A 72,089-nucleotide genomic window follows, 5' to 3' on the forward strand; every position below is an offset into this window, starting at 1 on the left:
TTTCCGAATCATGAATACCAGTGAGTATTAGTTAAGTTTCCAACCCAAAATGATGTGTGTTGCTATCAATGACAACACAACTAAACCAAATGAGTGTCAATTTCAAATATATATATATAGACACACACACATATATGTATTTATATGTATATACACATATATGTATTTATATGTACATGTATATGTATATGTATATGTATATGTACACACACACACACACATATATATATGTATATACATATACATATATATATATATATACACACATACACACACACACACACATATATATATGTATGTATGTATGTATATATACATATATGTAGACATACATATATGTAGACATATATATATATGTGTGTGTGTGTGTGTGTGTGTGTGTGGTATATACATATATATGTATATGTGTGTGTGTGTGTGTGTGTGTGTGTGTGTGTGTGTGTGTGTGTGTGTGTGTGTGTGTGTGTCTATATATATATATATATATAAAAGAAAATTTCAACCAAATAGATATGAATAACATAACAACAACACAAGTAAGAACAATATTATTAAATCAAAATTTCAGATTTAAGAATGACAGATTTTCCTAATATGAAAAGATTCAACCCCATTTTTTTTGTAGAAATTACATTAAGGATCAATATAAAACTAAACAAAAACAGAGCCCCAGATATTTTGTTTTTAGATATCAATTTTTTTTGTATAGGAACCCAAATTCCGAAGATCTAACCAGCACAATCCTACGAAAACAAATTAATCCTTAAATTTTTCTCAAAATAGTAAAACTTCATTAAGATATTCATTCAAATTAACCTACAAAAGAGGAAAAGGCAGATCCCCTACCTCTTTACTCAATCTGGGAGGCAATCACAGAGGATGAAGGAATAAGACATTTTTCAAGAGATCCACGACAAGACACCCAAATCCAAAAAAAAACTTCACAAAATCAATCTAGTTCCTTCACTAATTTCTTCAACGGATTATTTCCCCATGAATTTCTTTCAAAACCCCCAAACCAGAAAGATACATTTTCAGAGCAAAAGAAAATTCACAACAAAGCTTCTTGCTCTACAAAAAGCAAGCAACCAAAATAAAAATATCTCTTTCCAATGTAACTCTCGACATGCAAGATTCCTCCATTAATTAAATCCATTAAATTATTGTGTAACCCCACATGCACATGCAAAATATTAATTTAAATAAATAACAATTATTTTTCTTTTGGATTTAATTTTTAAAACATTAAGTGATTATATATATATATTAAAGCAATAAGTGATAATAAGATTTTTAAAGGAATGTTTAATTAAAAGTTTATAATAGATCAAATGAGACAACAATAATGAATTATTAATTAACTAAACTTTAAATAAATAGTTGTTCTTTTTAATTCCCTTATAAATTCTCTTTTCGAAATAATTAAGTGATTTAAATATTTTAAAGCTTTAAATATCACAATCATAATTTATTACTTAATTAAACAACCATATCCCAAATACGAAGAAAGATTCGTTTTGTTGGATCTTACAAGGCAATTTGTGTCTATTTTTTTATTTTTTTAAATATCACTTGACGTTCATTGGAATTCCGACGAACCTAGTTGTCATCAAAATTTTGCTCAATGTTTGTCATAATTCTGACGAACCCAGTTGTCATCAAAATTTTGCCCGACGTTCGTTGAAATTTCGACGACAAATAGAAAAGTGAAAAAGTGAAAAAAAAGCACGTGAGAACAGTGTTTTCCATACTTGCGACATCATTTTGCTTGGTTTGTGAAGGTTATAGACTGAATTTTCTATAGCTTGTTGTTTTTGCCCGTGAAGAAAAAACATGTCAAATAATATCAGCGAAGAAAAAAATAAGGAGACAATTGCTAGATTATGGTCTAGCTTGAAAATAAAAGGTGATGGGAAATGTTATTGTCCCTGCAAAAATTGTAAGAGCTCAAAGACTAGATGACTTTTAATCACAATAGCTGAGAAACATTGTAGGCAACATGGTCACATTGAAGGGGGGCATTATTATCATCTATTGGTAAGTTGTTCATTATATGTGTTTATATTGATTGCATTTGTAAATGCTTATATCGTTTTAACAATTTATATACATAAAAAATCACTTGTTAATGAGACCATGATCATGATTTATTTAAGTTGATCATTTTTATATAGGTGGGGTGCCCTAGGGCACATGATATGGACTACTACGACATGAAGAATGTGGTTTTCCAAGTGGAGGAACATGGAGGTGTGAATATCGAAGCTAAAGATAATGATCCTATGGAAGAAGATGGTCATGCGCCAGAAAACATAGTTGAAGATGATGGTACAAATACATTGATCCATGACACATTTAGTACTGGAGCAACTAATCATGATGTTCAAGATGACTTTGATGTTGTTCATGATTTACTTGTACTTGAGAAGGCATACGAGACCCTTTATGAAGACTCCCAAACAACTCTTCTCTCTGTTGTATTGTTGTTGGTGAACTTGAAGGTTATAAATGGTTTATCCAACATAACAATTTCACGTATGTTAAGGTATGTTATATATGTCAAATTTTTTCATCTATTTTGTTGTTATTTCATCACTAGTAAATAAAATGTAAAATATGTACCATTAATATTATTTACATTAACAAATTATTTTTTTGTTACCACCATCAAATATTCTACCTCACTCATATCGAGAATTATCTGCCATTATGAAAGACATTGCAATGGAGTATCAAGCAATAGATGCATGTCCCAATGATCATATTATATATTATAAACAACATGAATTTGCAACAGAATGCCCTGAATGTCATATTAGTAGATATCAAACAGGTCAACTAACAAAAAAGGTGCCTCACAAGGTTCTTTGTTATATTCCCATTATTCCACGTTTGCAACAATTATTTAGGTGCGAAAGTTTGGCACAATTTATGGATTACCATGCACGCAATAGAAGTCCAGATGACATTATTCGAATGCCTGTGGATGGTTCTACATTTATAGACATAGAGGGGAAATGCCCACACTTTAAAGAAGAACCTTGTAATCTCAGGCTTTCATTGGCAGTGGATGGTGTCAATCCATTTGAAGAGTTGAGATCTATTTACTCGGTGTGGCCTGTTTTTGTTATCAACAATAACATTCCTCCACGGATGTCAATAAAGAGGGAGCACATAATGTTGACAATGATTGTTCCAGGTATTTTTTCATTTTATAGTCATGTACATTAAATTATATATATTGCAGTAAAATGGTTATAATAATTATGTAATGTTTTTGTTCATTCAACTAGGTAAGTACCAAGTTAAAGATATGAATGCATATATTGAGCCTCTTATCGATGAGTTTTTAGAGTTATGGAATGGTGTCACTATGTATGACGTCTCTAGACCAATAGGACACAAACAATTTCAATTCCATGCAATGCTTGTATGGACAATTCATGATGCCTCAGGGCTAACACATTTTTGTGGTATGTTATAAAGTTCAACTTGCGCACTTTAATAATATTTAATTTTTTAAAGTAGAAATCATGGATTTAAAAAAATAAATCCATTCAATATACATAGTTATAAAAACTAACATATCTTATCCAATTATACATGATCTTGCAGGTCTTCAAACAAAGGGAAAATTTGCATGTCTAGTTTGTGGTTCAAAGATGGAATCTAGTCATTAAAGAATTTTAGGAAAGTAGGTGTTTGTTGAGTATAGGCACTTCCTCCACAAAAATCATAAGTATCGAACTACTGAAAAAGATATTTTCAATGGGAAAGTAGAGACTACATCAAAACCACGAAGAATGGCACCTCACCTATGGAAGTTGGAATATAATAGAATTAATCATCAAGGTAATGTCATTCAATCTAATTGTTTATCTATTATATATGATATGTTTGGAATTTATATTTTTATATTGTGTTTATTTACTCATGTTGTAATTGACAATGATTGTCATTGTTAACTTTTTAAACTTATATGCTTTATGAAGGTCGTCAAGGCATTAATTACCACCTTCCAAAGGGACTAAAAAGTTATCCCAGACAATTTAGTAGGATACCCTACTATGAGCAGCTACAAATTGTGCATTTGTTTGATACTATGCATATTCGAAAGAATATAACAGAGATGTTATGAAAAATATTGGATGGAAGGCGTGTCAAAGAAAACATTGTCAAAATTTGAAGTGACATTCAAGAATCCAATCATGCAATGAAAAATTTTATTCAATTAAATAGTGATGGAAAATGAATTCATATAAGTGCCCTTCCTTGGTTATTAACGGAGCAGCAAAACATTGCTATAAAAGAGGTCATACAAAAAATTTGTTTCCCCACATGATTTGTTGTAAACATAAACAATCTCATAGCAAAGAAAAGTGAATTTGGGTTAGGGATGAAAATGCATGATTGGCATACCTTCATTAAGGTAATTCATGTTCTTGTATATTTTCTATATATATATATATGTGTATTGCATGTACTTTTCATTGTATTATGTTTAGTACTAGTTTTGGAAAAACAATGAAAGGATCATTTTATAATTGTTGCAGTACGTTCTACCTCTATCTCTCTCAGACCACTTTGACAATAATGCCAAGCAAGTTATATATGATCTTGGAAAATACATGGGGTAAGTAGTGTTATTTGTTCAATTTGTTGTATAGGTATTATATTTTCCATTTTTTTTATTTGTTATGTAATATATTGTATATTATTTTGTTAATTCTCGTTAATATATTTGTGTCTCGAATCACTTATAGATGGTTGTCATCTAAAGAAATCCATAAAGAAGATATAAAATATTGGAAGAAAAATATTCCTCGTCTATTGTGTGAAATGCAAAAGTGTCTACCTTTGACATTTTTCAATGCACAAGAACACTACCTCATACACCAAGTTGAGGAGATTGAACTGTGTGGGCCTATACACACAAGGTAAACGTGGATGGTTGAGAGGCACTTGAAATTTTTGAAGGCTTTGGTTCGACAAAGAGAAAATCCTGAGGGTTCTATGGTGGAGGGATATATGGTATACCAGACTATGGTGTACATTATTGAATATATTCCTAAGTTTGCGGCAAAGATCCATGTAGATTGCATCTGGGATCCCAACTCCATTAACAAATTCGAAGGGGAGTACTTGATGGGGAAAGGTAGATTGAGGAAAGTGATAGGTAATTATTGGATGGTCATGGACATTAATCTAAATATATTTTACATTTGGTTTTTATATATATTGTAGTTAATTAATTCGTAATCTTCAATATACATCAGTTGTAAATTTCTAGTTATTTTTCTACAATTGCTTGAGAGTGGGATGCACTACATTTGTATATCGCAAACAATCTTTGATTGGATGACGGTATGGATTGAATGAAGTCAACAATTTGGTCATGCATTAACATGGGAAGGTGTGGCTTCATTGGTTAAAGAAGCTCATCGTAATGGAGATTCCAATGTTACACCAAGGGAAATTGATTTGGCATATGGTTTAAGAGATAAACAAGTACGTATAAATATATTAATCACCCATATTATTTAATTTTTTTTCAATTGTAATGATGTTGTTTTTGGCATACATTCAACCAAGAATAAATATGTTTATCAATTGGCAACACAATAATTTTTACATGTTTGACATATTGCAGGTGAAACACCACAAGGCTATGTGGTGCAAAGGTCATAAATTTTGCATCAAAAGTTGGATGACACAAAGAAAACTTGTGATTATGGGATAACTGTAGTATTTCAAGTGTCTAATGTTTCATCTAGAAGCGACATACATCCTCAAGTCTTAGAAAATCGATACTATGGGATTTTGGATGATATACTTGAGTGTGACTTTGGGTTCTTCAAATTAGTTATTTTCGTCGTCCAATGGTACATGTTACGATTGAATGAAAATGATCCTAACAGAATTATTATTGAACATGATAATGGATTTGCAATGGTCAATACAAGGTCATTTGAGCGAGCTGGAAATGAGCCCTATGTTCTTCCAAGCCAATGTGAGCAGGCATTTTACTCAGAGGTTCCACATAAACTGGGTTGGTCATTTGTTGTTAGAAATTATCCTAGAGGAAGGCCAATAAAGTATAATGTCATGGAAGAAGAAGATACAAGATCACGAAGATGTCGAAGAAGAGGAACAAGATCACGATGATGTAGGAGTTAATGTTCACGAAGATGATGATGATGATGATGATGATGATGATGATGATGATGATGATGATGATGATGATGATGATGATGATGATGATGATGATGATGATGATGATGATGATGATGATGATGATGATGATTATGATGATGATTATGATGATATTGTTGGCAATTGGAGGAATTGATTATGTGTTGCATTGATTTTTTTTCATTGATGGCAACACTGGTTGTTTTGGTTGTTTACTGACTTTCGATAGGTTCTAGTAGAGTGGTTGGTTTATGATATTGATCCGGTATGCTTTGGCTTGTGGATTTGGTTTAGATCTATCATTGATGCTATTCAGATGGGTATCACGATTAGTTGGTTCGGTATTTGATGACTCAGGAGCTATCATATGTTCTAGTAAGCCTTTTGGTCACTGATAAGGGTTCTATTGATAGAGCTTTGTTGAAGACCTTTTGACGGATGTGATAAGTGGTGTTGGCGCAACTTCTAGATGGCTTTTGAGATGTTGTTGGTTATCTTGTTCGTGTTCATGTTGATCGGTGGTGTTGGATTTGGGTCCGGACCTAATGCTATCTTATTTGGCTAGGTTATGGACTGGTTTATGTAACGTGTTGGTGCATGATCCCGATTCATTACTGGTTGGGTTTATTGATTGAATTATGTTGTTTCAGTCTCAGGTTTACTTGGTTGATCATTAGATTGTGGGTTTAAGTTATGAATTTATTGTATTATCTTTTAGGTGGCCGACCTAATTGTTTAGGTCCCGGGTTGGTATAAATATGATGTAAAATCTCTTTGTAGATCATGGGGATTCATGCGATTAATATGGTCATAGGTTATGGGATTATTTGTGTGAGAATAAAGTTGTAATCATATGCAGAGGATTTGGTCAATCATAGGTGATTGAATTGGGTTGGTGAAAGAGGTTTAAGACCTCTGATACTGAGCTTAACTGGAACTATACTCAAGCATAGGAGATGTTATTCTTGCAGTTCATTCTTCTTTCGGATTGTAGTTTGGATTTATTTTGTAGTCAGTGAGGCTCCTTTTGTGATGAGAAGTGCGCTCTAGGATGTTGGCCTTCCTACATGCACAGACCCCTCTTATTGTAATCAAATATTTACTACAAAAGTATTATCTGACTGTGGATAGGATTCCTACCATGGTTTTTCCCTTTACCGGGTTTTCCACTTACAAATCTTGGTGTTATCTCTTGTGGATGGTTGATAAATGTTTTGTGGTTTATATTTGTGCTTAACTGTTATATATGTTGTTCCAGTATTTGGTTTATGTATTCCAGTAATAAGGTTTTAATGCTTAAAGTTCTATAATCTGCTGACAACTGATTCACCCCCCCCCCCCTCTCAGTTGTCCTCCGATTATCTAAGTTGTCTAACAAATATGACCAATAATCCTTACAATGTCGATTCTGGATCAGAAGATATAGACAAAGAGTTGGATGAAGAAGAAGATCAATGACATGATTTAAATGCATGATGTATGCGATTAGTATATTATCTATTTGATATTGATTTCTTGATATTTTTTGGTGGAATCTAAATGTTGTGATTATGTGGGAGGAATTGTTTGTAATTATGTGGGAGGACTTGAACTTTGTGATTGTCTTTACATGTATCTTTACATGTTAAGTCATTTATACTTTTATATTACAAATATTTGCATCATGTTGTGTTCCCTACTGAGATATTTATGGAAAATTTAATGGATGAATCATTTTAATGGTTTGTTATGCAATAACACAATGATTCCTATTATGATGTATGATGCACCTGATACTATTTAGTTCATTTAGCTTGAAATGAAACCCATTCAAAAATACACATTCCCCTTTGGAGAAGACAAAATGCATATGTCATTAACACAACAATTCATACAACATAGCACAAAAGATATGAGCCAAAAATGAATGTTCTCTTTATTGGTTTTCAATATAAAATTGATACATTCATGAAAATATTACAGTGAGTCACCAAAATTGCTAGAAGACTCTTTGTTGTTATATTAAGGTTTCTCTAATGCATACAAATCAAGAGTCTAGAATCCTTCTTCTTGGCCTTGAATTCTCTTTTATAACACAAGGGAGCAAAACAAGCCTCATGCCAAATAAGACACATGTCAAAATCTAATTGCATTACAAAAAATACCTAAATCCTAAGACCTTGACCTCTATGTGCAACCTGCATTGAATGATGGCGGCTGAAAAGGCATCATCCTAGAAGCTCAAGCTATGGGTCTGCAAAAGATGTTCTCACGCCATAAATGAATGTTCTCTTTATTTATTTTCAATATAAAATTGATACATTCATTAAAATATTACGGTGAGTCACCAAAACTGCTAGAAGACTCTTTGTTGTTATATTAAGGTTTCTCTAATGCATACAACTCAAGAGTCTGGAATCCTTCTTCTTGGCCTTGAATTTCATTTTATAACACAAGAGAGAAAAACAATCCTTAGGCCGAAGAAGACACATGTCAAAATATAATTGCATTACAAAAAATACCTAAAGCCTAAGGCCTTGACCTCTATGTGCAACCTGCATTGAATGATGGCGGCTAAAAAGGCATCATCCTGGAAGCTTGATTTGTGGGTTTGCAAAATATGTTCTCACTTCTTTACTTCATATCTACTTTTGTCAGGATCAAAAAATGCAATCTGGCATGTGGTGGTAGGTGTCTTGGAGACTTCTCCTTGTCGGTTGAGTGTTCTAATCATTTTCCCAAAATGAACATCCTTCACAAAAGTTTTAGGAGTAGCAAAAATGGAAAGACTGTGACTAGTCCTCTTTAGGATACTCTTCTTCCAATGAGCAATACTTTTTATGTAGCGCCTCAATCTCATCAGCTAGCCAATAAAAACCCTTTAGGCTATGCAATTTATTCATAGCTTCCTTTATTTTGGGGGCAGGCACAACTGCTACTCCTAGGGCAAAGCTATGATACATTTTCTCTACTTCCATAATTTTATCAACAATAATAAGAAATGTATCTCCTTGGTTTGGATCATCTTCCAAGGATCCCAAGATGACATTTTATTGCTTCTTGGAAACCCTATTTCCATTCTTCTAAGCTCTTAATTTTCCCGTCATTTATCAAAATTGTAGGGACATGCCACTTTTTGAGTCCCTAGAAAGAATCAATAATTTCCATCAATGATTTCCTTTCCTCCTCTATGTTGGGTAACTCTTTATTCAATAAATTATATTTTTTCCAAGTTACCCCTACAATCTGAGGTGGCTAAGCCATATTTTTCACTACTAACATAACCTCCTTCAAGGTTTGACCCTTTGGCAACCACGTAGCTCTGATTGGTTGAAAGAATGCAATGAATTCATCAAGCTGACTCAAGAGCTTGGATGCCAAAGAATATGAAGTGTGGACTTCATCCAATTTATCAATGATTTTATTTGAAATTCTCAAAATTGAATCTTTCCTAATTTTAAAATAATTGCTTACAGCTTCATCTTTGATCCTTTGCATTTCTTTGTTTATCTTCTCAAGCTCCTCAGGTATAATTTCTCTAGAAGAGTCAACTACCATCTTCTTTATTTGCTCTTTCAATGCAATGTTCTCAACAAATAATTCATTTTACTTGGTATTTAAAACAAGATGCATATCCTTTATCTTTATATGCTTTTTCTCTAAATCCTCTACTGCCAGTTGAGCAAATTGGACTGCATGCTTGGAAATTGCTACAACCTCCGAAGTAGTAGTTTCATGTAAGGTCCTTACAACAACATCCCATGTTTTGTGTTGCACCCCTTGCAAAACCATGGGCTTTTTAGTGCTAGGGGCCTTTGACCATAAAGCAAAATATTTTGAACTTATATTTACACCAGAGCCATGATCTCCAAACTCTCTAGCAAAATTGGGGTCCTTCTGCCACGTGATCTGATCTAAAAAGAAAATTCTCTCAAAATTCCACCTTGTGACAAGGAGCACTCCACTTTTCAATACCATTTGTCTCGCCTCTTGAGGATTGAAATCAAAATTGTTCCTATCAAAATTGATGATTTCTTTATCAAACATGTTCTTCAATTTATCCCTTAGCCAAAATGATCTAAACTCAAGGGTATTAACAAAATTGTCATCCGCCATAAATTTATTTGAAGCAATAATCCTCTCAACATTTGCTTCTTCTATAGGGATTGTGCTTGGGATGAGAGCCATGTCTAGATTATTGAAAACTTTGGCATTTGCATCATCTTGGGATGTTTCCCTTGGAGAAGGTGGTGGCACCAAAGTATCAAAATCCTCCTGGATATCTACAAAGTTAGATATTTTAGCCTTTCCTCTTTCAATCTTCCTAACCTACTCTACTGTTACCCCCTCATCCTTCTATACACCCCCTTTGGAGGACTCTACAGGTGCTTCCTCAGTCTAAGCCTTGGGAGCTGGATCAATTAGTTTTCCTTTGTATTCCACTCCATTTTCCTTGGCCTCTCTTCTCTGCAACTCCTCATTTATTATATGATTCACCTTTCTTAACATGAAATACATTCTAGCAAAATCATCCCTGAAGTGTAGGAAGGAACCTACAAAATTGGGATCCTCTTGTTTCTTTTCCCTTTCAAATTTATTCATGAGGTCCCACTTCTTCCTCCTTTGATCTCCCTCAAGTGGAAGAGCATTCCTAATTAGATATTCTCTTTCTACAAAAGAATGAAAATACCCCTTTTCCTTCAATTTGTTTACTCTAATGTCATTTATACAGACTTCAGGGTTAAAATGTCTTGCTAGGGTAACCCTCAGCCTGTAATTCTTCACCAAATAATCTTGTACCTTCTCCAAGGTCTCACAACCTACACTGAATTCATCAAAAACTATTTTCTTGGGGAGAAATTTTTCCTTTCTATCAGATTTGATTTACTCCCTCTCCATCCACATCATTTTCCAGATGAATTAAGGGAATGCTAACCTTGGAGAGACAACAATAGGCAATACATGGGGTCCCTTCTCACATCCATAAATTCTTACTATTGTAAAATTTCCATAAAAGAAGAAATCCCCAAAATTTTGGGTGAATTCACCCTCAGGGTAGACATGTCCATTAGCCCTGCAACTCCTTATTCTCAATATTTTGATTATCTCTTTAGGCAGCCTTGACACTACTACCCCAAGTCTTGTCAAAATGTTCATCACAAAATGGTCAAAGAATACACAATAATCACCAAACTTAGATCGCTTGTCCCAAACCTGGGTCCATCTTTGCACCGAGCAAGGGAGACCTGTGTAGGGATCATTTGTCTTTATTCTCAACTCAGAGCCCCAATATGCCTTGTTTTGATAAAGAATTAAGCGGCACACCAAAGAATAGTGCAAGAATACCAATTTTTCATCCTTATTTTCAGCTCTCACCAATCCCTCATGAATCTTCTCATGAATAACACTTGCAAAATAATACAATTCATTTATTGAGGGGTGTTGAATGTTGATGGCCATCATCATAAAATCAATGGGTAATTTGGTGAGCTCGTAATCAACTCCAAAGACTTGCCCTAGTGCATAATAGGTTTTAACAAAATAGGGCTCAAAATAGTCAAGCTTGAAGGGCTCCCTTTCAGATGGCAGAACATAATTCTGTGAATCTTTGTAAAGTTTCCTCATGAAATGAGGAACAAGATCCTTCCTATACCTATCCTTTTTGTTCTCATAGTCCCTCTTCAAATTATCCATGTTTATAATTGTGAGGGCAGACTTATCTAAATCAAAACATTGAATGATAGCCCTCGGAGAGATGTCTAGTAGGACATATCCTTCATTAGTCCTAATCATCTAGCTTGGAACATCATATGCCTTTCCAGCTCCCTTATGAGCATAGGCTCTACAAAAACATTGGGTACCACCAATTTGCCAAGGTTTAGTGTCTAGGGGTTGCACATTGGGATGGCCTTGTCTCTGTTGCCATAGAATGAATGAAAAATGTCCCAGCCCCTTTCCTTGGTGAGTGCATCCCTACACCCTACCTCTTTGTCATTGAAGATAGTCCTCAGATGATCCTGCATTTTGGATCCCTCAAATAATTCCAGCAGGTCTTGGGATAGGCTCCTAGTCTGTCTGGTTGCCCTCTGTGCGATTTCTTCCAATCTCCATTCAACCTCTTATTGCAACTCTTTAGGGGTCATGGTAGGAGAAAGAGGAGTAGTAGGTTGCACCGGTGGCTGCTCCACCTAAGCTGATGAACCCCCTTTGAATGGATTCCTAGAGCGTTTTGCAAGCTTGGGGGTCTTTTATTTTGTTTGAGTAGCCTCTTTGGCTGGCTCCTGAGGGTTTTCTCCTTGTGGGATTGGCTTTTGAAGAATCGAGGCTTCCTCAGCAGATGGATTAACTGGATCAAGAGCATCATGTCAAGGGGATGGGGTTTTAGTAGAGGCAGCTTTGGCTGAAGCCTTCTTGGTGCTCTTCCTCTTCTTTGGAGTGGGATTCCTTGTTTTAGGAGCAGGAGAGGGACCATCTGAAGATTCACTATCAAAAACGACAGTGACGGTCTTTCAGATGATTTTTCTTTTTCTTTGTGGCCTTCTCTTTTGGAGGGGAGCTAGCTTCAACCTCCTCTGATACTTGCGGGGCAGTTCTAGGGCTTGGTTGCACATAAGGGGCACCTTCAATTTCTTGCATGGGGGCGACCATATCTAGAGGTGTAGCCTTGGTGATGGGAATTGAGGAGCTTGCCTTAGTTACGCGAGCTTTCTTGGCAATAGGGGTAGCAGATTGCTCATCAGGGGATGCCATCTTAACAATTTGGACTGATTAAAAAGTTGGAAAGCAAATGCAAGAGTAAAATATATTGACTTCTAGGGCATACACGCAGACAACTCAAGATATTAGTGTAACAGTCTGATAATGCACACAAGTGGGAAAAAAATACTTACTAGTTTTCTCTTCAACTGAAAATGTTGGGAAGCAAGCTGGAATGGTGAAATTCTCTTTTTTTCTCACTCTATGTTGCTTTAAAATCTCTTTGGATGCAAGGTAAGAAAGAATTCCACTGAATTTTCAATTTATTGTGACACCATTTATTTATTCGTGTTGGACAGAGGTAATCGTTGGTGCCAATTTTGAATTTCATCCATCGATCTAGCAATTGACAATCAGGATTGCTCATTGGCCTTCCCTGAAGAATGGCATGGCATTCTCTTAAAGTTCCTCATGTCAAATTATAATTTCATACTCCATGGAGCCTCCTCATCCATCTTAACTTTCTTTGCGGGATAAGCTTATGTTGTAATTTTCTTTTGTGTTACTTATCCCATGGTGTCACTAGTCATTCCTTCTATCTTTGTGGGATACGCTTCTTTCTTTGGTGATCTTATCCCACATTGATCTTAACCCTTCCTTCTGCCTTTCGCCTACAAGCCCTTTTCTTTGTGTTTTTATCATCTGCGGGATAAGCTTTTGAACTAGTCTTTTCTTATCCCAGAGCATCTTTCTTATCCCCCTGGGGACGCATGGGATAAGGATTTATCTTATTTTCCCTTCACAATTCTTATCCCGCGACACACCTTTAAGTTTCACCATTGTTTTGGATCTTTGCTGCCCCACGGGATAAGCCCTTTTACCTTTTGGTTAAGTATTTTGTTATCTCGGGACTCTTTTCTTATCCCCACGGGGATGCACGGGATAAGAAAAGCATTGCATCCTTCATTGTTGACTTATACCACGTTGCCTTGTAATTCTATTCTAGTGGCATGTAAATCCTACGGATAAGACTCCCTTTATATTTAAGTCAACCCTTATCCCGCCGCCATTTCACAGTGCTCCTAGTTCATTGCGGGATAAACTTTTACCACTTGTTTTCTTTGACCGCTCCTTATCCCGCGTTGCTCCTTGCTCGCTTTTTAGTTGTCGCGGGATAAGGACTCCTTTGTAATTCTTTCTTTCTTCTTATCCGGAGGGGTTGAAATTCACATTGAAACCACTTGCAGGATAAGGAACAGGGGGTGCTTCCTTTTAAAATCTTATCCCGTGCGACCGAGTTACTTGGGGTCAGAACTTAAGTGATCATTTAGAACACATGGAAACCTTCATGGGTTAAGTGGTCATGCGCGGGGCCTTTCTAGGAAATAAAGGACTTAAGACTCAGGGTTTTTTAGCAATACTTAAGTCTCTTGTGTCACTTTAGAAATTCATATTCTTTGAAGCTCCTTCGGCCATCTCAACTATCTCCGCAGGATCATCCTCTATTGTAGATTTCCCTTGTTTTATTTATCCCATGATGAAATTTACCCCTTCTTCTATCCTTACGGGATAAGATTTTATGTGTTTTACCTTGGAAGCCTTATCCCACGTTGCTCCTAGCCTTCCGCCTGCAATCCCTTTTCCTTTATGTTCCTACCGTCTGTGGGATAAGGCTTTGAACTGGCTTTGTCTTATCCCACATTACTCCTTTTATCCCTGCGGGATAAGCTTTCCCTTGTTTCTAGCTTATAACTCTTATCCTGTGGCCATCTCTGAACAAGAGGAACACATCGCGAGATAAGAAGTTTCCTCTTCTTTCCTTTAACACTCTTATCCTGTGGTGCACCTTTGAGTCTTACCCATTGATCTTTCATTCACCTTTGTTGTGAATCTCTGCTCCCCATGGGATAAGTCCTTTTACCTTGTTCTTAGTTATTTTCTTATCCCACGACTCTTTTATTATCCCCATGGGAACGCGTAGGATAAGAAAAGCATAACATCCTTCATTGTTGACGTGTCCCATGTTTCCTTGTAATGCTATTATGGTAACTTGGAGACCCTGCGAGATAAGATTTCCCCTTTGTGCCTAAGACAAGCCTTGTCCTACGAGCCTCTCATAGTGCTCCTGGATCATTGTAGGATAGGCCTCTATGCTTGTTTCTTTTAGCCGCTCCTTATCCTGCATAGCTTCTTCGCTCACCTTGCAGTTGTCGCGGGATAAGGATTCCTTTGTAATTCTTTCATTCTTCTTATCTCACGGTGCCAGATCATTGATGCAAATGTGTCACGAGACAAGATGCACTCTTTGGAAACTATCATTTCCTTATCCCACGAGGTTGAAAATCACATTGAAACACCCAGTAGGATAAGGGACAAGGGGCGCTTTCTTTGTAAATATTATCCCGCACGGCTGAGTCACTTGGGGTCGACACTTAGGTGATCAATTTTTATTTTTACATATAATTATAATATCCCATAGGTCAATTTGAATTTCAAATTACTCTGCAAAGCAAAAGACTTCGAAAAACTTCATTCCCATCAAGCAGAAGAGGGTCAGATTTGCAGACAGTGGTGAATGAAGAGTCCATTCACGCGCATGAGAGGATATTCACAGGTAGAGGAAATTAGTTTACAGGCGAGCAATCACTTAGCTTCATCTTATGTGCATTTCAAACATAATCAGAATTATTTATTTCCCTTTTCAATGATCTTCCAAGGTTTTTTAAGGACTTGTTCTTAGTATTGCAAGGGTTTGTATGCTTTATGAAGGCTTTGAAGCATGTTCTTTGAATGTTGGGATCATATGTATGCATGCTTCCTTGGAATCAAGGATATCAACCATTGGACACAAAATCACCTCATAGATGAAACCATCACACCAGTGCCTGTCCCCGCCCAAAATAGCCCTGGTTAGATGCCACAACGCATCCCAAGTGAGCTCATCATAGTCAAAAAGTCTCCTACATTTCTGTTGAAATGTCTCCTCCACACATAGGCGGCTCAACCCAAAGTGACAGACCATTTCCCTCAGTTCTCCTCCTATATTCATTAATCGATTTGCCTTCCTATTTAACCTCATCCTTATGATTTCCTGTCCTTTTCAAACATCAGGCTCTGTTTAAAAGAGAAAGAAATCTGATATCCTGTGAAAACCAAATCCATCTTTGTATTTGAAGTGTCCTAATCTCTTGCCACCTTCTCCCAATGTCCCTTCACTCACGGTAATCAGAGCCTTATTTTTGTCTATCATGATCACCTCTATCACCCGGATCCAAATTTGTGGTTTGGAATCTAGATCACTACCCTCCCTTAGTCATACCTATCCAATGCCTTATTTTTTTTGCCTCCATGAGGCTTCATAGTCGTCCACTAGAATTTGTTCTAAATCCTCACTCGGGATTGCCTCAAAAACATGGTCATCCTTTGTCCTTAAATTTATTCCCATGTTTTCCATGTAATCTGCAACCGTGTTTTCCTCCCAAAAAACATGTTCGACCTCGTAGTCGATAACTTTATTTAGAGCATCAATAATGTCCCTCAGAATCATCTGTATTTTCCAATTTGGTGTGGCGCCATTCTTAATAGCATTGATAAGTATCTATGCATCACCTTGTATCAGTATAGAATTCAAACCCTTCTCTACACATTGTCTAGGTCCTCTAGCAATATAGTACCTATAAATGATGCTAGGCAAAGGTATATACAGGCCTATAAGATTGCTACAAAGCAAGGGTCGGGTGTTGAAACAAACACAGCCAATATAGACTCGATTAGTTGCTATGATGGTGATGGAATGCCATGACAGTCAAATTATTATGGATTGTCATGGCATTCCATCACCATGAGAACACATTTCTTTGAGACATTTTTTCAAACAGTTTGTTGCCTTTTCTATGCAAGGTAGTGAACCATTTTATTGACCTTCATATAAGTTGTAAGCTAACATAAGATAAATGAATTACATATGCAGGAGCCTGAACCCCTTTGACTAGGATCCTGCACAGTCTACATAAAGGCAAGGCAACGATTATTATCATGGATCGGTAGGTATAAGTCAATACACCCTATAGAAACCATTTATTATTTGCTTGCTTTCTCTTTACACCCATCTTGGAGTGGTTTAATAATAAGACAGGTTTTAGCAACTATATTTTGTCAAAACTTTGATTTGTTTTCACCTAAATCACCTTGACATCCACATGGTATAGCTCATTCGAGATAATCTCATATACGGGCTCAACAACATGGAGAATGCTCAAGAATGGTGAATTCTTTAGTGATCCTCAACCTTATCTGGAGCATGAGATAGGAGGACACCTCAAACATACATAAAAACTTGGAAATATGTCTTGATTTAAATGATTTATGACAAACCATAAGTAAAACAGACAAGAAATTGATAACCTAATGACATCTACTAGCATATACCAGTGCCTTACTCCATTGGGCTCTGAGTTTCTGAAATATCACTGAAACTTGACATAATCTATCTAATAGCTGATTAAATCTTAAACAATACTGCCTTACAGTAGCATTTTTTTTGCAATTTCTTACCCAAACTACTTATCAAACCCTAGTACAAGTTCTATCCCTCTGTAATCTCATTCAAGCATTTTAAATTTACCCCTTGGATTAAAGCATGAAATGAAAAATTACATCCATCATAACAATGCAACAAGCAAATGAAACCCTTGATTCCATTAACTCAAAAGAAGATGAAATCATACACAGGAGAGTAAGGATTTTAAAATTATATTTGTATTAACTTCAAAATCTATCTTCTATCAAATAACCGAATACATTTCATTTACAGAAGAACCCATTTGAAACTTGAAATTGATGACTATCTTCTATTTTTCTCTACAAAATGACATTACAATTCTCTGCTATTTACTCATGGCTTCTCAAAACTGGAACCTAATCCTGTAGACCAAACCTACACAAGAGACCTTATTCAGAGATTTTGGAACTCTTTCTAATGTCCTTGATTTCCCTTTTATAGAAAATAATGGAGCAAAAAGCTTGAGGCCAAGAGACACATGTCATCTAGAATGAAGAAGCCAAGAAAGCCATACGTAATTTTGTTACAAAATATTCCTTAAAACTACCCATACACTGGCACCCATGATAAAACAAAATCGCAATTTGTAACTGAACATTGGTAGAAAAAAAAGTGCTTGAGTCATGTCATTATCATCCTGATGTCTTCATCGGACTATGAGATGCTTCATTCTATCCTACACAACATTTCTGGATCCTGGCAAGAAGTAAAATCGCCCCCAAACTAGAGGAAGATCTCCAACCTTTATGCCCAGGATCAGAGAAAGTGGAAGGAGAAGCTTATAGGGAAACATAATATGTTGGGGAGGGGTTGCAGCTTCCATGTCGTCACAGAGACGACTGGTTGCCGCTCCCCACTCAAACAAATCCTTCTTTTATTCCCCTATGGGCTCCTTCCTCAAACCCCTTGCCAGCTAGTGGCAAAGTAGAAGTAGAGGATGTATCACGAGTGGCTTTTTCTAATAAGAAATGGCTTTCACGCCCCCTCTAACAATCCTTTGAACTTTCACAATCCCTCGGATAACAAGAAAACTCACATAAGAGAAAGAACATCCATCTGATATCAACAAGCACACAACAACTCCATGCACAATACTGCTCAAACATCATCTTCTTCAGTGATGAAAAACCACTCTTCAGAAAGAAAAGAGGCTTCTTTTCTCTTCTACCAACTGAACTACTACCTTACTGTATTTATAATTAGAATCACTTCACTTGGCGGTGTTTGTTCATGTAAAAACAATCTTCCTAAATGCTCGCTTCTATCTATTCACCATGCCAGCTATGAACTAGGAAAATCATGCATGTTAGACCCAGAACACCGTCGAATTTCATCTTTTTTCACAAGGAAAATCAATCCACTTCTTTTCTGTCAAGATTCACCGTACATGGATGATTCTGTTTTGATCTTCTCTTCTTGGGACTACGCAACTTTGCTTTAGAATTCTTGTAAAACACCAGATTATCCTCTTTTAGATCTTCTCAAAGAAGCCTTTTTTTACTTTATCCCTCAGTGAGAATCCCTAACAACAAGAAACCTTTGATTTTACCGAGAAATTTGTGATCTTTCATTTCCAACTTAGAGGTTATCCAAATTCTCTTATTCCTCTGAAATTTTTGTCCTTGCTTGTAAAATCAATTTCGACTCAATACCAACCTTCAAAAAACTGGCCTTCTGAAATGAGTCGGCATCCAATCATCCTACCTTGTCGCTATTTTCTCCAAGTTGACAAGCTTGCATTTTGTCCATTCTAACTTTTCTGCATAGATAACATACCATGCCTTTACAAAACCCTTATAAAAATTAATTTAAACTCCATCATAGATCCTATCCATCTCAGCGAATCGCACGGTCATCGTTGGTCAATCTAACACTAACCTTCCATGTGACAAATGGGTCCATCCAAAGTATGACTTGGCATAGCCAACTCACCACTTACTCCACCTTAGTCAGCAACCCCACCATCGACTTTTCCTCTCACAATAACAATTGACCCTCTCCCAACTATCTCTCTCATTTGATGGAGTGCAGGTACCACCAAATAGGTACTTGTCAGATGTGTCTCCCTCAAGCGAGGGAAATTTAGGAAGAGAAGAAGAAAGTGAGACATGTAGTAGGTCTAAAAGAGGGAGATCAACTAGAGGTCAAAAGATTAGAAGAAAATTTCATAAATACATGGAATTGTTTCTTGCTCAAGGGGGGTCATGTTCTTATGACGACGAGAGCATAGGTGACATCGAGGCGCCCTTGAGGTACAAACATCTACAGAAACAATGGGTACCCAAGGAACTTCCTCCAATAAACATTGATTTTTGTGTTAACGGGAGGATATATTGCATAGCACCATCGTCATTACATCGTTTGGGCCTATTTTCCATGGATGGCATAAAGGTCTATTACAACAAAGTTGTTGAATTGATGGAGTATGTCAGACCCTGTTACAATTACAAAAATTGGATGTAGCTGGTTCGATATACATGAAGTATGTGTAGGTATGCACTGTTAGCAAATTATATACAGCTAAAAGATAATGATCAAAGTAAAATAGTGGCTATGTACATTGATGGAAGACCAAAAGCAACAGGGAATATTGTAGGTTTTATAAACAGTACATGACCTGTGTCAACTTATAGGCAACCCAATTGGACATTCGAGGCGCGTGAGGGAAACCGTGTATTTGTATGTGCGATAAAATCAATAAGTGCAGGGGAAGAGTTTCTAATCGATTACAATTTGAATCGCATAGATACAAAAAAAGTTACTATCGTGGGGTTGGTGCGTACTTATATATACCATTTAAACCAACCTCCAATTAATGACTCCAATATACCATTTTATTATTAAGTTTTTTTGGTAAGTCTATTGGTTTCATTTTAGTAATGTTTTTTTGATATTTAATTTTTGTCACATTGCAACATTGATCCGACACATAGCACATACCGGGATGTAGCTTCGGGAACTTCTACCTAGCAGGTAAACCTATTGTAATTGTACAAATTAGATACCAGTAAAATGTTATATTATTATGTTATTTTTTTAGGGTTTTGGATTAATTTTGATAATGTTACTAATATTCTTCTCACAAACGGATGTTCGGGGAAAGGCACCTATAGTAGTTGAGAACATCGATACAGAGGTGGACTCACTATTATGTGATGATGACATCACATATTCCACAAATCCTGCTGAAATGATAAGAAAGACGCAAAAAATAATTAATAAAGAAATTCTTAAATTGTTATTCACAGTCCCTCAAAATTATGAGATACAAGAGAGGGTGAAACAATTGAAAGAGAGAACACAAAACTTGCAAGTAAGCAGTCATGAAATCTTTAATTATAACATAAGTTCATTCATGGTTTATATTTTATACTCTTTTATGTCATGAACCAAAATGTGTACATCTTATTTTTATAGGAATTTTTGCATCCTCATGAAGCTGGTGGCCATGATCAGGGTACTCCAGGTAGTTCAGGTGATGACCATGTTCTGTGCATACACGAGCTCATATTTTTACATGTTCATGTCCTTCTGTTAATGTGTTATTGCTCTTATATTTATTGTATTGTATATTTAATGTATTAATCTTTAGGTGTTGTCCATGTTCCTGTGCATTCACCACCTCATCTGACCCCATTATCGACACCTATATTTCCGACTGCAACATACAATCATCGAGTACTGCATCGACCTCTGCAACAAGACATGCATCTGGGGATGTAGAGGCCACTAGTGGTGATATTTTAGTTGCATTTCCTGGATCTTCCCGTATTACTAGTACAGGAACGTTGTCGGTGACATTTGTGGTGACCAATGATCTTGTTCCCATAAAGATAGAGAAGGTTTTAAGTACTTTAAAATAATTATTATATATAGTCCAATTGTAATTTACTTGATCACTCATTTTGGACTAATGATCCCATGATTTTTTTGCAAGCAATGATGTTTTTTATAAACATATAAATGATAGTACACTAGAGATCTTCGGGCCCACCATACATACGTACACAGTGGAATGCCCAAAATCAACAATTAAAATATGAACTCATAAACCGTTTAGTTGTGTTGTTCCGAAATGACACATTCAACAAAACCAAGGTCCTTCAGAAAGTTGACACATATCTAAAGTATGTGAGGGACCAATATAGGACACATTTAGAGAAGAACAAAAAGTACGAGCGTCCCCCCATGATTCCAGAGAGGGAGTGGAAGGACCTAGTTTTAGATGGAAATGATAAAGTTGAAAAGAGAAAAGGACATACACCACCAGGCGAAGGAAGGTATGTGATACTATTAACAATGTAATTATGTACTAATTACTCTTTATATTTACATAATCTAACATATTTCAAGCTTTTCATAGGTTGCCCGACATATCGAAGGCAACTAAGGCAAGACTAGAAAAGCACGAGCAACACAAACTTGGCTCTAGTGGTTATATGAAAGTTGCCGCACAAATTGTAAGTATCAATAAATGAAATATCGCATCGAAATAATAAATTGCAAACATATTTTTTTAATCAAACAATAGAAGCAAAATTTATGATATTAAGCAAAAATGTGGGGCTCTGAATTCAATAGAGGGCCCACAAAATATGACATGAAAATTGCCTTCCAGCAAGGCTATGGAGCCATGGCAGAACACCTAAGAGAATTGCGTGGGAAAACACAAGATTCTGATGCATCTGTCACACAAGTAAATAAGCTAAATGAAAATTATTTAAAATTGAATACTTGAGCAATAATCTATTTGATGTTAATTTCCAACATAAAGTGACTATATTTGTTTTAAATAAGAAAACAATGATAACAATGCACATGGCATTGGAATGCAGCCTGCTAAGGGTGGAACACAACCTATGCATGATGAAGGTTGTGGTGTGCATCCCAATACTAGAGGTATTCATGTGCTATACAATTTTTTTTATTAATTATTAAAACAATTAAACATCTTTAATTGACAATAATTAATGTAACCATTTTTGTTTTTATTTTAGAGCATGCAGAGTGTGGTGAACAAGTGGAGCATGATCAGGGTAGACAACATCAAGAACGTGATGTGCCCCCATTAGGTAAACAGGACCACTGTTAGTCCTTTAAACAAATTTAATTGCAGTTGGTGTATTGATTAATGTAACCTTTCGTGTGTGTTTCAACTCTAGATGATTTAGAGGGTGTTCAACATGTCGAGGATGAGGCTAGACAAAATGATCAGGAAGATGATGTGGCCCCATCAGGTAAAGAGAACCCATGTAATGTTCTTTTAATTAATGAAATACTTGTAACAATAATTAAAAATCTTATGAATTTAACCCATTTCTTTGTTATTGCAGCGGACCCCCCTTTGCCTAGGTGTCCTCGTCGTGAGTATAAGACTAGGCATGCATTAAGATCACGAGCAGAGGACACAACAACTAAAGAGGGGAAAAATGATGTTCCACTTAGTTTTTACTTAGCTTAAAAAAATATGATTGTAATCGTATTATTTGTTAATGAATGTTAATGAATGATATGTGTTAATGAATGTTACATGTTAATGAATGTTAATGAATGTTATGTTGTAATGAATGTTATGTTATAATGAATGAATGTTATATGTTAACGGGGAATTTAGAGTGATGCTAGGGGGGAAGGGCCAAATGAGCTTCCACCTTCACATGGTTGGCCCTGTCAAGTAGAGAATATTAAACTATTCTTGAAACAAAGAGAATCTCAATAAGGTAACACACTTTTCAATATTTCATTATGCTCCATTGTTTTTGATTAATTAAAAACAGGTTTTAAGGGACCCGAAACCCAGGTTTTAAGGGTAACACACTTTTCAATATAACATTATGCTCCATTGTTAATCTTATTGAATAATATGTATTGAATCTTAATTGCGTGGTCCAACAGAGCCAACACGAACAACAACACAAGAAGTTACTTAGTGGAGACCATCAAAGGTAAGGTCCTTGATTAAGATTTTGTTGTTTATATTCATATTTCTAATTACAGAAAATAAATTTTGTTATTTATATTCATATTGCTAATTACATAGGCAAATATTCATTTAACTTTTTAAAAGGGAAGTCATCAAATACACCAAATAGTTGTCTAAACAAGGGCTAGAAACCACTATGAAATATAGTTTACACTTGTCCTTGAACTAAGAACTTCAACATTTTAGTGGACTACATAGAGCACTGCCTTAAAAAATAAGTTGAGTTCACATGAAATTGGTCTAAGGTAGAAATAATCCAGTAAAAGGAACATCTAAGCTTTTAAATTCAACTTTAACTTGAGGGTGATGGAACCAATGGTGGGACAAGTGAAACCATCATGCACCTTAATCAAGACTTCAGATTTATCATAATTGTCTCGATATATTTCATATGTGAAAAGATATTCTTTTGTATTCATATTAACCATATGTAGTGGATCAATAAGCACCCTACATGTGGGTTTGTCATTAGTTATAGCAGTAATGTATATTGGTCCATCAGGTGTATGCTTTGAGTTACCACTTTGGGTAAAGGTGATATTAGGTTCAATCTTAGGTTTCAGTCTATCTTGTTTAGGAGCTGGTTCCATCACGTTCACTAGATGTTCAACTTAGTTGGTAACTCCAAGGGTCACCTTTTCATCCTAGTGACTGCTTTCAATCTTATGAATATTATTATCCCTTGATAAGGCATTTTCTTCATTGACATTGAAATCTGTCCCTAATGCCTTTATCATACGACTGGATTCTGTGATGATATACATTGTCTTGTGTTTTTTCTTTCCTAAATACCATAGTTTCTCATACACCTCTTAATTACTTTAATGCTTATCTTGGTTCTATGTTGAGGCTTTGAACTATCAATGTAGCTTGACCTTTGACATTTTGTGACAATGGATGCATTTTGTTGTGACCAATACTTTTGATGTAGTCTATATAACTATGAATTGTCCTTTTGTTTAAATGATGTTACTATTTTGACTGTGTATTGTAGGTCTATCAGACTTTGAGGCTATCAAAGATTTATTCATATTGCTGCTACGATACTATTAAATTCTCATTCATCTAAACCTTGTACCCCTTTAACCCCAAATCATTGTAACTGCCTTTGGCCCTTTTGGCATTGGATCAAATCCTTACTTGGGTAAATTTGTTAACTGCTTCTACTCTTTGTCATTAAATTGCTACAATTTTTCTGATCAAATCCTTGTATATGAACATATTTTCTTATGGATTGTGAGAGGTCACTTTGTGGTTTGAGATCTTTATAATCTTAGTGTGTTGCTATGATTGTAATCTTTGCATCCTTTAACCCTTCATGACCTTGTACGTCATCTGTGACCTATAACTAGTCATTGTACTGTAGTATAATGCATAATGGCTACCTATCTTCATCAGGCTTTGCATGTTACTTCTGTCATTTTCCTCACTCTCATATGCATGCTTTATCAAGGTCTTCATTACCCAAATAGTCCCTCTTGGTTGTGTTTGTATATTGTTAGAATATATAGTTTACCATAGTTAGTTAGTCATTGAGGTAAGGAGTTATATAAGGGTAGTTCAAAATTTGAGAAAGCCTATCAAATCATATTCCATATTTGTAATGCTCTATATTCCCTGATGGCAATTTTTTTTTTAAAAAAATATAGCCAGTTCGTCATAATTCCAACGGACATGCCCAACATAGGCCTCGACGAGAGTGTTGTGTCTGCGATGAAATATTTTGTCGTAGACACAACACTCTCATCGGAGCTTCCTTGCATTTGTTGTTGAAATTCTGACAAAAAAGGACACTATGTTTCGACAGGAATGTTGTACCTGCGACAAAAAAATTTGTTGCAGGTGCACCATTCCCATCGGAGCTTCCTTGCATTTGTTGTCGGAATTCCGACAAAAAAGGGCACTATGCTCCGACGGGAATGCTGCACCTGCCACAAAATTTTTTGTTGCAGGTGCACCATTCGCGTCGAAGCATAATGCCCTTTTTTGTCGGAATTCCGACGAAAAACCCAGCGCATGGTTCGTCAGAAGATTGGCAACTTCGTCAGAATTCCAACGAATTAGATCGCCACATTATGTATCAACTTCCAACAAAGAAGGCGTCGAAATTCCAACGAACATTTGTCCGTCGAATAACCTGACGAAATTTTAATGACGAAAAACTTTTCATCGTTTCCTCGGATCTCCGACAATAATATGTCGGAATTACGACGATAGTTCGTCGGAAAATGACCCTAAATGTGTTAGTGTAACTCTCTTCAATTAATTACTTGAAATGGGACCTCTTAAAGCTTAAATCATTATATTTTCTAAAAAATGTGTGATTTCAGCAAAAATCAAGATGTACCAAAAAGTGGGAACCAGCATTGTGAGTTCACGGGCTAATAGTGTTTAACGCGTCACATTATGTTAGTGTTTGTCTTTATTATACTGCATGTTTCCTCCCCTTAGCTTACCCTAGCTTCGTTAAAGTCTTAAAAATCCCTAGGTTACTTTTTATCGTGCATTTACATAAAACAAATCCAAACAATCAATCATAACAATATTATCAATAATGCATTAATTTTGATTTGGTGGATTTCCATTTATTTTATTTTTGTCTTTCACCCTTTAGAATCTTTTCGTGTTTAGTACCTATTTTTGGTTCATGCACAATAGTGGTGATTCATATTCAAAGTTGCATGATAGATAGTCAATTTGTGAAATTAAATGAGTATAAGTTGATGTGATTTTAGACATAAACATGATCCAAATTATGAATGTTACTACAAAGTTGGGCAAGGGCCAAAGCGTTGAATGGAGCTAGTCAATTAAACTTGTAGTTTTAATTTTAATTTGATGATTGAAAATATTAAAATTATAGCTATGAAGGCAAGATTGCACTTGCAAACATGACACATGTCAAACAACTTGGTTAGATATATTTTTGATAGAATTGAATTACGGATAAACATTAAGATTAATCATTAGAATCAAATATATAAGTCAATCATATTAGATTGTTTACATAGACATAAAATTAGGTGAAAGTAAAACTAAATACACAAATTCAACTATACGCATAAAAATACACCATTTGTAACTATATCGATACATTAAAACATTACCTCAAATTAAATAAAAAACTAAATGAAAAATTTCACCATCACAATCTTCTAGTCCCTAGAGTATTTGCCTTATACTATCATGATACTATCCCACCATGGAATAAAAAGACTCTTGAATTATTAAAGAAAAATTTATTAAAATTTAGTGTTTGCATTAAAAAAAATTCACTTTCTATTATGTATAAGTTATAAATTATTAGGAAGATAAGATTTCTAAGCTAAAATATTCAATCAGAATACATATCAATTGCAAAAAATCAGAAATTATGGTATCCTCATAATCATGGTTGGATGCAATGTGTCATTAATATAAAATGAGGATCTTCAACTAAAAGATACATAAATAATCAACTGATTGTTAATATATAGATTAATTAGTAAAGATGATATAGTAATTTTTTATTACATGATTTATTAAAGCTTTTTTTTAAAGAAATGTGATTTAATTATATATGATTTTATGTAACAATAGATAAGAAATATAACTTCCAATACTTATCATATAATAATATGATAAATATCAATCTAATCTTATTTTAGATAAATTTGATCTGCATAATTATTTAAGAAAACAACTTCTAATATTTAGCATATAACAGAAGGTATAGATCTATCTAATCTTATTTTAAATTTGATTTAATTAGATTTGAACCTCCCTAAACCAACTTGTAATGCTCATCAATCTAATTTATAAAAAAAACATGGTTATCATTCCCAAAGTATATATTTGATTTTATTGCTTAGATCAGATGACAAATGTCGCATAAATATTATACAATTAAATAATTAAATTACTAAAAGTCAAGAATTATAGTATCATCATAATTATGGTTAGATGTAAGATGTTGTCAATACAAAGCAAGAATCTTCAACTAATTAGTGAAAGATTCATTAATATAAGAACAAGGATCTTTAACTAAAGGTACAAAAGTAAAAGTAATCAATAAGATTGTGAATATATATATATATATATATATATATATATATATATATATATATATATATATATATATATATATATATATATATATATTAATTAGTGAAGAATATAATATTTTCTTTTTATTACATAATTTACTAATTTTTAATTTTTTAGAGAATTGATTTAATTACATTTGATAGTATGTAATAATTAAAAAGTAAGACAATTTCTAATATCTATTATATAACAAAAGATACATATGTATGTTATCTTATTTCAGATAAATTTCATTACATAACAATAAGAAAAAGACAACTTCTAATACTTTTCATATATATATAATCTTATTTTAGATAGAATTCATTACATAACAATTTATAAAGAAGACAACTTTTAATACTTATCATATAACAATACATATATATATCTACCTAATTTTATTTTAGATAGAATTCATTATAAAATAATTTAAGAAGATAAAACTTTATATTAAATTTTAGGAAGATAAATCTCTTTATACAAAAATATTGAAATTAAAATACACATCAATTACTCAAAATTAGAAATTATAGTATCTGATAATTATGATTAGATGTAAGATGTCATTAATATTAAATAAAGATCTTTAACTAAAAGATACATATCAAAAGAATTACATAGACTAATTAATAAAAATAATATTATTATTTTTTAGTGCATGATTTATTAAAATTTAGATTTAGAGAAATTTGATTTAATTAGATTTGATCCTTGTAATAATGGTGAAAATTAAAAAGAGAAACAACTTCTCATACTTAGAATATAATGATAGATATATTTCTATCTAAACTTAATTTAAAAGAATGATAGATATCTATCTAATCTTATTTCATTACTTAACAATTAAAAAGAAAAACAGTTTTTAATACTTATTATATAACAATACATCAAGATAAGTTTAGATTTAATTAAATTAAATTTGTTCATTCTGAACGACAATTTTTAACACTTACCAATCTAATTAATACAGAATTATGGTTACCAATCCTAGAGTATATTTGAATTTAGTGCACAAATGTCGCGAAAGTATTGTTGGGTATATGAAGCCCAACGATCACATGACTGTTCGACTTCCCCAAACTATTCATTTCATGCCTGAATATGAATATATAAATATGTGTGCACTCGATGTACTGTATTGTATTGGAGATTGATTAATGAAGTTATTCCCTGCGGTTAAAGTGGATGTAGTCATTTGACGAACCACTATAAAATTTCCGTGTTCTTGTCTTTGTGTGTTCTTGTTCATTTATTTCATTTCTCTACTCGTTTTAATCTTTACAATTGGTATCAGAGCTTGGGTGAAGTTAGGTTGAGCAGAGATGGAAAGGTAGATAGATAGAGGATTGAAAATTCTCTGAAGATGCAAAAGTTTGAAGTTAGAAAAACTCGTTGTTGATATTGTGGCAAGCGAGGCCACGTCAAAAGAAATTGTTGGTCTTTCAAGAAGGCTGAAAGGCAACTAAAAGATGAAGACATTGATTCAGTCATCGAGGAATTTCTTGCAAATTTAGACTCGGTGGAGAGTAAAATTGTGCAAGCGAAGGCTAAAATGAAGCATCGTGTCTATTGGTGGGATGGCTGGAAAGATGAGGAGAATTTGGACTTGAAAGACAATAAGATTAATAGTGAAGTCAAAGAATTTCAATAGAATTGTGATCGTCCCCAAACTGTTGAAGAGAGATGGCCTATCGAGACCCAAATTCAATTTGCTATAGAGTTAACCTCCCAAGATGAGGTGGATGCAGATTGGAGTGAGTCTGCAAATGACTTAACTTTGGCAAAGGCGTCGAGATAGTGTATGATCTCTGTAGAGGCGAGTAACCTGGACTCTCTCACATTTTGCCAAGAGGAATAGGGTTCTAGCGGTCATACAAGAAATCATGAGCATGTGGTGATGGCTACAATGGCTAAGAGTAATGAGAGGAAGAAATCCAGCATGGTTATGCAGGTTTGAGTCCATGACGTATGTGAGGAGGACGTGGAGTTTGATAAATCCAAGGGTTTGGTGAACACCATTGATGACCATAACCTTGTTGCGAGATTGGGGGAGGAGAACCGGACGCTCAAAGAACACCTATTTTTTATGGCAAAAAAAATGGGTGTGATGAATTTGACGACCAAGCCAATGGAGCAAACGGTGAGAGGAGAAACAAAAATAACAGAGGAGGCGCTAAGTGGCAAAGCCAATGATCATAGTGACAGAGGCAAGGAATCTAAGCAGAACACCCTACAGGAAGAACCGATGGTCGAGAGTAGGTAAGGATGATGAAGGTGTAGATGATCAGGTCGTTAAAGTAGTTGACGTTGTTGAATTTATGGATGTTATGGATGGAGGATCAATATACCTTGAAGCCGCAGAAAGTGGTGTTCCTCACTCTGGATCATTGCACAAGTTTGTGCTTGGCAAGGTAGCATTTGATGATGGTTTTGACAAGAGAATTATTAATTTTGACTTGATGTGGAGAAGGCTTGTTCGCAGTGTTCGTGAACAGTCTTTGGCGAAGTTAAAATCTTCTATGGGCCTGGTTCTATAAGGATCAAAATAGAGAGCAGGGGATGCTACAGTGCATGTGTCGGTTGATCTTCACGGAGAGATTGTTGGGTATATGAAGTCTAACGGTCACAGGACTGTTCGACTTCCCCAAACTATTCATTTCATGCCTTAATATGAATATATAAATATGTGTGCACTCAATGTACTGTATTGTATTGAAGATTGATTAATGAAATTATTCTCTGCAGTTAAAATAAATGTAATCATTTGACGGACCACTATAAAATTTCTGTATTCTTGTTCATTATTTCATTTCTCTGCTCGTTAAAATCTTTACAAGTACCATATTTGCGAGAAGCGTCCAAACGTTGCATGATTTTTAAAGAGAAAGAGATGAGAAAACAAGGCAAAAAAATTATTAGCCTCTTCGGATGCGTATTGCTTACACGAACACACAAACACAAGAATACAAACAGAAAAGATTTTTACGTATTATGTAGACGCTACCTATGGCGCCTGGCTTTTCCAACTTACTGTAGCGGCACGCTCTTGAGGACGACGGTCTCGACAGTGAGTCCAGGCCCGAATCCAAACAGCACGCCCATGTCCAGTCCTTCTCCAGTAGTCGCACATCCCTTTTCCTTAGACGACCTCCTCACTTCGTCCAATATGAAGAGCACACACGCGCTCGACATGTTACCGTACTCGCTCAGAATCTGCCTGGTCGCCCTCATCTTCTTCGGGTCCAACTGAAGCTTCGACTCCACCTGGTCCAGAATAGCCGGACCTCCCGGATGTGCAATCCAGAAGAGTTCATTCCAATCGGAGATATTAAACTGCTGGAAGGCCTCGACCAGAGCCTTTTCAATGTTCTTAGAGATAAGCCCAGGAACGTCCTTCAACAAATGGAATGTCAGACCGACCTCTCTCAGGTGCCCATCAATGGCCCCCTCGCTGTCGGGCAGAATGGTCTGAGCAGTCCAGAGGAGCTCGAAACAGGGCTTCTCTATTTCAGGAACAGGGTCTGCGCCCACAATCACAGCCGCCGCACCGTCACCGAACAGAGCCTGCCCGACCAGACTGTCGAGATGGGTGTCAGACGGGCCGCGGAAGGTCACAGCGGTGATTTCACTACAAACGACCAGAACTCGAGCACCGCGGTTATTTTCAGCGAGGTCCTTGGCCACTCTCAGAACCGTGCCGCCGGCAAAGCAGCCCTGCTGGTACATCATCACTCTCTTCACACCAGGCCGCAGGCCCAGCAGCTTGGTGAGCTGATAGTCGGCGCCAGGCATGTCGACACCACTGGTGGTGCAGAAGAGGAGGTGGGTAATCTTAGATTTGGGCTGACCCCATTCCTTTATGGCCTTGGCGGCGGCCTCTTTTCCCAGGCGCGGAACTTCGACCACCACCATGTCCTGCCTAGCGTCCAGCGAGGGGGCCATGTAAGCGCACACGTTGGGGTTCTCCTTCAAGATCTCCTCCGTCAGATACATGTACCTCTTCTTTATCATCGACTTCTCGCCTGCAACACAACATTCAAAACATCCCCTGTTAAGCATTCATACACATAAATATGATCGATTGAGGCTAAAATTTCGAAGTGGGTATTTTTCTTAAGCATTAACGCATTCAATTGAGAGGTATAAGCTCAAGTGGGTATGTTTCTTACACATGCGCTTGAATTTTTCCTTGAGCTCGACCTTGTGCTCGCTGTTGGTGATTCTGAAATAGTAATCCGGGTACTCGCTCTGTTCAATGGCGTTGGGGGGAGTGGCTGTGCCGATGGCGAGCACGGTTGCAGGGCCATCGGCTCTCTGGGCCTTCCTGAAAGCCTCGATCTCCTCCATGCTCATCTTCCCTGCAGGCATTTTGGGATTAACGAAGGGATAGATAACGAATGAAGTTCTGTGGCCCGGGGAGTATGTCCGCTGTGGAGGTAAAGAGGTCTGAGCTTGTCATGATATAGAGAAGAAAGATCTGATGTTACCGGGTATTCAAACCGGTTCTCAGTCGCATTAAAGCGTAGACAGGAAGATAGTTGAACATTTGATTTGACTTAGTACTGTTCCGAGTCACGATGTTAAATGTTACAGCAGCGCATGTGTTTAGCGGACGTTCTTTCTTGTATTTGGTTGGGAGGATGACTTCCTACTTACTACTCATACTTCAATTTCTAATTGAGAACGTGCCTTAACAAGTTAATATAGACTCGTACTTCCAATTTTAATTTAAATTGTGTCCTGTTTAGATCATGTCAAAGCACGATATTATTATATTTATTTAATTAAAAAAAAAAAAATTCAATTAATGAATATAGAGAATTAAAATTTTAGAATTAAAATTTAATTTTTATTTTACATGATTATAAATATATCATTTTTCATCATTCTTATTGGTTTGTGGTAGTATAAAATTTACTTACACATGCATCCACACTATTATCTGATGTGTACAACCATTATTCTCACAAGATATTTATGTCTTCTTTCTTTCCTACCTTATCATGTTGACAAGACTCGTCAAGTGCTATTGATTAATCATTTGCCTCGTGCCATTTTATTTTAATATTATAATACTTTAGTTGTGGTTTCAAATTTTTAATGCTAATTAATAATAATTAAACAAAATGAATTTAATAGTTATATAATTTAATTTGTATTTTTTAGATTTTTTATATGAGAGGCTTTTTTTTAAAATATAGATACATCAGTTATATTTTATCAATAAAATTATTAAATTGAAACATATGGATCAAAGCACACATTATTGATGGTCTTAGATACCATCATAATTGTTTTTTTGATGCGATTAATGTAAATGGTTTTTTTTTATTTTTTTTGTCTATTTTATTTTTGTATAATAGATATTGTATGTTAACTTATATAAACATCTTAAACACATTTATTTAAAAAATGCAAGAGTTATCAATATTAAATTATTTTATTTTACTTCATAATTATTTAAGAATTGTGTTATTTTATTAAGTAAAATAAAATAACTCTTAAGTAAATTATTAAATTATAGAATAATTTTAACTAAGAAAAATAAAATCCTTTCACTAAATAAAATATTTTTAGTTAAGTAAAAAAAATTGATATTTCTCCATGCATTCACGGTAACATATCATCAATATATTTGTTATATTTGGTCTCTTCGTGTGTAAACAGTTAAATTGTATGGGTAATGACATTTTATGTGGTTTAAATATTATTATTACCTTTTTAGCATTCTAATCATATAAGAAAAACTACAAATATTAATATATTTTTTAAACTTTTATTTTTTAATAATATTAATATATTTTGTTTGTCATTATATTTAATCTTATTGTGTTGATTTAAGATTATATGAGAAAATGATCAGGAAGATGATGTGGCCCCATCAGGGAAAGAGCGCCCCTATAATGTTCTTTTAATTAATGAAATACTTGTAATAATAATAAATTTTTTTATGAATTTAACCCATTTCTTTGTTATTGCAGCGGACCCCCCCTTTGCCTTGGTGTCGTCGTCGTGAGTACAGGACTAGGCATACATTAAGATCATGAGCAGAGGGCACAACAACTGAAGAGGGGGAAAATGATGAAGAAAACCATGCTCCACTTAGTGTTTACTTAGTTTCAAAATAAATAAATCATTGTAATCATATTATTTGTTTAATGAATGAATTTTATGTGTTAATGAATGTTGATAAATGTTACGTGTTACTGAATGTACTTATGTGATAATGACTGAATGTTATATGTTAACAGGGAATTTAGAGTGATGTTGGGGTGGGGGGGGGGGGAGTAGGGAAGGGCCAAATGAGCTTCCACCTTCACGTGATTGGCCCCGTTAAGTAGAGAATATTAAACTATTCTTGAAACAAAGAGAAACTCAATAAGGTAACACACTTTTCAATATTTCATTATGCTTCACTGTTAATCTTATTGAATAATATGTATTGAATCTTAATTTCAGGGTCCAACAGAGCCAACACGAACAACAACACAAGAAGTTACTTAGTGGAGACCATCAAAGGTAAGGTCCTTGATTAAGATTTTGTTGTTTATATTCATATTGTTGATTACAGAAAATAGATTTTGTTGAACTCATATTCATATTGTTGATTACATAGGCATATATTCATTTAACTTTTTAAAAGGGCAGTCACCAAATACACCAAATAGTGGTTTAAGTCTGAGATCAAAGATTAGCAATTAGGAGTCACCAAATACACCAAATAGTTGTCTAAACAAGGGCTAGAACCCACTATGAAATATAGTTTACACTTGTCCTTGAACTTCAAGAACTTCAACATTTTAATGCACTACATAGGGCACTGCCTTAAAAAATGAGTCTTCACATGAAATTGGTCTAAGGTAGAAATAATGGTAAAAGGAACATCGAAGCTTTTAAATTCAACTTTAACTTGAGGGTGATGGAACCAATGGTGGGACAAGTGAAACCATCATGCACCTTAATCAAGACTTCAGATTTATCATAATTGTCTTGGTTCTATGTTGAGGCTTTGAACTATCATTGTAGCTTGATCTTTGACATTTTGTGACAATGGTTGCATTTTGTTGTGATGGATACTCTTGATAGTCTATATAACTGTGAATTGTCCTTTTGTTTAAAATGATGTTACTATTTTGACTATGTATTGTAGGTCTATTAGACTTTGGGACTATCAAAGATTTATTCATATTTCTGCTATGATACTATCATGTTATCATTCATCTAAAGTGTATACCCCTTTAACCCTAAATCATTGTAACTGCCTTTGGCCCTTTTGGCATTGGATCAAATCCTTACTTGGATAAAGTTGTTAAGTACTTCTACTCTCTATCATTAACTTGCTACATTTTTTTTTGATCTAATCCTTGTATATGAACATCTTTGAGATCTTTATAATCTTAGTGTGTTGTTATGATTGTAATCTTTGCATCCTTTAACCCTTCATGACCTTGTGCGTCATCTCTGACCTATAACTAGTCATTGTACTATAGTAGAATGCATAATGGCTACCTATCTTCATCAGGGCTTTGCATGTTACTTCTGTCATTTTCCTCACCCTCATATCCATGCTTTATCAAGGTCTTCATTACCCAAATAGTCCCTCTTGGTTGTGTTTATATATTGTTAGAATATATGGGATTGTTGATTTTGTATATTGTTAGAATATATAGTTTACCATAGTTAGTTAGTCATTGAGGTAAGGAGTTATATAGGGGTAGTTCAATATTTGAGAAAGATTATCAAATCATATTCCATATTTGCAATGCTCTATATTCCCTGATGGCAAATATTTTTTAATTTTTTTTAAATATAGCCTGTTCGTCGGAATTCCGATGGACATGCCCAACATAGGCTCCGACAAGAGTGTTATATTTGCAACGAAATATTTTGTCGCAGACATAGCACTCTTGTCGGAGCTTCCTTGCATTTATTGTCAGAATTTTGACAAAAAAGGACACCATGTTTTGAGAGGAATGTTGTACCTGCGACGAAATTTTTTGTTGCAAGTGCACCATTCCCGTCAGAACTTCCTTGCATTTGATGTTGGAATTCTAACAAAAAAGGGCACTATGCTCCGACGGGAATGTTGTACTTATGATGAAAAATTCTGTTGTAGGAGCACCATTCTCATCGGAGCATAATGCCCTTTTTTGTCAAAATTCCGACGAAAAATCCAATGTATGGTTTGTCGAAAGATTGGCTACTTTGTTAGAATTCCAACAAATTAGAACGCCACATTATGTATCAACTTTCGACAAAGAAGGCGTCAGAATTTCGTCGAACATCTGTCCGTTGAATAACCCAACAAAATTTTAGCGACGAAAAACTTTTTATCGTTTCATCGGATCTATGACAATAATATGTCGGAATTACGATGATAGTTCATCGAAAAATGACCCCAAATGTGTTAGTGTAATTATCAATCATATCCACATAACAACATCAGAGATAATAAGTAATGTAAGATCAAAGTAGATATACATCTATAATCCTCTAACACACACACCAAGAGAAGATACATCAAATAACATCATTATTCTGACCATCTACATAACATGAAATATCATAGTCACATAGAAATCTAGGAAGCATAGACAAGCATCCCAACCAAATCCAGAATCGACCAACACCAAAAAGGGTCAAAGCCACACATAGAAAGCTAAAAAATATAAGGTCTGCCAAGTCAAAAGAGAGGCGCACTACACTTTGACTACATGCTTACATGGATTGATAAGGGTTTGATAGATACAAAGAGTTTTTTTAATGTTTACAATGGGCAACCTGTGAAATTTAATTCTAAAGATGACCATTTCCCCATATTTTTCAAGCTTGTATGGGAAAAAGAAATAGTATAAAATTACCATCCTCAAATTTTGTCTTGGAGGCAGAGACACACCTTTGATACTAAATATGTCCCTAGAAACATCGTGACACACAAGGTTCTTCTGGCTATTATCTCTGAAGTCTCTTGCATAGATATTAATTTTTCTCGCTAGAAAATTTAGGGCATAAGGTGTTCTAAAATACTCCATTTCTTATCCTCTATCATCACCCCTGCAAAATCATTATTACTTATCTATTAGTAATGATAATGATAGCTACTATAGTCTTTTGATCAATCTTCTCAATTGCCTCTCTAGAAAGACTCATCAATGATGTACAATTATTCACTTTTCTTGTAGTGTCATGATTTACTAACTATTGTTCTTTTAAATAGGTCACTAGAATGGTAATGAGAGATCTTTGCTTAGCATCAATTCAATTGTTGGAAATCATGGAAGCCACTGAGTATCTCCAGCCTTCTCAAATATCTTATAGGGACACATTCATGCAAACCTTCTCCATTCTCAAAAGATCTGTACAATTTTTTTCATAACTAGGCATCTCATATCCTTTGGCATGTGTATCAGCACAAACTATCTATATTTTTGAATTTCAATATGTAATGATAATCTAGTATGAAAACTGTATTGAGATTTGAACTCTTTGACACAATGACATTTTATATTTGTGTATTTAAAATTTAAAGTTAATGTTAAACTTTACCATTGTTCTTGTTTTCAAAGTTGTACAAGTACCCATGTTTCTTGGTAATTTTTCTTGTAGCATGAAGGTACCCCTTACATTGGGAATTTGACCTCTAGACTACATCATGCTTGATATTGGATATAATCCCTCACTCAATTGCCTCTTTTTTAATTAGGAATCTCCAAGTGTCCAATTTTTTATGTACCGTAATTCTACTCTAATCCATATATCCTCTAAGATTACCTCCCAACATGAGCTTAAACATTTCACATACATTTTCAATCTTGCATCATTTTTGTCAAACATAAGATTACACTTTTAGATATGTATGATTCTTAAGGTTCTTACTTACATTCACTTAAGTCACTTATAAAGTGTCCAAGGACTTTTAAATTTGTGCTACCCAAGAATTATAGTGACCGAATAAAAATATCAAATCTTCACATGACTATGTCAGAATTACTTGATATTTCTCTTGTGTTTCTAGGACACTAAGTTGTTTTGATAGGTCCAAGGGACAAATTCTAAACAAGATCATTATTTACAAAAATGATGTGATGCAATCCATTGCAATATTAGTATTAATGTGACTCTTGTTGACACCTCTTTCATTTTGAATGAGATTTAGACAAAATTGCAAATGGGCAATAAAAAAGCCCTAAGATTATGGATTCCCTTTTACATAATAGAAATCCATAAAACCTTTAATAGAACGTTTAGATTCACAAGAAATTCCTTTCCACTTAGTCATTAGGAAATAATATCAATAAGGGAAACATTAAATATATTCTTTAAGTAGAATATAAAAAAAAATTGTTACTAGTTCTCAATGTAATACTTTCTTACATGTTTCCAATAAAATATTATGCAAGGCTATTTCTTGTGGTTTGATCATCTTCTTTCTTTATAAGTAAATAATAAAATACATTCTATTGAAATATGTTATATTTTAGACAATATCATAGTGGTTTGAGGAGTGGAATGTGAAAGAGAATCAAGGCAATGCATCATCTTCTTAAAATCAAAGCTTTATTATGAAAAGGATCAAATGGACTTTTGTTCATGCCATGCTAAATATTTTAGATTTTGTATCTTTTTGTATTTGTATTTGTATTTCAAGTGTACTATGTAGAGGTGGTGACATGTTTTTTTTTGCATCTTTGCACGTTTTCTCATTCTCCTTAAGTTTCACTTAAAGGTGGGGTGTTGGTGTGAACAATGTTTGATTAATTAGGACATTATCTAATTATTTAATTAGCTAGGTCTTTTAATCATTCATTCACTTAAGCTAAACTTATATGTTTTTTGCTTTTATTTAATTAGGCTAATAATAGCTTAAGTTGTCTCATTCATTATGAGTGACATTTGACACTAGTTGATTTAATATTGCTTTAGGGTTTAGCCTAGCATTTCATTCATCATTTCATAAGGATCATTCATTCATTTGTAACATATTCTTTTGTGCATCAATACCGAGTTCTTAGGTTGTTGAGCAAATTATACTTTTTTTTATCTTTCTTTGTGATAGGTTTTGTATCAAAGTAGATTTGTTAAGCTCATGTCCAAATTCTTGAGGGATCTAGCCTTGAGAAAAATTTCTATGCGCTTTGGACTCAAACAATGGTTGCCATCATGTTCACAATGTCCCAACATCTTTAGATCAACTATCATTTTGTCAAAATCCAAGAAGTTGAATTTTTTGGGTGTTTTTTGTTGAGGGAACAAAAAATAGGGGAAAGATCTAGCAGTCAACAAAAAATCTAGGCACTTTGGAGCAAAATTAACCTCACCATCATTCTTAGAGTAGTCAAAAACCTTAGAATTTCCTATCATATCATAAAAAAATTGACTCTAGAAGAATTGGAATGATTTTTGGGGGGGTTTGACCTTCTATATGGTCATCCATATAGATTCATATGGATATGTACAACTCTATGCAGGCTAATCCTTGTAGAAAAACAAACCAAAAAAAAATTAAACACAACCAAAAAGTTTCCAGAATTTTTTTTTTGGTTGCAAAGTTCTTATAACATTTTTTTGCAAAAACTACAGACTACACGGATTCCCTACGCATGTTGTGTACTTTGTTTATACTTGGGTAAATGCACAAAACTATGTCACATTTCAAGCTAACTTATCAGCACAAGTGAATTTAAGTAATTCTCACTAAAAATTAATTTTAGTCCAACATATGGTCTATATAGATTCATTATAGCTAAGTTATATATGGGCCACAACTTTTCCAATTGGAAGTGTCTACTAAATGTATATTTTATACTACTTTTGGTGTAATTACAAAAAAAAAACTTGATGTTTCAACAACTCCTACTCTTATAAATAATATTTTTTTGAAATGTAAAAATACCCTTTTATAAATCTATAAGTGAATATTCCAAAATATATATCTTTTAATATTTTAATTAGTTTTTAATATTTAATATTTTATTTTTATTGAAAGTAGGTCATCAACACTAAACTATAAGGTTGATTATCTTATCGAGGAAAAATACTAAAATTTATTAAAAAAAATTGAAAAAAAAAAGACGTGGTAGAAAAAAGAATCTATGTCAAGATGATATAATTATTTTCTAATTTGGATAAATAATTAAGAAAAAGGGTGGTGGGAATTGGAAAGAGTTATATTTTAGCACACGCAACTTTTCAAATTTATTGAAAAATATCTATTTATAAAAAATAGTAAAAAATATATCCATGCACTTAAGTTTCAAGTTATCAATTATAAAAAACTACATTCAAATAATTTTTTAATTTTTTGTTAAAATTACAAACATAAAATAGACAGAAGAATATAAATTTAATTAGTTTTACATCATTACAAAATTCAAAAGATGTATATCACTTTCTATTGATTTAATTTAAAAAGTTGAATCAACATTGACCATTTCCTTTATTAAAGTGTGACACACATTTGTACTTTTATCCACTTGCAAAAAGGAATATTCTAGCCTTCGAGAACATGTTCCATTTTTTTAGGCAAGGTAGAAAAAAATAATTTTAGTGACTAAGAGAATATTCCCAATAAATGTTGTTGACATCAGCATGTTGTCATGTTGACATATTGTACAAACACCACATCAAACCCCTTTAAGCCTTTAGTTTGCATTTTTGACTTGCCTATGCATTTTTTGCCTTAACTTGGTCATATGAGCTTAAATTCACACAAACAAGATATCGTCAAAAAGCTAGTTACGAGATTGATCTAGTGGTGTTAGTCTTGATTCTTGATCCTGCTCCAATTTTCTACTACAAATTTGTAAAGTCGGATCTTTAGTTTTGTGACTTAGGGGCCACATCTTGCACAATAGGGGGATATTTAAGAAACCCCCCCCGAGCAACTGTGTAAAATCCTGGCAAATCAAACATTATTTTCGGGGGGAAATTTTTATATTGATGGCAAAATTTTTTTTTTAAATGACGAAAAAATTATTTTGTATTGGCAATTTTTTTTCTAGTGTACGAAAATGCCATAAATTTCTAGCGAATAATACCTTGTTCTATGGGGAAAATATTTATTGTGGGAGGCGAATAATTATTGTTAAAAGGAACAAATATATAATTGTATGAGCGAAAATTTTTACTCCGAAGGAAAAATTATTTAAATGTATTGGCGATTTTTATCCACCGCTTGAAAATTATTTAAATGTTTTAGCGAATATTTTGTTATTTATGGTATAATATATAATTCATTGGCGATTTCATAAATTCATTGCCATTAATAGACAAGGCACATCACATCACATCACATAATACATTGAGTCGGGACTCTGCACGATGTATCAATAAGCGCGGTCTCTTTGACACGTAAAGGGTGACACATACCTAAAATCTATCAATGATTTTAAACCGTTCGATGATCGTATATCAATGGCTGAAGTTTTATTTCGGCCCAATTTTCTGAAGAGAACATAGCTCGCCAGAAAGTGCCCGGAATGGAATTGGATTCAATAGACACGTATCAAATGTCACGAATCACGAACGATAATTTCGTTCATTTAATATATATCTTTTCACTTACGGCAATCCACTCTGTCCCCATGACTTCCAATGTGATACTTGCCAATTTGGTACTAGTTCATAGCTGTTTCCAATTTCGCACACTCGTGCATTTATGGGAAAGATTTGCAGAGATATGAAAGATTTAAAAATTTTTATAGCAGTTAATACTGTTAAAGAAGTAATTATTACAATCAAGAGCTTCAACAATTTATATACGATCTCTGCTTCTTTCATTTTCAATTAGCCTTTGCCATTTAGTAGATAAATCGTCAGAGCTCACGGTATTTTAGGTTTATAGGCTCACTACTCAGGTTGTTTAATTTGTTAATCTGTTTTCTCAAGATGGACACTCCCATCCGCTTGAGAAGCATTTCTGCAAAGGACCAGAGGGCCTTTCTAGGCTCCATTAGAGACCCAACCCTCCAATCAGTCTGCAAGGAGGTTGGGTCGTTCACCAATGAAGCTATGCGGATGGTGTTGGGTAGAGAATTTCTGCGAAATGAAAATAGGTACCGTGTTAACATGGACCTTACATCTCGCTTCTTAGCGTCTCTTTTAGACTTGGGAGGAGACAAGGTGGATATGCTGATGTTGTTGAGGAAGGTTTTTAAGGAAGACTTCCTCGGAGATGACATTACTCTTCTTGTTCTTGCAGAAGTAGGGGTGGGGATCCCTTGGGCGAGTGATTTATCCAAGCTTCTCCTCCCTGACCAAACACTGCCAGTGGCCAGGCAACCGTTTCTCCTAAACCTGAATGCGGAGCAACTGACGCGTCACAGAAAATGGGCGTGAATTGGCAAGGACTTCCTCCGGAAATGGTTCCTCCTGGATGACTTTCCAAACTACATGTGGCTTGAAGAATTCTCTCAGCTTATGCTGTCTGAAGAATTCTACATGGAAGGAGGGCCAGATTCATAGGGAAAAATTGTAAACAATTCCACTACCTGTAGTTTTTTTTTCCTATGTCCTTGAACCCTAACAGGCTGAGTGCCTGAGGCTCACTCATTTTGGCTTTTAAGTTTTGGGGGGACTCAAGTCTCTGACGAAAAAATTGTAAATTTCAAAAGCATAAATAATTTAATGATAATTTTTCAAATTCCAGTTTGTTTCACTTTGCCTCTTACATTCTTATGGATATAAAAATGCTTTCTATAATTCTATTTCATTGTTATTAATTAATTTCTTTCAAATGCTTTTTGTATATGAGCTATGTTATTTCAATTATTTGTTAAACAATGGAAATAAATTTAATACCGTGATCTTTTTATGTAATGCTATAAAAAAAAAAATTCAATTCGTTCCATTAATTATTTGTACATTGATTATGGTTGATTATAATTTTATAAATATATACTATTACTATATAGTCATTCAAAATACAAAATTTCAAAAGTTGCAAGATACAAAAGTTTATCGGTCAAGGTTTTTTCATTCAATTAATTGAAATGTTTCAAGATACAAAATTTGTCCACAGCTTATAGCAAGCAGACAAAAAAACTAGTTCATTGTCGATAGGCCGCTCACTCAGTCTCACTATCCCCCTGGTCCTCCCAGTCCCTTCCCTCCTTAGAGGTTGATGCTTTGGCTTTCCCTTTTGCCGCTTCAGCTTTCATTTTTGGAATGCAGTTTAGGAACCCGAAGTCGGGGTCGCCCTCCAAGCTTGCCAGTAGCTGTATGGCCCTTCCTTCTTCAACCCTATCTCGCAATGCCCTACCAACCTCCATCCTTGCCACCACATGCAAAGCATTTAGGACTTCATCCACCCTCGTTAATTTAACAAAGAGTTTCATTGCTTCCCACCCCACTCGAGCTCATTCACGGCACTGGTATTTGATTTCATCCTCTGGGCCACGAATAAAAGGAAGCAATTCCTCCTGGTCGTCCCCTTCTATAATTCGAATGCCAACTCTTGGCACCACCCACTCCAAGATTGAATCCAGGTTAATCAAAAACTCCCCATCAATCAATTTGACCAATGTGAGTTTTACCTTTTCCAGCTCTGGTTTGAATTCACAGGCCGATGCCATAATCAAAGATTAAACCTCCATGTTAGTTCGATACCGATGACTGATATGTGCCACCTCCTCTGCAAGCATCAGTCGAGCTGCCGCCCACAACTTCTCCTCCTTAAACCTGAATAGTCCTTGCATTCATTTATCAGATACTTTTCCCAAAAAGGGCACCAACTTCTTGTTTGTTCGAAGTGTGAAATTGGCCTCCATTGTCTTACAGAAGGTATGATTCTACGAACTACGAACTACAGATTTGTTCTGCACTTGCAGCTGCTTCAAAGCAAAAAGTGGTACACAGATGAAAAGGTAAAAAAATCTGCCTCCGTCTTAACTCTTATAGGCCAGGTAATGAATGCGCACAATAAGACATTAATGCTATGAGATCAGGAAAAAGATTTACTGCCATCCTCCCCTTCCTCCTTTCGTGCGGCATGCCGTAGACAACTCCTGGTGCAACAATAAATCGCCACCTTGGCATTTGTACTTTCCAAATTTTCTCGCCTTAACAGGTTGAGGACTGCAGTTGCACATTTTTTTAAATTAATAGACTAAATTTATGTTGAAATTTTATATATATTTTTAAACTATTTTTGAAAATGATATATCATAAACATATTTTCAAAGAATTTTGTTAAACGTTAAATTAATATTTTAGATTTAATATTAAATGTTTTCTTTTTAATATTAAACTTTTACCTTTCAAATTGCATATCAAAATTTATATTTATATTTAGTTATTTGTTTTATTCTAGAAACTAAGTTTCATGTTTAATACTATTTTTGAATTTAAAATTTTTACAAATAATATTAACATTATTTTTAATAGTTATCTCAAACTATTGCCCAATGCCTAGAATTGAACATTTTAAATTTAATTAAATAGAATTAAGTGAAAGTCTATACTTCTATGACTCTATAGACTATAAACCTCTTTTTCAGGTGGAATTTTAAAATGATTTAGTAGACTTTAAAAACAGACCAGAAAAGTAACACGAGTATGGTGACGTGCCAGAAACAATGGCAGAAGTCGTGGGACCCTCTTCATCAAAAAATAGGTACCATCGACTGTTGGATGAACAAAGATCAACGGCTAGGGTGGATTTCAGCCCGAATGTGGGAAGCGAACACCTTTATGAGAACTTTGCCTGGAATTGGACATTTTAAATTTAATTAAATATAATTAAGTCTAAAAATCTCTTTTTCAGGCGGAATTTTAAAATGATTAAATAGACTAAAAATCAAACTGGAAAAGTGACATGAGTATGGTGACGTGCCAGAAATATGGCAGAAGTCATGGGACCCACTACATCTTAAAACAGGTAACATCGACCCGCGACCCTTGGATGAACAAAGATCAACGGCTAGGGTGGATTTCGGCCCGAATGTGGGAAGTAAACACATTTGGGAGGACTTCGCTCGGAATTGGACATTTTAAATGTAATTAAATACAATTAAGTCTATAAAGCTTTTTTTTGGGCGGAGATTTAAAATGATTAAATAGACTAAAAATGAAACCAGAAAAGTGACACGAGTATGGTGACGTGCTTGAAAACTGGCAGAAGTGATGGGACCCAGACAACTGACAACAGGTACCATCGTCCGTTGGATGAGCAAAGATCAACGGTTTAGGGTGGATTTCGGCCCTAATGTGGGAAGTGAACACATTTGGGAGAACATCACCCGGAATTGAAACGTTTTAAATTTAATTAAATATAAGTAAGTCTGTAAAGCACTTTTTCGGATGGAAGTTTAAAATTATTAAACAGACTTAAAAAACACACCCGTAAAGTCACAACAAGTACCTTGGTCCCTCGTCCGTTGGATGAGCAAATATCAACAACTTAGGGTGGATTTCGGCCCGAATGTGGAAAGTGAACACATTTGGGAGAACTTCTCCTGGAATTGAACGTATTACATTTAATGTCCTCATAAATTCAGAATTTATACTGAAGTATTGAATGTTTTGTCCTTCGACATCAAATAATTAATAATAATTAATAAAATTACAACATGATTCTTAATGTCCTTGGAATTTATACTGAAGTAATGAATGTTTTGTCCTTCGGCATCAAATAGTTATTAATAGTAATTAATAAAATTACAACATGATTCTTGATATTTTGCCCTTTAGGTTTTACTTTTCTACTTTTTAGAGTTTTCAAAATAAGAGACTCGTAAATCATAATCGTCTTCAATTTCTTGGATAAACCTGTAAAACGAGGGAGATTCAGAAACAACTACTAGATTGAGGAATGCAAGTTGCAACAGAGACTGTCTGCGCCAATCTAGTGAAATAGAAATTCCAATTTCCGGGTAAAATCTAGAACACCTACATCCCACCCTTTTTGCTTTTGGTAATCTCGTGGTCCAATTTGAGGGTTAGCATTTTCAGGTTTTTATCTAGCTGCCTAGCATTATTTTGAATTATTAACAATAATAGTGATGGGGAAAACGGGAAGCAGTAGTTCAACAAGAAGCCAAGTGAAAAACAAAATGTACCTTAACCTAACCGAATTGGTTAAAACACCAGGTTTCACTGATGAATACCATGATATTTATGACCCTGCTATCCATGGTGAAAAGCGTATCATAGATATTAGATATACATTGTCTAGTAAGGCGGCAGATGCATCCAGGGCAAAATTTACTGTTTTCAACCCAATGTTACAAAAAATAACAAATAAAATCACATCGTGGGATGTTGGATTGGGAAGCATGGTGTTACCTGAAGTATTCCCTTGCCCTGATTTTGTCATGGTCTGTGCTGAAAATTATGATGAAGATAAAAAAGCAATTGTCAATAAAAATACAAAAGAGGAAATTCTATCCATAAACGAGGGAGAATTTGCTCGTTTGTTGAACCTAGGATTTGAAGCCCAAAATTCAAACGTCCAAATTGACCTTGAAAAGCTGGCAGGGAATTATGAGAGTCTTGATCCAAGTCGCAGAGATTCATTTATTAAAGGTCTAATAAAGATTGGTACTGGTATTGTGTTGGATCAGAATCATAAGCCTCCTTATGATTCTAAAAATTTTGTTCCATGGGTTGAGGATACTATTTCCTTGCTGTCATTTTGCTTGGGATTGGAAAATGACAGGGAAGTGGGTGCAAGCCTTCTTGAAATGATTTATAATATCCATTGTGCAAGTCAACCAGTAAGATATAATTTTATTGATCACATTGTAAAATCCATGCAAAAACAATTACTTATGATCAAAAAAGGTTCCTATAAGACATTTAGGTTCTCATCCTACTTGTGCTATCTCCTTCTATCCAAGTATCGTGCAATATTTGAGACCAACAAGCTTCAAATTGTGAGCTATAAGATTGATGAGAAGACTAGGAAGAGAACAGAATGTCCAATATATGATTGGAGCCGAAAGATAAGGATGCATGATAACAGAAAGAACTACAACCATTTTGTAGACTTCTTTTTGGCACCAATGTATAATGAAATTACAAGCACTCCAATGCCTAGGTTGCCTATGTCTTGTAGAGATTGCATTCAACTCGAAAGTCAAATAGAATTGGCTGACTGGTTCTTCATGGAAGAATTCACTGTGTTAAGGTTTTACAGATCGGCAGTAAAACCATACAGACTTCCAATACATGTGACAGAGAGGGTATTTGCATTAGAGTATGTATGACAATTGGAGAGCACAGATAGGCACTTCCATGGTCAGCAAAAGAAGAGCATATTTCTTTCCATGCCTTTCTCATGTGGAGGGTTCACATTTGAGAGAAAAGCATTCATTGTGGCACATGATTTCTTGACAGTTTTTAACTTTAGTGATGAGGGTCTCTGGCAGTATGATCCAATCAGTGTAGTTCAAGCAAGGCTTAAGACAAAATGGGAACTCTTTAGCATTATGTCAATATGAAAGTAAACCATTGCTAGAAAATCTTAGAAACAAGGACTCCTGGGATGAGGTTAAAAAAGAGATGGAGAAAATTGCAGCTGACAATAACATTTCAACAGAAGAAATTTCATCACAAATTATGGAGGGCCAGGGCATCCAAAATAGGAGGTCCTACAATTTCTACATAAAATCTGCTAATCCATCTAACAAAACTATTCCCAAATCAATTCTGCACGAATGTAAAGAGAATTACTGGACTCAAACCAAAATAAATGATTTTTGGACTATGAGGAGGAATCTCAGTGAACCAAAGACAAGTGCAGAATTTGAGAGCATCGACAAGGATGCAGAGTTTAGCAAATTGTGGGATATGGAGCATGGTGGGATTGAAGGTGATGATGATGAGCATGAGGTTGTCATTGAGCCCCCTCCAACAACTACTGCAGTGCCTAAAATATTAGGTGGAGTCAGTGAGTCCATGAAAGACAAATATAGCAAAGGGGCAAACCTTGTGGAAAAAATGGGTTTTGAAGGTGGTGGTCTAGGTCCCAGAGGAGAGGGCATTTGGTATCCACTTCAGGTACAACTTCCATCACAGTCAAAATCTAAAGGTCCTTATAAACCAGTCATTGGACTTGATTCTTCATATTCATCAGAGATAGGTACTACTCATTACCCTCAGGGTCCACCTACATTTGTTTCTGGTTCAAATCCACAACCACCACCGCATCATGGTATTCCCATTGGTGGTGAATTAAGTGCCACTGCCACTGGTGGGGAATCTTGGGATAGTATTCATATTATTGTTCAATCAAGTTCCGTTGTGATTGGTGTTGGACAAGGGCAACAACAAGATATCTCTCGCAAGAGGCCACTAGAGGTAGATACTCAATCTCATACTATTGAGAATCCTATATCAAGTGCCACTGACACTACAAATCAATCATTTACAGCTTCAGATCACACACCTCAAAAGACTATGAAAACTACACATGAAAGTGTCAGTGGGAGTGGGACAACATCAGGAACTATTGTTGGTAATCCTAATCCTAGTCAAGCATTAGTTAAAACCATAGGAATAAGTGGAACTGGAGCCTATGGTATTCCTATTTCACATTTCAAACATTCAATTGCTTCAACAACCCCAGATTTTCAATTTCGTGATTACTATGAAAAATTTGAACACACGACAAAAGCAAATAAAGAAAAAAAGAAAGCATTTCATAGGAATTCCATGTCTGAAGTTGTAAACGAACAACCTGCAAGGAACAGGGTATTTCCAACATATGACCCACATAAAGATATGATGGAGTTCATGGTTGTTATGCCCCCGGTCCCATCTAAAGATAAAAATCCACCACACAGTCAAATAGATCCCTCTCAATTTCAAGTTAGCACCCTCCAAATGGATTTCTCCAAAGTACATAATGTGGACAAAATTAGTGTGTCAAAAAGGACTAACAAAGTGGTCTACACTTCACTACTAAAGGTGGAGAGAGAAAAAAATAAACTGGAGAAACAAATAGAAAAGTTACAAGCAGACCTGGAAAACAAGAAATCAAGGAGGAAAACAGCAGATAGCAAGTGCAACGAATTACAGAAAAGGATAAAAAATTTGGGCTTTGCAGTAGAAATTGTAGAGAAGGACAAGAAGGATGCAGAATTGAAGGACCTGACACAAAAACTGGCTAAAAGCACTAATAAAATTGTTGAGGAAAAAGCTAGTTTTCAAAAATTATACAGAAGTTATGAGTCTACTGCCATCGAAATGAAAAAATTACAGGACCTATTGGATCATGGGAAGGAAAAAGAAAAAAATTTGCAAGAGGAAGTAGAGGAAGAAAGAGAAAAATGTGCACAAATGAAAGAAGACCTGCACAATGCAAATGATAAAATAAAAACTTTGGATGATAGATTCAAAGATATATGAAAAATACAACGAAGTATATACAAGAAAACATTTGGCAGGAAATAATGCAGAGGAGTGAGAAGTTGTGTGAATGGTTTCAATTGACTGAAAGTATGAGACAATTTAAAAAAAAATCAAACGACACTATGAGAAGAGCACACATGTTTATTCAAAAGAGGAAATGGCAAAAAAGATTCTGAAAGTAGTCTACAGTTCCAGTGACAGCTACTTGGCATCTAAGGGAATTAAGAGCTGCATTGATGCCATAGTTAAGACATCATCTATCATTCAAAAATGCCAGAAGCTAAGGGAAACATCAGAAGTTATGGACATTTGTGGAAAAAAGATAATGAAGCTGCAAGAAAAGAAAAATAATTTGATTAAACTTGGTTTGCCTAAGCCTGGTGACACAGAAAATAAATTCATTGGAGAAGAAGCTTACAAAGAAATCATGGAGAAAAAAATGAAGTCTGATTTAGACTTGCTTCCAAAGGACACAACTCCCAAAAGCTTTCTGGAATTCATCCAACCATTTACAACTCTAAATTCGCTATTGGATGAAATAGTGATGTCAAGTAAATCTTCTAAATATGGAATGTTGCCGAAGTTGGAGTTGACTTTCCATAGTTTACAGAATATTGACCTTCCATTAGACGAAGAGTGGAGCACCCTACAAAAACTGGCACAAAATTCTTAAGAATCATAGTATGTATTGCACAATTTTCTTCTTTTATTCTTAATTTCAAGGTTTTTTTTTTTCCTGTTTGCTATTTTGCTAATCCAACCTATGAATCTAATTTATGAATAGGAAAAAAATAGCACTCGCTATTGCTATTTTGCTAATCCAGCCTATGAATCTATGATGCACACTGCAAAACTTCAGCCAGTAAATTTGTATTCTCAAATTCTCCCTTGCTTTAACATTTATGCATTTCTCTATTTCTGATTAGTAGGTTTTAGGCACTCCTATAGCTATTATCTATGTTTAATTTGTCATGACTCATGGCGTGAATTAATATTTAATTTTGAACTCTGTTTTTTGAATAGGAGACATCAAACATGTAGCAGATGTTAAATTGCTAATACGGCCTGTGATGGCCATATAAATATGTGCTGAGTTTGTGATTTTGATGTTCAGTGTTCACATGTTGCAAAATTGCAATTCGACCTGAAGCTGTTGTTGCTCCCTTGTTTCTATAAAAGGGAATTCAGGGTCATTTGCAATTTTGCAAAGGGTTCTGAAACTTTGTATTCACTTTTGCATGGACATTGGAGAATCACACAGGAGTTGTTGTTGCTCTCTTGTTTATGTAAAAGGGAATTCAAGGTCATTTGCAAAGGGTTCTCAAACTTTGTATTCACTTTTGCAATTGGCATGTAGAATCACACAGATTGGTGTATTACTATTGAATGAAATGTATCATATGGCTATATTTTGAAAGAATTAATGAAAATCTAAGTTCTCGACATGTGTATTACTATTGAATGAAATTTATCATATGGTTCTGAAATATATCACACAGATTTGAGACTCAAACATGTATAAATAAACAATAAACATCTCTGTATCAATAAACACATTATGGTTTTTTTTAATTATGCTATTTTAAATCTAGAAATAGAAAGTTGAAAAATAAAATTACAAATCAATATTAAATTCTAATTGCAAAAAGTAATATGCTTTTGTAATATGAATGATGAGATATAGTAATAAGATTAATAAATACCAATCTCTTACAGTTGCCATTCATCCTCATCAAATTCAGTGCTTTCTTGATTCTCATCTATGGTTTCTTTACTCTGAGACTGAGTCTGCATATCTTCGCTGAACTGCATCTCAATGCTACTAGTAGGTCCACTAGTCCCACTGGCACTTTGGTTTGAAGTGTTGCCCAAACCTCTTCTTTCACATTTGGACCTCCAGATTTGCAGTGCCCTATCATAAGGAAAAGTGTGGACATCATACCTAGATGTATAGAGCCTCAAGTAATTTTCCAAATTTTTGTCTAGTTTGTTTCTTAGCTTTGATTTTAGGAACCCCAAAGCACTAAAAACTCTCTCATCTTCCACCGAACCCAATATCATGGTAAGACATAAAGCAGCAAGCTTCACATATTCTAGCATTGAATCACGCAAGGATGCGTTCTCAGCTATATATTTCCAAACCCTTGTTATTGATCCCTCTTCGTGGGGGTTCTCCATTTTGGCATATTGTTGTTTCATAGTGTATGCAAAACAAGATGATTGCTCTCGAAGATGAGTTTCGTCTAATATTCCATTTATAGTTACTCCATTCAATTCTCTGGATATGCAAAATTGTTTTATCAAAGTTAGTAGCTTACTTCAAAAATCAGATGCACTGTTGAGGCTCCAATAATGAGGAAACACAATAGACATGGCTTTGAGTAGGTTGTCAGGAGGGAATCTGCTTCTAATTTTTGAGGAAAGATCATATGCAATTTTCTTCACAGAAGTAGTTACAGTCTCAACAATCTTGTCGAAATCTTCCTTTGTAACTCTTGCTAGTTTCTTCTTGGGGCGCTTTCTTGGTTCCTCGGGGTCAACCATGGCATAGAAGTGCATTGGTATCTCAACTCCCCGTACATTGGCACATACCTCCCAGTCTGCACCGATTTGTAAAAGGTTATCAGGATTGTTCAAATCTGTGAGTGTCCGCCACTTAACAAATTTTTCATCAGATAGTGTTGGTTCATTTCGATAGAGATTGTCGAGGGTCATGCATGTCATATTACGCAGCGTAGCATAGTCTACTATATACAGAGCTCTTTTTTGGGCAGCCTTCATAATATTCCTCATTTCCTCTAGCATGGGCAGAAGAGCTGCTAAAGTTAAGAGTGTCTCTAAATTACTTAACCTGCCAAGAAGTTTAGGAAATTTCGGTTGATCTGATTCGTCACGAGTTGTGTGAAATAGTCCAATCAAGGATGGATATTCTGAAAACACTCGATACACTAGACCATCCAAAGAGATCCATCTGGTATCGTTATCCTTGAGAAGCTTGTTCCCATCAGTTAATCCATCAGCAAAGTGTTGAAATTCCATAAATCGCTTGGGACTTTGACATAAGTGTGAGTAGAGCTCTCTGATTAAAATTTCAATTTTTTTAACCGAAGCAAACTTGCTCACAATTCCAAAAGCTAGATTCATTCTGTGAGCCATGTAGTGAATTGCAGTAATGTACGGTGCAAATAAAGTTTCAATCTTTGTACAAAGACCGTTCCTGTGACCTTGCATTACTAAAGCTCCATTTGCTCCAACACAAACCAATTTTTTGGCTACCGTCATGTCATCCATACCTCCATATTCAATTAAACTTCTCTTTACTAGTTGAAATAAATTTTTCGTTGTCGCACTCTCCTTCATTTTAGCAACAGATAGTAGATGAGGTTGGCGGGTATGATTCTCTACAGTATAAACATGCATGCATACCCATGAAGTATTGTCTACTGTCGTAACTTCATCTAAAGAAAATGCAATGAAGTTTGACTCTCTTATTTTTTCCTGTACATCTATTTCAACCTCAGCAAGACAACTTGCCCATTCCCATCCACTGTTTACTGACTAGTGTCTATTAGGATAGCTAGGAACTTTCAAAAAGTGTAATAAACCACTAGTTGATGGGAAATCTATCATAGCACGCCCTCTGCTCAAAATATGAAAAACAACGCTTAATTGAACAACTTTTCCCAGTTGTTCTATTTGCATTGCTTTTCCAAAAACAACTTCAATAGAACCTTTAACTTTAGCAGGCTTCATCTGTAATTTCTCATAAAAATAATACTCTTCGGCATTCCTCACATGCTTACATTCATCCTTTGTTTTCCATCTTATCACTGATTTTTCAACCCCATCTATCATTTATTTTTCATAAACTTTACCCATATGATTTTCTATGGTGTCAAATTTTAGCTGCAACCTAATTTCCTTCTTATTTTTCTAAGTGCAAATCTTACACCTGCATTCTATTGGAGGCTCGCCTTCAATTGGATTCTCCACTGGTTCAATGAATGGATACTTTGATGCCCAATTAATTTGAAAATTCCTGATTGACATATCCCACTCTCGATCCTTTTTTGATTGTGGTTCACCATTTTTTGATATGGCTTTTCTTTTCCCCTTCCGTGCATTATCATCAATGGAATTATCACCCAAGTCGATTATATCATTCCGGCTAACTTGGGTATCTACCAGATAATCTTCTTCAAGATCATCCTGATCTGAGATATCAGGTTCGCCGCCATCTTCAACATGCGGTGCAGGTGGTGAATTTTGTACTTGTACTTGTGATGATGTACCTTCCTGATTTTCACCAGTACCACAATCTTTTCCAATGCCAAAGTATGAAGACAACGTTCTTCTTTTTGTTGGCCTCTCTTGGCCTTCCCCACATTCAGGTTTCCTACCCCTCTTCCTGTTCGACATCTCCAACGAAATACAGGTTGCCAAAAAAATATCAATTTGCTGAAGAAGCAATAATAGGCTATAATGTATAATATACCAGTTCAAAAATATGATCGCTCACCTTTAGGCTTTAGGTAACTAGCAGTCGCCAATACAGTCAACAACAACGATTTTCCTTGGTCTGCAACTTCACTATTGATCAGAATTCAGAGCCTAGAACCCACCAGATTGTGTTGAGATAGATCTGATCTTTGCATGTATTTATACCAATCCTTATATGGCGAATTCCGCGGGAATTTACCAGTATACAAATATTTGGCGAATCCCATGTAATTATAACACGACTTATGTAATTTTCAAGGCGATTATAGGTCGTCCAAATATAACTTATATAATTTTTGAGGCGATTATAGGTCGTCCAAATATGACTTACGTAATTTTCGAGGCGATTATAGGTCGTCCAAATAATAGGCGAATAGCGAATACAATATAGTTGGCGAAAGTTGGGGTGACTAGAGACACGCATCAACAAGATGTCAAGTGAATTGGGTTCCCCCGGATAACAAATCTTCACATGCCTATAGGAGAATTAAGGTCATCTATTAAGGCAACCTCGGAGAGTGTAGGCGAAATAATTAAATTTACCGTGTGTCCACCATATATTGTATTGGCGAAATCATTGCATAGAAACATTTAATTGCTAGAAACATATGGCGATCAGGTCGTGATGTTGACAGAAATTGATAATGTTCTGGTAACATGGCCACCCCCATACGGTACAAAATATTCGCCATTTCTGACAAGGCCGACGTGAAAAATTCGCCATTGGCGAATATTCGCCACTAAAGTAATCGCTCGAACTTTATTTTTTGCAAATGAGTAGGCATTAAAAATCTAGTTCTATCCTTTGCATAGATTTAAGGCCTATATTTTTTTAAATATTCATTAAGTATCTGCTAATTTAACTAGATTTCAAATCTAGTCTTTTGGGTTCCTTGGAAAATTTGCAAATTATTTTCTTTTGAGATCCAAACTGTAATTTTTTTTGGCTTTGAGATACTATATTGTTATCACAGTCTGTTTATGTAATTTTTTGATTCATTTATCATGAATCCAAATCATATTACTCCCCTCACTCCATTCAACTATAATAGTTGGAAAAAAATGAATGGAGATTAATTTAAAGAAACAAGGGTAATAGAAAGTGACCATGGGTACAAAACTTGAGCCTACATGTGTTGCTGAGAAGAGAAAGTGGCTCAATAGGTATGATGAGGCTTTTAGGACACTATGCATGTCTATGCCTCTAGATCTTCTCTTTCGTATTGAGTCTTATACCACACCCATTCAAATATGGACTACATTGGAGTCCTTATTTGGGAAGCGGGCTACATTGCGAGGAATTCACTTGGCTAATGATATTATTGGATTGAATCATTTAGATTTTGATAGCATCTGCAACTTCTTCACCAAACTCAAGCCTCTCATACTTATTTACTTAAAAATGGGGTGTTGGTGTTGAAATGTGGCGACTAATCAGCAAAGTATGGTAAGGTTGATGTACTGTTTTTGCTGGATAATAAGAAAGATTGGACGGCTGTGTATGGTGGACGTAACCCATTCTGGGTGAGCCACGTTAAATCTTTGTGTTATCTATGTTCTGTTTTATTTCTTTATCTTTTGTATTTAAATCTGCATATAATTGTTAGTTCATATTTGCTTCGGATTTGCTTGAAACCCTAACAATTGGTATCAGAGCGAGGTTTTCTGTAAATTGGTAGGACTTTTAGATTTGAGTGGGAGTAATGGAGGATTCCAAATTCAAGGTCGAAAAGTTTAATGGCCAAAATTATCAGTTATGGAAAATGCAGATGGAGAATTACCTGTATCAAAAGGATTTGTGGCGGCCATTGGAAGGAAAGGCAAAGAAACCGACCACAATATTAGATGAAGAGTGGGACATTTTAGATAGAAAGGCACTGGGATCCATTCGATTTTGCCTTGCATTGTCTGTAGCATTCAATATAACAGAAGCAAAAATGACTATAGATTTGATGGCAACATTGGCTAAGCTGTATGAGAAACCCTCGGCTTCGAATAAGGTATTTCTTATGAAGCGTTTGTTTAATTTGAAAATGAGTGAGGGAGGATATGTAGCGGAGCACTTAAATAAATTTAATACAATTACTAGTCAATTGTCTTCGGTAAAAATTACCTTTGCAGAAGAGGTTAGGGCTCTCTTGATTTTATGTTCTTTGCCAGAAAGCTGGAATAGCTTGGTTATGGCTGTAAGTAACTCTGTCTCTGGTAAAAATACTTTGGTATTTGATGATATTGTTGGTGTTATCCTAAGCGAGGAAATGCGAAGGAAAAGCACAAGTGAGACTCCAACATCATCGGGTAGTGTTTTGAATGTGGAGAACAGAGGAAGATCAAAGGAAAGAGGAAAAGGCCTTGGGAATGAGAAGTCATGAGGGAAGTCAAAGAAAGGACGCTCTCAATCTAGAGGAAAGAAAGATTGCTGGTACTGCGGAAAGCCTGGTCATCTAAAGAAAGACTGTTGGTCTCAAAAAAATAAAGAAGGAGACAAAAATGAAAATGACAGTAAGGAAGCTAATATTGCAAGTAATACTTTACAAGATGCTTTAATCTTATGTTTGGATAATGTTAATGATTCCTGGGTAATAGATTCTGGGGCTTCATTTCATGCTACACCCCATAGAAAATATTTTCTAGATTATGTTCAAGGTGATTTTGGACAGGTATATTTGGGTGATGATGAGCCCTGTCAAATTGTTGGAAAAGGAAAGATAAAGATCAAGTTGCAGAATGGTAATGACTGGTTTCTGCAGGAGGTAAGACATGTTCCTAATTTAAGAAGAAATTTAATTTCTGCAGGGCAACTAGGTAGTGAAGGTTGCATAGTTACCTTCTCAGATAGTATGTGGAAGGTCACTAAAGGATCATTAGTAGTAGCTAAAGGTGTGAAGGTAGGCACATTATATCTATGTACTGGTAACACTTACTCTACCTTAGCTGCTATAGATAAAGTTACTGCAGGGACAACAACAATAAATGTTGTAAGAACAGATTCGATAATGTGGCACCATAGGCTTGGGCACATGAGTGAGAAAGGGATGAAAATCCTTCACTCCAAAAATCTATTGCCAGGACTAAAGAAGATTGATTTAGAGTTCTATGAAAACTGTGTTTATGGTAAATAGAAAAGAGTCAGATTTCTCAAGGTTGGGAAAGAGAAGAAGAGTGAGAAGTTAGAGCTTGTACATTCAGATGTATGGGGACCAGCTCAGGTATCATCTCTTGGTGGCTCTTGTTATTATGTTATTTTTATTGATGACTCAACCAGGAAAACATGGTTATATTTCCTAAAACAAAAATCAGATGTTTTTGAAACTTTTAAGAAATTGAAAGCTTTGGTTGAGAATGAGACAGGAAAAAAGTTGAAGTGTCTCAGATCGGATAATGGAGGTGAGTATTGCAGCAAAGCATTTGAAGATTATTGTTCCTTAAATGATATTCAAAAGCAGAAGACATTTCCAGGAACTCCACAAGAAAATGGTGTGTCAGAGAGAATGAATAGGACCATCATGGAATGTGTGAGGAGCATGAGATTGCATGCTGGATTGCCCTTACATTTTTGGGCAGATGCTGTACATACTACTGTCTATTTGATAAATAGAGGACCTTCAACCCCTTTGGATGGTGGTATTCTAGAGGAGGCATGGACTGGTAAAAAGGTAAATTATTCTTTTCTAAAAACTTTTGGTTGCGAAGCTTTTGTCCATGTTGATAAAGAAAACAGAACCAAGCTTGATGCTAAATCTCAGAAATGTACCTTCATTGGATATGGGATAGATGAATATGGCTATCGATTATGGGATTTTGAAAATAAAAAAATAATTAGAAGTAGAGATGTTATATTCAATGAGAAGGTTATGTATAAAGAACAGATGCAGGAAAAGAAGCATGAACAAGACAAACAAGAATATGTGGTGTTGGATGAGATTCCTAAAAATGAAATGCCACAGGTACCTGATGCTCAGCAACAACAGATTGTCCCACAAACTCCTGCAAGTGTTAGACGTTCTACAAGGACAAGTAGACCCCCTGAAAGATTTTCTCCTTCTTTGTATTCTATTTTATTAACGGATTCTGGTGAACCAAAAGAATATGAAGAAGCAATGCAGGTGGATGCCAAACAACAGTGGCAACTAGGCATGAAAGAGGAGATGGATTCCTTGATGAAAAATAAGACTTGGGACTTAGTCCCCTTACCTGCAGAAAAAAAAGCCTTGCCTAACAAATGGGTTTATCAGCTAAAGGAGGAGGAAGGAGGTCATAAAAGATATAAGGCCAGACTTGTGGTAAAAGGTTTTGCACAGAAAAAGGGTATAGATTATGATGAAATATTTTTTCCAGTTGTAAAAATGACTTCAATTAGAACTGTACTTAGTCTTGTGGCTGCAGATGATTTACATCTTGAACAATTAGATGTCAAAAGAGCTTTTCTCCATGGAGATTTGGAGGAGGAAATTTACATGTTGCAACCACAGGGATATGAGGTCAAAGGTAAGGAGAACTTGGTGTGCAGGTTGAAGAATAGTCTGTATGGCCTAAAGTAAGCACCCCGACAATGGTATTTAAAATTTGATAGTTTCATGGCTGAACACAGTTATCATAGATGTCATTCTGATCATTGTGTATATTTTAAGAGATTTGATAATGGCAGTTATATTATCCTATTGCTTTATGTTGATGACATGCTTGTTGTTGGGTCTAACATGCAACATATAAATGATCTTAAACAAAAATTAGCCAGGTCATTTGCTATGAAGGATTTGGGTGCAGCTAAGCAAATTCTCGGTATGAGGATTACACGGGATAGAAAAAATAGAACCTTGAATTTGTCCCAAAGTGAGTATATAAAGGTGTTGAAAAGATTTAACATGCAGGATGCAAAAGCAGTTAGTACACCTTTGGCTAGTCATTTCAAATTGACTAAGGAGATGTGCCCAAAGGCACAGGAAGAGGTTAAAAAAATGTCTAACATCCTGTATTCATTAGCTATTGGTAGTCTGATGTATGCAATGGTATGCACAAGGCCAGATATTGCACATGCAGTGGGAGTTGTGAGCAGGTTTATGAGTAATCCGGGTATGGAACATTGGAATGCTGTGAAATGGATTCTTCGGTATTTGAAAGGAACTACTACGAAGTCATTATGTTTCAAAGGATCTAATGCTGCTCTAAGTGGATTTGTTGACTCTGATCCGGCGGGTGATATTGATTCACGGAGGAGTACTATAAGGTATGTTTTTACTATAGGGGGAACTGCAGTCAGTTGGATTTCTAGGCTGCAAAAGGTTGTTGCACTTTCAACCACTGAAGCTGAGTATGTTGCTGCTACAGAAGCCAGCAAAGAGATGATTTGGTTGCAATGTTTTTTGAAGGAATTGGGTCAGACACAAGAGGATAGCCCATTGTATACTGATAGCCAGAGTGCCATTCATCTTGCGAAGAACTCTGCTTTTCATTCAAGGACAAAGCACATTCAGCTCAGGTACCACTTCATCCGGACTATTTTGGAGGAGGGTCAGTTACGGCTTGAGAAGATTCACACAAGTGAGAATCCTGCCGATATGTTCACAAAGGCAGTTCCACAGGAGAAGCTGATTTCTTCATCAGTTTCTGTTGGTCTTCTTGATTGATAATTGTGGAATTTATACCAGTCAAGTCCTAGTGTTTTATCCAGCGGATGTTGCATGTACAGTGGCGTCGTGTAGTATCAGTCTCCAAGTGGGAGATTGTTCTGGTGTGGAGCCTGATCAGTCTCCAAGTGGGAGATTGTTGAAATGTGGCAACTGATCAGCAAAGTATGGTAAGGTTGATGTACTATTTTTGCTGGATAATAAGAAAGATTGGACGGCTGTGTATGGTGGATGTAACCCATTCTGGGTGAACCACGTTAAATCTTTGTGTTATCTATGTCCTGTTTTATTTCTTTATCTTTTGTATTTAAATCTGCATATAATTGTTAGACTTGGAGATTGTTGAAATGTGGCAACTGATCAACAAAGTATGGTAAGGTTGATGTACTATTTTTGCTAGATAATAAGAAAGATTGGACGGCTGTGTATGGTGGACGTAACCCATTCTGGGTGAACCACGTTAAATCTTTGTGTTATCTATGTTCTGTTTTATTTCTTTATCTTTTGTATTTAAATCTGCATATAATTGTTAGTTCATATTTGCTTCGGATCTGCTTGAAACCCTAACAGTTGGTGAGAACAAGGTATATTATCTAGTAGGTTCCTTCTTAGGTCTTCATACTTAATTACTTGTTTATTTGATGTATTTACTTATACTCAATTCATAATATTAACATTGTAGTGTCATAAATTATATTCTCATACAATTTCATGCTCATTTGGGTTTCACTTTGGTGATTCTCCTCCCTTGCCTTGATTATGCTTGATTCTAATCAATACAAGGTTAAATTTGAGGTCTCTACTCTCTGTTTTTGTTCTTGACCTTGTTTTAGCCCAAGAGGACTGGACTAGGGTGCCTAGCACCTTAGTTTCCCTATACTAGTGTCCCTAGAACCATAGTCTAACTAGAAGGGGTTCAAATTTGAACCTTTTAATGGTCAAAAAAAGAGTGAGAAAAGATACTCGATGTCAGTCTTCTTAATAATTTTCAACACGTTTGGTGCAGTTGAGTATAAAATAAAGTCTTTCCTCCTCATTTGAAACATCTCTCATCAAGGAATCAAATTCACATTAAGTATTTCAATTGCGCAAGCAATCAAGCATCTTCAAGGTATTGAAGGAGAGGTCAAGTGTTTAGATTTTCAAGAATTCAAGATGCCATTCATGATCAAGTTTATGTGAAGGCATGCATGAGTGTCCACCCAACAACATCAACCTCTCATGAAGGCTTCAAAAGAAGGAGATTCATTAGCAAAAGTATCAATTATGTTCAACAAAAACTTGTCAAGATGCATATTTTACATTTTGGGCATTGTGGGGCTAAAACAACTATGCTAACATATATAGTTAGGTAGAAAAACTCTAGGCAAGGCCTTGTTTTTCACCTTCAGACACCCAATTAATTCAAGCTATACTATGTAATCTCTTAGGATCCCTAAGTGCCAAAAATTATCAAACTATGACAAACTATTTCTTGGAATTTGTGGCACCTAGTGTGCTAAAATATTATTGTTGCTTCAAAAACCTAAAGATTTCTTCAATAAATTTATAGAGTGTTATTATGAGAGTGTGTGCATGAATGTGAGAGAGAAATGTTTAGAGATTGAAAGCTTATCTTTTTAAAATAGCAAGTCGTGAATTTTTTATTTTGTGTGATTATCATACAAAGGCATTATATCTAGAATATTCCAAGAAAGCAATATTCCAACAATTACTTGTCATAAGTCACCAGGGATAAACAACAATAGCCGATCTCCCGCTCTACAAGTTTAAAATTTAAACCCCTATCGTTCATGGTGGTGTCAGCTGGTGGGGATCTCCCCCCACCACCTACGGACCCTATTTTGAACCCTGCAATGTTGACACTATCTGTCACATCCTCCCCTGGTCCCACGGTGGTTCCTCCCTTCGGTTCGGTTGTGCCTCAGATTGACGGTTCTTCTTCAAAGAGCTCTTTGGCAATATATGTGGTTTTTGATCATATTCCCAATGTGCTGGTTGTTTTGATCATGAAGCCTTCGGCTGTTTACATGAATCTCAATGGTTGGAAAAACGTGTTGGTTGGAAACACTGAGACTGTGGACCCCAACATCATCCCCGTCTACTCGCAAAATAAGAAGGGAATGTCTTTAGAGCTTCCTGACATCATTTTGGACTGCATTTTACAGAACATGGCTAATACTCTGGTGGGAAAATTCTTCTCCCTGCGCCCCATAGTGGAGATGGTCAGAAAATGGGTCAAGGACAAATAGAAACTGAAAGGGAGTGTTTTTGTTAGTGGCATGCCTAGAGCCCTCTTCCTCTTCAAATTCACTACTGAGGAGGATGTCGACCTTGTCCTCTCTAGATACTAGTCCTATGGTCGAAACAACCTTTCCCTCTGTCGTTGGAAGGCTAGCTTTGGCCCAATGACTGACTTGCAAAAAACTGCTCTAGTATAGATTTGGCTCTCGAAGCTTCCCCTTGAATACTAGGATGAGTCCATCTTTAAATGGATTGGGAACTCCTTTGGTAATTTTGTTGGTGTTGATGAAATCACCATAACCAAATCGCGCTTGGTCTTTGCTTGTTTTTGTGTTCAAGCTACTGTGAGCATGAATCTCCCCAACTTTATACCCCTCAAATCTAGGCTTGGTAGCTGGATTCAAGCCCTAGTTTATGAAAATGCCACCCTCTTCTACCAAAAATTCTACAAATATGGGCATGTTATTTCCTAATGCAAGGCTTTGGCCCCCTACCTCTCAAGCTTATAGGCTCGGCCCTGGTTGAAGACCCCGTGCCAAATGCTCCTATTATTCATCAAGACTTGGTTGTGGGGCTTGTTGTGACTCCTACTCCTGGCCCGGACCTACCTCCCTCAGTAGTTGAGGACACGATTATGGAAGAATACCCCTTTGTTGAGAGTATTAACAACCTTCTCAAATCTCTTGCAAAGAATGTGGAGGAAGCCTCTAATTCATCCCTAAAGGAACAATGCATTGTTAGGATTCCCACAGATAATGAGAGGGGGGGGAGAATCAGTATCTAACTGGTGAGTAGAATTTCTTAACTTAAAACATGTAGAACATATTATAACAGTGTACCAGTATGCAATAAATAATGCAATAAACAGAATTAAAAGAAACCACATGAAAAACACACCATAACACAAGGATTTAATGAGGAAACCCAGTGTGGGAAAAACCTCGATGGGATTTGTGACCCACAATATTCACTTACTGGCCGATAAGAGAATATTACTACTACAAGAGGGGCTGCACATGCAGGAAGGCCAACTGCCTAGAGCTCACTGCTAAATGGGAAGTCTCATTGACTTACAATGATGGATTATATAAATCCAGTATCTTGTACTGCTTCAAAATAGCATCTATAATGCCAGATCCAGTACCGGTTTTTGCTCTACTTCTTACATAAACCCTTAACCTATAATTCGCATAATAGGTCTACCTTATTTCGCCTAAATATGATCTTCTTATTTCCTTACAAATGTTCTACAATGATCTCTCTTATATAAGAGTCATTTTACAATGATGCCAAGTCAGCTTACAAATATTTTACAATAATAAATGAAATATAATATAACAAAAATCATGTCGGCCTCTGTGTCGGTATGCTTTCTTTCTCTGCCGATGTCGGTGGTCGGAGTGTCAGTGTAGAGTCTGATCTTGCTAGTGTCGGTGTAATGCCTTGTCGGTGCCATAGGATTGTAAGGTTGCCATCAATGACAAAACCTTCAATCACCTACAATGTCTCATTGGAGTGTGCATATGCCAACAATCTCCACCTTTGGCATTGATGGCAACACTCATGAGAAAATTCAAAAGTGTATCCAAAGTTGTAATCCAAAAATGTTACCAAAAATATAAGAGTTCCCCCTTAGCAGATAAGTCTTCTGCCAGTTATTTTCTCATACTACTACTCCCCCTTTGGCATCAATGACAAAGGTTGCCAAGATGTTAGTAGAGTTGTAGTCTCACTCAACCTTGTAACTGGGTAGTTACAATTTGAAAAAGATCTACCAAAATCAAGTTTATACTTTCCATAAACTTCTTGTTGTCCTTTATTTTTGTCTCTGTTCTTTTAACTGTACCGGTGAGGTGCTACATATGCTATGCCGATGTTCTCTGTCCCTGTACTAGTGCCTCAGATATTTCCTTCCGTAATGATGCTAGATAGTCCATTCTTGGACTCAGTCTTAGTCTCAAATGTTTTGCCTTATTTACTATTCTCTCCTTTTCTCTTTCTAACTTAAGTAATTCTTTCTCAAAACTTCTTATCCTTTGCTCAAAAACTGATAATGTATCAGGTGAGCTAACAAAATTGTCTGCAAGTTTATTGATTTCATCCTATATGTTGCTCATTTTCTTATCTATGTCTACTGTCAAAAAGTTTGACTTGCAAGTATATTTATATAGAGTTTTAAATTCCTTTAATAAGTTGCATAGTTCCGGTAGAAGTGTGTCAAATTCCCTAGTACACTTCTTTATCTGATCTTCAAAGAATTTTTGCTTTTCAATTTCTACCTTGTTCTTCAATGTCTCTTCCTTTATTTGCTCAATAGTCACTGTGTTCTCAGTGATGTATTTACACAAAGTATCAAGTTCTTTTAAAGAATCCTTATTGTCTATGTTACAGTTAGGAGCTATTACCTTCAAAATTGGGATTGTGTCATCTATAGCTTTATAAGCTTGTGAACTACAATCTGTTATCTTTTTGATGGAGTCCAAAAGTACTTCAGTTACATTAGTTGATTTGTAACCTGTTGAGGAGGAACCAACATTCTAAATTCCACCGGTGGAGGAAGTAACCAAGCTTGCAGTGACCTCTGGTAGGTCAGTCTGTGTTTCCATTTCTTTAAGCAATGGTTTTTAATCTTCTCCTGTTGCCGGTGGCACTGTTTCCATGTGAACCTGTTCCTGTTCCGGAGCCTATTGCTCTATTTGTCTCTCTGTTTGTTGCTCTGTTTTAGTCTCAGCTTGAGTCTCTACCTATTTCTCTATTGTATTGTCAATGTTGTCAGTTGCTTGTGGCTCACTAGCCATATCTGTCTTGCCAGTTGATTCTTTGTCTATCACAATGTTGACCTTTTGTGTATCAACATCAATTGTGTATAGTACCTCAGGATTAGGATTTGTATCCTCTGTGTCCATACTCTCATCTGCTAGTTTATCTTCAGTAGTTTTTACCAATGATGCAATTTGAGGTGGTGGGGATAAGTTATCTTTTACTTTGATGCTCGGAGGTCCACCAACCTTTCCTTTTCCTTTGTCTCTCTCCTTCTGGTATACCTTTATTGGTTTGGGGTTCCTGTACTCTTCCTGTTTTTCTTTCTCAACAAGAAATATGTCCCATGCATTTTCTATTTCCTCTATTACTTCATTCACTCTTCCAACCATTAATGCAATATGTCGATGTGCAGTAGAGAATACTGACTGGTTGGCTTCTGCAATTAAGTCATCTATCTCCTTAGGTGAGTTTACTGGGTAAACAACATGTAACTTTTCAATTTTGATTTTCTTATCAAGCTCTACAACAGCTTGTCTTATTGCTTCCAGTCTTTTGAACAATTCATTTGGTAGATCATCTATTACTTCCATTAAGAATCTTATAGATGTCCATGTGTAAAATAACATTGTTTTCAACTTGTTCTTTGTCATATGCTAACAATGTAACATAGGCTTTTCCTATGTTTTTTATTTTCCCTTCCTCTATGATTTCATATAGCAATTTGTCAAGAGGGGCCAAGTTTTGTTTAGTCTTCTTCTTCTTTGGTGTCAAATTTTTCTTTGGTGTTGTCTTTCTAACCGGTGACCTTATTGCTTGTTGTTTTTGTCTAGTCCTTCTAGGTGAAGGTGTGGATGCCGGTGAAGGATCCCTTTTCTTGATGAATCTTTTAAAAGCTGCAGACATGTCACTTTCTGAAGAAGTAGCTACTGGTGATAGATGAGTCTCAGGCTATAGAGTTCCTAACTCATCCTCAGTGATACCGGTTTGTTTTAATATATCTTCTTTAATAGCCTTAGCATGTCTAGAACCTCTTCTCACAACTGCTTCAACCTTTTTCACTCTCTTCTTAGATTGAATTTGTTTTTCTATGGTCTCAGGACTACCAAATACTTCTTCCTTTGGTTCATTTGGTGCTTCCATAAGTGCTTTAGCATAAGTTTCAATTATATGATCATCAGTCTCATAACCCATCTCTGTTACCCATATTGTTCTTGGGATGATTGCTTCCATCAAAATCTCATCCTTTTTTATTACAAAACATATATCATCTTTGTATTTGTTGACAATTTTCTGTGATAGTCTGATTATTTTGTTCATCCTAACCTTTAGTGCTTGAAAATAGTCATGAATGTTCTTTTCTTTGTTTTCACCCATGTTATTGAATAGGTTTGTTAACTATTTTCCTACCGGTATATCAAATCCAAGGTTCTTATGGCCAATATCGAGAACCTATTTAGTTATGTGTAGCATCAAGCATACAAGTAGATTTCCAAATCTAAATGTTCCTTTCTTATCCTTCTTGATTTTGCCTAAGTTATCAATCAACTCATCTTTTAACCATTCACATATATCAATTTTCGCATTGTCTTTAACCATGTCATAAGCACTTTTAATGCATAAACTAGAAACTGAGTTAAGTCTATTTGCACGAGTTGCTTTGTACACTAAAATCATGCTAACAAATCTCATATTTATATCAGTCACATCATTAAGTCTCAGATACCTTCTGTCCGATGTTGCACCAGTTAAGTTCATTACTAGGTCATTGGAGACCTTCTTAGTCTTGTCTGGTCTGTTACCGGTGGAAGGTAACCCTGTTACTGCTTTCACAACTTACTTTGTTATTTTGTGTACTAAATCAAGCCAAAAGAATGAACCATGTACCCTGCTCAAAACTATCCTAATCACCTCCTTGGGAAATTTGGGAATGCAAAGGATTTCAGTGAATCCTAGAGTTTCAACAATTTTATGTTCTGGTTTTACATTATCGGAATTGTCACATATAACAGTCTTATACATGCTTTTGATTTCTTCATCTCCTAATTCCTCTATGTTGCAATGAATATATATTCAGGGATCTTCTGCAAAAACAACTCCCTTTGGAATTTGGGAAAAAGCACCTACATTGTCATCTTTCTTAGCTACCTCGGGAACTAGTTGAAATACGAGCCTAGGGCATTTTATAACCTCAACTACTGTAGGGTTTGCTATGAATTTAGGTGCAGAGGAGGATGCCATGATAAATACCTTTGTCTACCTTTGGATGGATTGATTGCCGAAGTGCTTTGCCTCTTTGCTCAAAATCCCTTAGCTCTACAAATTTCGCACTCTTTGAATGTTTGAAATCTCGGTGAAGTGAAATGGAGCCAAAACCATAAATTTATAATGTTTATTTTGCCATCTACCATATTCAATGCATGCCAGTTAAGTAGTCACTTAACATTGTCTACCTGTATAGAAGTAATTTCCAACTTCTCACCATTAACCAAGGGAATTATAGTATATGTCTCATTGATTTCCAAACCCTCAAGAAAATTTTCTTCAATTTGATGAAGAGCTTCCTGCTGGTGGAGTATTAATCTGTCCTACCGGTGAAGCATCACTTTGTCCTGCTGGTGAAGCATTGATTGGTTCTACCAGTGGAGGAGTATTCCCAACAATATTTAGGTCTGACTTTCTAATCCATTGTTTTGAGAATTCTTGCTTGACCTCTTCAACTTTTTCTTTACCTTTCAAGCTAGAACTTTTGTTGTTTGCCAGTAATCCTTTACTTCTACAGAATTTTGCAATATGTCCAATCTTGTTACATGCATAACAAGTCACATTATTCTTTTGAATAGCTTTCCCATAACCTATGCTGGTTTGTGTTCTACATTGATTAGATAGGTGTCCAAATCTTTCACAAACATAACTTCTCACATTCATTCTGCAATTTTCAGAGTTGTGACCAACTTTGTTGCATTTTGAACATTGACCGGTGGGTGTGTTGATATTCTGATAATTTCTAGATCTACATTCATTTGCTCTATGACCATACTTATTACAGTTAAAGCATTTTCTATTGAATTTATAAGCATTAGGTTACCTTACCGGTTTGCTATGATCTTGTGTATTTGCAGTACCAGAGCTTTCACCAACTTCAAAGCCAATTCCAGAAGTGTCACCTTTAGGTTTTTGATTCTTTAGTAAGTTACCAAGTTCCTCTGAGCTTTTCTTGAATTTCTCTTTATGTTGATTTGTAGTATCTAGTTCTCTTTCTAAGACCTCTTTCTGCCTCATCAGTTCATTGGAGTCATTCTTAGTGTGCATCAGATCCATCTTCAACAAATCATTTTCATAACTAAGTCTTGTGTTTTCATTTGCAGCATCACTTAGTCTTTTGGTCAAGTCTTCTTCATTCTTCTTTCTATCTTTAGTTTCCTTACAAAATCTCATAGTCATATCCTGCATCTCATTCTTTGTTGTCATGTTCTCTTGTTTAATCTTGTTTACCATATCATTAAGAATTTCTTTTTCATCATTCTCATTTTGCATCTTTTCACAAAGTTCTCTTCTCTTGTTTCTTGAAATGGTAAGATTTTCTTGAAGTGCTTGAATGATATCCTTTAGATTATCTTCTAATTTGATATTTTTTAGTTTCTCTGCATCATAGTCTGAAAGAGCTGCTTCTAGTTGCTTCATCAGATTTTCCATATCTACCGGTGTCAAGATCTTCCTCAAGCTGTTAGGCTTCTGAAAATAGAGGACCAAGCTCTGATACCAATTGTTAGGATTCCCACAGATACTGAGAGGGGGGGTGAATCAGTATCTAACCGGTGAATAGAATTTCTTAACTTAAAACATGTAGAACATATTATAACAGTGTACCAGTATGCAAGAAATAATGCAATAAATAGAATTAAAAGCAACCACATTAAAAACACACCATAACACATGGATTTAACGAGGAAACCCGGTGTGGGAAAAACCTCGATGGGATTTGTGACCCACTATATTCACTTACTGGTCAATAAGAGAATATTACTACTACAAGAGGGGCATGCACATGCAGGAAGGCCAACTACCTAGAGCTCACTGCTCAATGGGAAGTCTCATTGACTTACAATGATGGATTAAATAAATCCAGTATCTTGTACTGCTTCAAAATAGCATCTATAATGCCAGATCAAGTACTGATTTCTGCTCTGCTTCTTACATAAACCCTTAACCTATAATTCGCATAATAGGTCTGCCTTATTTCACCTAAATATGATCTTCTTATTTCCTTACAAATGTTCTACAATGATCTCTCTTATATAAGAGTCATTTTACAATGATGACAAGTCAGCTTACAAAGATTTTACAATAATAAAGAAAATACAATATAACAAAAATCCTGTTAGCCTTTGTGTCGGTATGCTTTCTTTCTCTACCGGTGCCGGTGGTCTGAGTGCTGGTGTAGAGTCTGATCTTGCTAGTGCCAGTGTAATGCCTTGCCGGTGCCATAGGATTGTAAGGTTGCCATCAATGACAAAACCTTCAATCACCTACAATGTCTCATTGGAGTGTGCATATGCCAACATGCATCTCCCCAACAGTCAGCTCGGTTCCACTAGTTGATCAATTGGAAGATGGTGAGATTGCGAGGGACCCCTCTTTTGCCCTAGAGATAGCTCGCTCCCCATTGGTGTTTCCCATCCCAAACTAGGGTATCCTCTCACCTGGTGCTATTGATGCGTCATCCAGTGGTTGCATGACTCCTATTGATGGGGGTTGGATTACTCAAAGATGCAAGACTAGGAATGCAAAGCCTGATGTGGGGATGGACCTTAAAGCGGGCCGACCATCACAGAGACTATCAAGACAAAAGGAAGCAGCAAGGGATATTGCCAATGGTAGGCAACAGACCTTGGAGACGTCCATAAAAGGTAAGAAATGAAGGTCCTCTCTTGGAACATGAGGGGCCTCAACAACCCCCAAAAGCAATATGCTCTTTTGAAGTGTATTTTTTAAAATAAAATTATGGTCCTTCTTCTCCAAGAAGTTGAGATGTCTATGTCTTCCTTTTCCCTTGTTGCTGGAAAAATGTGGCCTGGTGCTAAGTTCGTTATTAGTGATGCTACTAGAGCTTCTGGTGACTTGGTCACCATGTGTGACCCCTCCCATTTTTCTGGCAGTCTTCTCTCCTCTTCGGCCAACCTCTTGGTCTCTGAACTCTCTTCCCCGATGGACTCATGGCTTCTTGTTAATGTTTATGCCCCCAATGTCAGATCGGGTAGACTTAATCTCTGGAATGACATAACTGCTCTAATACAAAATAATGCTAATTCCCACTGGTTGATTGCAAGTGATTTCAACTCTCCTTTGATCCCCTCTAAGAAGTTGGGAGGCCTTCTAGAGTACTCTAAAAACATGACTAATCTTGCCAACTTCATTGGAAGGAATGGGTTGATGGATGTGGAATTAATGGGGCAAAAATTCACTTGGTCCAATATTAGGAAGGGAAGGGATCTTATTTAGGTCAGACTTGATAGATTTCTCATCACAGGTAATTGGGGAATTGGTCCCTCCTTGAAGCTCACTGCCCTCCCCAGAACGGTCTCTGAACACAACCCCCTGCTCCTCTGGAATACCACAAATGCTGCAAGGAAGAATCATCCTTTTTGATATGAAATTATGTGGAACTCTCATTTCGAGTTCAAGGACTACATTAAAAGATGGTAGAGCACCAACATACCTGGTACACCAATGTTCAAGATTGTCCAAAAGCTCAACTTGGTCAAAAGAAACGTCTGGGGTTGGAACAAATACACCTTCGGGGATATCTTCAAGCAAAAAAAGGAGCTCAATAGTAAACTGGCTGTTATCCAAGAGTGTATTGATCAAGGTGACTCCCTTGAAGCTACCCATATGGAGGAGGTTGCTCTTCATAGAAAATGGAAGGAAAACTCCCACAAAGAACTCTACTAGAAACAAAAATCCAGGGTTCAATGGCTCAAAGAGGGTGATAAGAATATGAATTTCTTCCACATATCTGCTATTATCCAGAAGCATAGAAAGCACATCTCCTTCCTCATGGATGACAACAATCAGGTGGTCAATGATGTTGTTAGTTTTAGCAGACTGACTACCAACTATTTTGCCACTTTATTTAGGGAAGATGGTCACTTGGGGGCCCTTGTTGGGAAGGATCTTCTCAACTGCCTCCCACCATTCCTCTCGATGGAAGATAACACCCTTATTTTGGCCCCTATTTTTGAGGAGGAAGTCAAGTCCGCTATTTTGGCTATGGGTCCCTTCAAATCCTCGAGTCTTGATGGTTTCCCCTTGGCTTTTTTCCAAGATTTATGGGATGTGGTGGGCCCTGATGTTGCTCTGGCTACTACGGATTTTTTTAAATCTGGAAGGATCCTCGACAAACTCAATCACACCTTCATTGCCCTTGTCCCTAAAACTCTGGAGGCATCTACTCTTAAGGACTTTTGCCCTATCAGTCTCTGCAACACTATTTATAAAATCTTTAGCAAAGTTCTTGTCAATAGGCTCAAACCTTTCTTGGATCCTTTGATTAGCGCCTCCTAGAAGGGTTTTGTTCTGGGTAGATAGATTCTTAATGTAGTCATCTCTACCCATGAGATTATTCAGTCCATGGATAAGTGTCATCAGCTAGGGATGGTGCTCAAGCTTGACATCTTCAAGTCTTATGATAGAGTCAACAGGAACTTCCTTTTCAAAGTTCTCAGAGATATGGGGTTTGGAAATAAACTCATCAAACTTATTGAGGAATGCATATCTACTGTCACCTACACTATGCTTCTAAACAGGAGCCCCCTAGAGAAGTTCAGGGCCTCTAGAGGGTTGCGACAAGGGGATCCTCTATCCCCTTACCTCTTCATCATCCTTGTTGAAGTGTTGGCCTCTAACTTGAACTCTATGGTTTACAGGGGAGCTCTTTTGGGCATCAAACCTTTCTCTATGATGTCCCCTAATGTTCTACAGCAGTTTGTCGATGACAGTATTCTTTTTGGTATCTCCTCTATTTGGGAAGCTAAGGCTTGGAAATCATTTCTCAACTCCTATGCTCTGGCATATGGCCAACACATTAACTATGAAAAGAGAAGCATTTACTTCTTTCACACTAATGTCCAACTCCAAGATAAAGTCTGCAGAATCCTTGGATGTCAAAGGGCCTCCCTCCCTGGCACTTACTTGGGCCTCCCCTTGACTATTAAAGATGTCTCGAATTCCTTCTGGATCTCTATCCTTGAAAGAATGCAAAAGAAGTTGGCTGGTTGGAAAGGTAGATTCATCAGTAGTGTTGGGAAATTGTAGTTGCTCTCCTCCTCCCTCCAGGGGATCCCTGTGTACTTTCTCTCCCTCTTCAAGATTTCTACAGCTATGGCTACTAAGTTGAAAAACATCCAAAAGACTTTCCTCTAGATGGGAATGGAAGAAAAGAAGAGGCTCGCCTTGGTGGGTTGGGACAAAGTTTGTCTTCCCAAGGCCATGAGCAGTTTGGGAACTCGTAAGATCTTGAGGTTCAATAAGGCCCTTATGACTAAAATTGTTTGGAAGCTACTGAATAAGGATACGGATTGGAGTAGGATCATTAGCACCAAGTACTTGGGTAATGGGGACTTTTCCTTTGTTCTGAAAGAGGAGGGCCTTCCTAGGGGCTTATTGGAAATGGAAGGAAAATTCTCTTCTGGGATGATTGTTGATTAGGAGAGAGACCTGTTTCTTCTTCCCCCTCCCTGAGAAAGGCTTCAGGATGCCACCAAAAGCTTCTTTGGTGAAAGGGTCAGTGATTATTTCAACAATCGCACTTGGAGGGCCTTGGAGGACTATTGCATTAATCATCCCTTCCTCCTCCCTACTACTAGAGAGCTCTAGAAGCTTTTGGCTAGTATATTCCTCCCCTTGTTTCCTAGGGAGGATAGATTTATTTGGAAGTGGGACCCCTCGAGAGACTTCTCTATCAGAACTGCCTACACCAGCGTACTCAGAGAACCTATTTACTCCTCTATCTAGAAAGAGGTATGGAATCCCCAAGTCATCCCCAAGGTTAATTTCTTCTGGTGGATTGCTCTCCTCAATAAAATTTTGACCCAAGACAACTTGGTCAAGAGGGGATTCCAATTCCCTA

The 72,089-nt window shown here is 35.9% G+C and overlaps 1 protein-coding gene across 1 annotated transcript; it reads right to left on the minus strand.

Moving 5' to 3' along the window:
- Positions 1-30,370: 30,370 nt before the first annotated feature.
- LOC131026906 (chalcone synthase) lies at positions 30,371-31,968 on the minus strand. Its single transcript, XM_057956920.2, has 2 exons — positions 31,649-31,968; positions 30,371-31,501 (listed from the first exon to the last, which is right to left on the minus strand). Exons 1-2 carry the CDS (start codon positions 31,845-31,847, stop codon positions 30,507-30,509), a joined length of 1,194 nt encoding a protein of 397 aa, XP_057812903.1. The 5' UTR covers positions 31,848-31,968; the 3' UTR covers positions 30,371-30,506.
- Between the last annotated feature and the right edge of the window lie 40,121 nt (positions 31,969-72,089).

This window comes from Cryptomeria japonica, chromosome 1 (genome assembly GCF_030272615.1).
Source record: "Cryptomeria japonica chromosome 1, Sugi_1.0, whole genome shotgun sequence".
In the NCBI taxonomy this organism is placed as follows: domain Eukaryota; kingdom Viridiplantae; phylum Streptophyta; class Pinopsida; order Cupressales; family Cupressaceae; genus Cryptomeria; species Cryptomeria japonica.

Coding starts and splice junctions, on each gene's coding strand:
- LOC131026906 (XM_057956920.2), bottom strand. CDS start 31,847: ATGCCTGCAGGGAAGATGAGCATGGAGGAGATCGAGGCTTTCAGGAAG. Junction 31,502..31,648: donor GGAAAAATTCAAGCGCATGT/GTAAGAAACATA, acceptor GTTGTGTTGCAG/GCGAGAAGTCGATGATAAAG.